Source organism: Lolium perenne, chromosome 7 (genome assembly GCF_019359855.2).
Source record: "Lolium perenne isolate Kyuss_39 chromosome 7, Kyuss_2.0, whole genome shotgun sequence".
Taxonomy (NCBI): Eukaryota; Viridiplantae; Streptophyta; class Magnoliopsida; order Poales; family Poaceae; genus Lolium; species Lolium perenne.
The window spans coordinates 199,970,968-200,043,056 of NC_067250.2; the positions used below are offsets into that span (position 1 = coordinate 199,970,968).

Consider the following 72,089-nt stretch of genomic DNA (forward strand, 5'->3'; position numbering starts at 1 on the left):
ACCTTGCTTCATCAACAGGCTTCGTGAATATATCGGCAAGTTGATCTTTGGTTGGAACATAGATAAGCTCAATATCACCACGGGCAACATGATCCCTAATAAAATGGTTCCGGATCTCAATATGCTTCGTTCTTGAATGTTGCACCGGATTATAGGCAATCTTGATGGCACTTTCATTGTCACATAATAGAGGCACTTTGTCACAAATGACACCGTATTCCTTTAAAGTTTGCCTCATCCATAACAATTGAGTGCATCCACTTGCGGTGGCAACATATTTGGCTTCGGCGGTGGAGAGAGATATACAATTTTGCTTCTTAGAAGACCAACACATCAAGGACCTACCAAGGAATTGGCAAGCCCCGGAAGTTGATTTCCTATCATCTTTGTCACCTGCCCAATCCGCATCGGTATAACCATTGAGAATAAAACTTGAGCCTTTGGGGTACCAAATATCATATCTTGGGGTATCAACCAAATATCGAAAGATTCTTTTGAGAGCCATCATGTGGCTCTCCTTAGGAGAAGCTTGATACCTTGCACACACACCAACGCTCAACACTATGTCCGGTCTAGATGCACAAAGGTAAAGCAAGGATCCAATCATGGAGCGATATACCTTTTGATCCACCTCTTTACCATTGGGATCTAGTGCAAGATGACATTTGGTAACCATAGGAGTGGCCACACCCTTCAACTCGGTCATCTTGAACCTCTTGAGCATGTCTTGGAGATATTTTGCTTGATTGATGAAGGTTCCTTCTCTCAATTGCTTGATCTCAAAACCAAGGAAGAACTTCATCTCTCCCATCATAGACATCTCAAACCTATCGGTCATAAGCTTTGAAAATTCATCATTGAAAGCTTTGTTAGTAGAGCCAAAGATAATATCATCAACATATAATTGGCAAACGAAAAGCTCCCCATTGACCCTCTTAGTAAAAAGAGTGGGATCGATTAACCCAACATCAAACCCACGGTCTACCAACAATTCTTTAAGGTGCTCGTACCAAGCTCTAGGAGCTTGTTTGAGACCATAAAGTGCTTTATCAAGCTTGTAGACATGGTTAGGAAAGTTGAGATCCTCGAACCCCGGGGGTTGCTTAACATAAACCTCTTCATGCAAAGGACCATTAAGAAATGCACTTTTCACATCCATTTGTTGTAACTTAAAGTTATGATGCGATGCATAAGCAAGAAGGATACGAATGGACTCAAGGCGAGCCACGGGAGCATAGGTCTCTCCAAAGTCAATTCCTTCAACTTGAGAGAAACCTTGAGCCACCAATCTTGCCTTGTTCCTCACAATATTTCCAAACTCATCTTGCTTGTTCTTGAATATCCATTTAGTGCCTATAACATTGCGGCACCCCTTTGGCTTCTCTACTAAGGTCCACACTTTGTTGCGCTTGAAGTTGTTGAGTTCCTCGTGCATAGCTTCCACCCAATCCGAATCTTCAAGGGCTTCAAACAATTTCTTGGGTTCCACTACGGAGATATAAGCATGATGATTGCTAAAGTTAGCCAATTGCCTTCTTGTGGAGACCTTTGCTCGAACATCACCAAGGACCTTGTCATGTGTGTGTCCACGAATTTCAAGGGTCCTTTCTCTTCTTGCTAGACGATGGGCCTCGATCTCCTCCTTGGTTCTTCTTGGCCTTGGAGGTGTCACTTGATCAACTTGATCATTTGGGTCCCCGTCTTGACCTTCAACTTGAGCTTCCTCAATTACTTGAGGTTGCTCATCCTCATGTGCTTGATCTTGGACATTATCCGGTGAGAGGAGAATGTTGAAAGGATATTCATCGGATCCATCATGAATCCGTGGTTGATCTTGTCCTTGATCTTGTCCTTGATCTTGCACACAAGAGGGAGAGTTTTGTTCTTGTTCTTGGGTTGGTGCATTATTTGCTTCAAGGGATGGGGTTTGTTGATGTTGAGAAGATGAGGGCTCCACCCGTGGTAGAGCATAGTCCTTCCCGAGACACCACACCGTGTCCCTCAATGGGGCGGAAAAATCCCACACCCATTCTTACTATGGCATCTTGAGGTATTTCATCACCTGCACATACATCAACTTGCCCCACTTGGGAGCCATCATTTTCTTCGAACTTCACACTACAAGATTCAATGATAATCCCGGAGGATACATCAAAGACTCTATAAGTGTGAGATTCGGCACCGTAACCAACAAATATACCCTCCAAAGCTTTAGGAGCAAATTTAGACAAACGAACTCCTTTGATTTTGTAGAAACACTTACAACCGAACACCTTGAAGTATGAGATATTGGGCTTGTTGCCGGTGAGTATTTCATATGGAGTCTTGTTCAATCCCTTGCGGAGATAGAGCCGGTTAGAAGAGTGGCAAGCGGTGGAGATGGCTTCGGCCCAAAAGTTATAGCGGGACTTATACTCCGCCATCATAGATCTTGCCATATCCATAAGAGTCCGGTTCTTCCTCTCCGCAACACCATTTTGTTGAGGGGTGTAAGCAGCGGAATATTGATGACGTATCCCCTCATCACTAAGAAAATCATTGAGTGTATAGTTCTTGAACTCGGAGCCGTTGTCACTTCTTATTGCCATAATGAGGAGGTTGTGTTGGCGTTGCACCTCGGTAGCAAAGTCAATGAATATTTGTTGAGTCTCATCTTTCGTCTTGAGAAAGTAGACCCAAGTATATCTTGAGTAATCATCAACAATTACCAAGCAATGTTTCTTCGCACCAAGACTTGCATGAGTAACGGGACCAAAGAGATCCACATGAAGGAGCTCCAAGATCCTCTTGGAAGAGATGATAGTCTTGCTTGGATGCGGAGAGTCATGCATTTTGCCTTCAACACAAGCCCTACAAACATGATCTTTGGCAAAAGAAACATTTTCCATTAGTCCCACAATATGGTTCCCCTTGTGAAGACTTTGCAAGTTCTCATGTTGACATGGGCTAGGCGGCGATGCCACAACCAACCCACATCCGCCTTTCTGAATAGGCACATCGCACTTGAAGTGGTGGTCCCCGAAAAGTCCACCACATACAAGTTATGTTCGTGATACCCAACGAAAGCGACTTTTAGAGTCTTGCTCCACAAGAGGACCACAATATCATTATCAATAAAGACGGCGAAACCCATCTTGCCAAGGGAGGAAACGAAAGCAAATTGTAACCAAGGGTTTTGACAAGCATGACATCCACAAGAGTAATGTTGTGTGCAACCACAACCTTGCCAAAACCCAATACCTCGGATGTAGAATTATCGCCAAAGGAGACGGTGATATCATTTATATTGGGCCTCAACTCCTTGACGAGGTTCTTGCCGCCGGTCATATGACTTGTACATCCACTATCAAGTACCCTTTTGAACCTCCGGCGGCATAGTCCTACATGAGATCAATTCTTGGATTTAGGTACCCATTTCTCAATGGGTCCTCTTTTGTTAGCAACAAGGGTCTTTGGGACCCAAATAGACCAAGCAACATAACCATCATATGGGCCAACATATTTAGCATAAACATCACCATAATAATCTTTAAATAAAACATAGTGAGGGTTAGCATTTCCCGCATCATCATCATTCATGGTTTTGCCCTTAGGGGCTTCACCATTAGTGATATCTTTCTTCTTCTCTTGTGCGGGCTTGGCCTTTTGCTTGTTTGCCTTCTTTGCCTTGGCCCCATAACCAAGGCCCTCCTTCCCATTGTTTGATCTTTGCTTACTCAAAAGATCATCCAAAGAAAGTTTACTTTGGGGAGAGGAGGCCTTAGCAAGTTCGTCCTTCAACCTAGTATTTTCCTCAATAACATTTGCATGATCACATGAAGGAGTAGAGGAACTAGGCACATCATATGAAGCAAGCCTAATTTGAAGTTGCTCAAACAACTTGGATAGGAGAGTGTATTCACTCTTCAAAGCTTTGTGAGCTTTGTCTAGTTCATCTAGATCCTTCACAAGTTTCTCATGATCAACCCCAAATTGGGCCTTTTCCTTTTTAAGCACTTTATTCTTAGCCCTAGCAAGATCTCTAGCTTTAGTGAGCTTGTTAATTTTATCTTGAGGCTCTTCAATATTTTCTAGCCTCTCTTCAAGAGAAGCTATGGTTTCTTGACTTTCCTCAAGAGCATTTTTAAGAGCATGGATTTCAAGAGAGTCTTCTCTCTCTATTTGACATTTTTTCTCAAGAGTATCACTTAGTTGTGCTATACGAGCCATGACATTTGAAACATGCTTTTTAGTGTTACCTTGTAAGTTAAGAATGAAATCATCAAACTCAAGCATTTCTTGTTTCACTATTAGACTAGCATGATCAACTCCTAGGTCACTAGATATATTAGGCATAGAGGGGCTAGGAGATGATACCTCGGAGGATTTAGCCATGAGGAAACTTTCTTCCTCCACACGAATGACCTCATTGAGAGATTCACTTGGTGATGAATATTTAGTGGAGAGGGAGGCTAGAGCGACCAATCCATTAGAGGTTGCATCTTCTTCATCATCAACTTCATCATCTCCGGAGGTATATTCTTCTTGAGTTGAGAGCACAATAGATGTGTCCAAGGTGGATCTTGCCATGAAGCAATGTGCATTCTTGATAAGAGTATTCTCATTGGGGGATTCAAAGAGAGATGAAGAGGGAATATTGGTAGTGACAATGGCAGCCACTTCCTTTGAGCTTTCTTCGTCTTCATCATCACTAGGACTTTCAACTTCATCGGAGGAGTATTCTTCTCTAGTCACTAGCACAACTCTTGAGGGCCTCTTGCCCTTCTTGGTCTTGTTGTTGTAGAATTTCTTGTTGGGGGCTTTTAAATATTTGCCCTTTGAGTCTTTGCTCTTGTCTTTGGGAATGAGCCTTCCATTATGATCCTCCCTATTCTCATAGGGGCATTCGGCGATGAAGTGGCGCTTGTCATCACAATTGTAGCATGTTCTTGTTTTTGGACCAAAGCTAGTGAATCCACTTTTGTTGTTTCTCTTGATGTTGTCTTCCTTGGCCTTGTAAGGATCAACCCAAAAAGACTTAGCATGGAAGGCCATGTGATCATGATAGTGGCATTTCAAATCTTCCGGATAGGACATACTACAAGATGCCCTATATTGCTCTTGAGGGTACACTTCTTCTACGGGGTTGACCATCAAGGCAAGATTGTTCCCTTTTGGCATACCAATGGCACGATTGAGAGAATCATGAGAGTTTTGCTCGAGCACCTTGAGGGCTTGCATCTCGTGCACGACATCTTGAGATGAGAGAGAGGAATAGCATTCTCTTCCAACAAGGGTCTTGACATCAATGGGTACATACGGCATCATGCATTCAATGTACTTCTCCTTGATCCAAGAGTCATTGATGTGAGTGGCACCAATAAGCCGGAAGGAATCGGCAACGATGAGAAGTCTTGAATACATGACTTGATGATCTTCATCCGCAGCCCCGTCTCCAGGATTTGGGGGCTCCGGTTCGACTTATAAAATGGGGCCAATATTTTTGTTTAAACACAATAACTAGTAAAGCAAAATCAAGTGTACTTAATTATATAAGTTCAGTAGGCACTATTTCATACAATGCTTAAAAAAATAAGTATTAACTCCAAAAAAGTAAATATAGCACTAAACGAACCTCATGGTCTACCGAAAAGCATCATCCGTCTGGAATTTCTTGAAATGAAATCTTCAATCATATCTTTATAATTAATCTTCTCCGAGATATCATTCTCGAGTGCTATTGTCGCCAATCCACTGAGTCTTTCTTGTGTCATAGTAGAACGCATGTAGGATTTCAGCAACTTCAGTTTAGAGAAGCTCCTTTCCGCAGATGCAACGGTAACAGGAATATCTAGAGCACCCTTTAGGGACTGAGTTACTGCATCTAATCTCTGTTTCTTCCTCTTTTTTTCAGCACCGGATTGACACTTTGTTCTTCTCATGATTTGTCCTATTTAACAAATTAATGAATTACCAGATGCATCGACATATAGTAGAGTGATCTTAGATTTGTACGGGCATAAATTTGTAGGAGAGGAAGTGATCAGATTACCTGCAAGGATTGCCCGATCTCTGCGTCGATCGGTCTCTGCGTGCCGTCGCGGGTCGAGCCTGAGGAGGACCTAATTCTCTGCATGCTGTCGCGGGTCGAGCCGACGAGCCTGAGGAGGACCTGATGTCCTGATTGCCTGTCGCCTCCGCCTGATCGCGAGGAGCAGTGCCGCAGCGGTCAATCGAGTCCTGGACGCAACGCAAGGAGCGATGTCATCGATCGGCGGCAAGTTTCTCCGCGTGGGCGCGTGGCTAACTCGAACAGTCGAACGACCTCGACGAGACGACGATCGAGTCCTGCCTCCAGCCGAACCGTCACGGGTCGAGGCGTCGAGCGCTGTTCTGGCCTCCAGTCCCGTCGCTGTTCGTGGCCTGTTGGGCAGCCGCTGCTGTTGGTCCTTCAAAGAGTATCCAATATCGGGGGCCTGGATCGGTCGATCCTCTCGATCCGCCCCATCGACGGGGTTGTTCATCCGGTAGCCTCATGAATCCTTCGGCTTGATTCCGAAGAGCATTATACTTGTTCCTTCTCGTGCTCTCACTTCCAATGCAACTAGCGGCCAAACCTTCCCAAGCTTCCTTGGCGGTGGTGTAGTTCCGAACACGAGGTAAATCCTTTGTCCCCACACTAGTTTGAATCATGTGCAAGGCGGTGTTGTTGAGTTGACTATCAACCGCTTCTCTTCTAGTCAACTTGTCGGGGTTGTAAGGGTTGAAGCCTTCCAAGATGATTCTCCAAAGTTCATTGGAGGCACTGCAAACATGAGAGCGAAACTCAAATCGCCAAGTATCGAAATTCTCAACGGAAAACTTAGGTGGGTCGCCTCGAATGTTCAAATGGGGATGGGGAACCGGTATATCGGGAGATAGAAAAGGTGGAGCTACTCGATTGTAGCTCTCACCTCCACTAGTATCCCTAGGAGATGCAATGGGAGATTTGATAGTGTTTAAGTTATCACCTTCCACGGGTTTAGTAGAGGAGGGTAATGCCGAAGCACCTCCCTCTTCTAACACACCCGTGTCCTTTACCTCTACGGTGGGAGCCTTAGGAAGGACCGGAGTCAAAAGCTCGGAAATCATTTTTCTCATGCTTTCCATTTGAGCGTCCATGGAGGATCTCAACGAATTGATGTCCTCCATGGTGACCATCTTACCGGCCTCTTCCGAAGTCCCATCTTCCGGCATACTCTTAGGCGGTTAAGCCCGAAATAAGAGCCGAGGCTCTGATACCAATTGAAAGGATCGTATGTCGCACCTAGAGGGGGGGGGGTGAATAGGTGCTAACCAATTTTTAGTTCTTTTTCAATTTAGGCTTGACACAAAGGTAAATTCTCTAGATATGCAACTAAGTGAATTTACCTATATGACAAGGTTATCAACTAAGCAAGCTATAGCTACGCAATATAGGAGATATAATGGGATAGAGGTAACCGAGAGTGGAGCACGCGATGACACGGAGATGATTCCCGTAGTTCCCTTCCTTTGCAAGAAGGTACGTCTACGTTTGGAGGAGTGTGGTTGCTACTCAAGCCAAACCAACAGCCACGAAGGCTTCACTCAGATCTCCTGTGAGCAACGCCACGAAGGCCTAGCCCACTTCCACTAAGGGATTTCCTCGAGGCGGAAACCGGGCCTTTACAAGGTTCTTGGGGCACACATCCACAACCGAATTGGAGGCTCCCAAATCTGTAACAATACAACAATCAACAACAACACATCAACACAAATCAACTAGGGAACCAAATAGGAACACTAGCATGAGATCCCTCAAACAAATGAGGGGGAAATGAAAATCGCTTCGGTGAGGATGTAGATCGGTGGCTTCTCCTTCGAATCTCCAAAGATCAAGAGCTTTGGTTGGGGGAGGAAGGAGATCTTGCAAATCTTGTGTTTCTTGAGGTGGCTCTAATGGAGGTGAAGCTTGGCAGATTTCTTGTGAAATGATTGAGCAAAGGGGGAAGGAAGAAGAAGAGGGGTATAAATACCCCTCTCCAAAATCCAGCCGTTGAGCCTTCCGGGGGGCCGGATAATCCGGCCTAAGTTAGGGCCGGATAATCCGCCCCCCCCGGATAATCCGGCCTCCTGGTACAAAACCAGGACAATGTCCAGGCAATTGTCCGGCCCTTATACTGAGCTGCTTTTCCTGAAGTCCTTAGCCGTTTTCCAGGGGCCCGGGTATTCTTGAAATGTCCGGCCCGGATTATCCGGCCCTGGGACAAAACCGGGACAAAATCCGGGCAAATGTCCGGCCCCTATACTGAGCTTCATTTCCCCAAGTCCTTAGCCGAATATCTTTGGATATTTTGGAAATATCCGGCCCGGATTATCCGGCCTGATGAACATTTCTGCAAATGCTTTTTGACAGCACTGACCACATCCAACACGCATACAAATGTATCTATGTAATCCCTTTACCACTTAAACAACCATTAGTGTATCACATACATTGATATCAAACACTCAAAACATAATATGAGAGATGTTCTTTCAGACTCTACACCCTCTTGTTGGATGATGAACACCACTAACTGTGTAGGATTACACGAACCCTCAATGCCGGAGTTAACAAGCTCCACAATATTCAATGTTCATATTTAAATAACCTTAGAGTGCATAACAGATCAACATAACCAAACCAAGTACTAACATAGCATGCACACTGTCACCTTCACACTACGAAAGGAGGAATAGATCACATCAATACTATCATAGCAATAGTTAACTTCATAATCTACAAGAGATCACAATCATAGCCTACGCCAAGTACTACACGATGCACACACTGTCACCATTACACCGTGCAAGAGGAATAAACTACTTTAATAACATCACTAGAGTAGCACACAGATAAATTGTGATACAAAACACATTGCAATCATAAAGGGATATAAATAAGCACTTCACTATGTCATTCATAACAGTGAATAAGTATTCTGTGAAATTGTGACGCCCTACCTTTTTACAAAGGTAGAACAACTGTGTTCAGTGTTACTCCCTGGATCACTGATAGCACCACAGTACAAAATATAGCATTCATAGCAATAGTATTCAATAATTACAACGTAATGATCCGGTACGACAAATAAGGGAAGATACAACTGGCATAGTCCAGATGACTAGCCTTCAAATAAAGTTCAAATTATCTAACACAGCGGAAATAAAATAGCATGGAGCCTCCATCTTCATCATGCGCCATAGGCAGACATGTTGGAATGCAGACTCGAGACCCAACCTAATAATCTTCTTCCGATGAACCTGCACGTTTGAATATGCAGCCCCACGAATGGAGGTCAGTACAATGATGTACTGGCAAATGACACTTATTTGGTGGCAATTGTGAAAGACTAACTACATGATATTTGGCTAGTGGAGTCTTGGGCTAATTTGCATAAAGCCAATTTTATCCTATATTTTGTTTAAAACAAAACATTTTGTAAAACCTTTGATTGATATTATAAACAACCTCATGGTTAAATCCACCATGAGTTTTTAAGGAAATCACATGGTTACATCCACCATGAGTTTTAAAAGAATTCACATGGTTACATCCACCATGGGTTTTAAAAGAGTTGATTACACAATATTAATCATTCAGAAAAGGTGTTGAGATTCTTCCGTACATTCCCTGTCCAGGAGCTCAAATTGTCCATAGCCGGGGACACGGCTAAGATCTTAGGTTTAACTCTCGAGAGGTTGTGCACTTTCACCTTACGACCCATTCTACCCAGAGAGAAGAATGAGACAAGATCTTTCAGAAGGAGAATTCAACCATACCAGCTAGACCCATTCCCACTTGGCCGCAGCCACATCAGAATGTCTAGCAAACAAGTTGAACCTCACAACTTAATAATTCTGGCAGAGCCCATAATACCATAAGGCTGCACTGGAAGCTATCTAAACATGGACGACTTGGTAATCTCTTTGTTCCTGGGTGGCCAACCACAAGTGAAACTCACAGGCTTTAAAACCAAACCCCCACACGATCCCCTGGTTAAATCCACCAGGTGTGCGGTCCAGAGCAACCACTCTACATCTGCGAACTCTCAGGTGAAAACCACCACACCCCTGGTTACATCCACCGGGTGTGTAGCCCTGAGTAGCCGCCCACCAATCAATACCAATCCACCCAGGTGTTTCATTAAGGTTGTTAATTTTCAGTTTTTAAAACACTCACAACCAAGTAATGAAACAGCGGTAGCATTTGATGTTGCAAAGCAAAGTTTAAAAAAATCCTAGCCAGGCTTTGAGATTGGCTACACACTACTAGGATTGCTAAGCATAGCATAACACTTTACTTTTGAAAACAAAACCCTACCATGCATACTAGTTAAAACACTAATGCATAAGTAAAAATGGGTAGGATTTGAATGTCACTTGCCTTGATCAAAGCAACCAACACACTCGCAACAATCGCAAGTGTGGCTCTGACCTCCTTCACAATCTAAACAAACAACAGAATCCAAATAAACATAACATTCAAATGCACAACCATAGACTTGTATGAATGCATGATATGCATCATTTAATTTCACACATAGGTATGATGTGAAAATGTTGTATTTAGTGTCCTCTGGTATTTATAATGTTGGTAAAGTTCTCTGGTTGTATTTGTTTTATTAAGATTTTATTTGTAGCACAATTAATCGCTCAAACAATGCATAAGCATCAATTAAAAAAACTACTGCAAAGTTTATGTTTTGTAAAAATCCAAACTTGACATCTCGGGATAGGGTACAGTAATACAAGACTATAGCATTTGGATTTATTCAAAAATAGTTTATAGAATTTGAATTATCGTCAGATTACTAATTTGAGCATATTTGCAAAAGCAAGTTTGTGCACGTATCGAATTTGGTCAACTCTGGTTCCATGATGATCTATATGTTCTAAGGATTCCATAGATTACAAATTTGTAAATTTTGGCCCACTGTATTAATTTACACATTTTTTATAGTGTCAAAGGGTTAATTCTCTGTTTTGAATTATGGTGCAAAATTGATCACAGAACCTATACAGTATTATGGAATGGTTGGATGCTACAGGTTGTAAGCTTTCCAACGATATAAAGTTTGTAAAATTTGGTCCTACGGTTGATTTTATATTGATTTTAAAGTTTGACAGCAAATCTGACATTTAAAATTCGAATTTAAACAGATTTGACCGGGGTGCTGACTAAGCTGCTGACTGGGCAGCGCTCTAATTGGCCGGTACCCGTTTGGTTAAGTGATTCTATCTGGGGCGCTGGATCTAGATCCTACGGTGTAAAACGAAAAGAAGAAAAAGAGAGGGGATAAGAGGAGGTGGGCTCACTGTGGGGCGGTGGCCGGCTATGGCGCGGCGGCGGCGGAGCTCGGGCGCGGTGGTCGCCGGCGCTCCGGCGGGTTTCCGCGTCAGCGGAGGTGCGGTCGTGGTGCGTCCGGACGAGGCGGAGACGATGGTGGTGGCGGCGCGGCCGGGGGTGGCCTCGGGAGGCCGGGGAAAGCGGCCGGAGGTGGCGGCGCACTAGCTCGCTCCGGCGAGCAATTCCTCCAGCCCGGCGGCGCGATTCGTGAGAGGAAACAGGGGGAAAAGGGAGAGGGGAGCTGAGGCTTTGTAGTGGCGTGCTCGGGTGCCGAGGTGAGGTCGTGGGGAGTGAGGGGCGAGTGGGGGAGGCGGGGTACTGCGAGCGGTCGTGGGGGTCGTGGCCGGGGCGGTTGGAGGTGGGTGATGACGGGTGGGGTCCACCCGTTGGTGACAGAGAGGAGAGAGGGTGAGGGAAGCGCGGTGCGGGCCGTTTTCGGCCGGCTGGGCTGGCTCGGCTTGGGCCGGCCCAGTTCGGTCGGTCGGTCCATTTTTTTTTTGTTTCTTTTGTTTCTTTTATCTTTTTCTATTTAATTCATAACTTTTGATTAAAACCTCCAAATGACCTCAAATTTGTTTCTAAAATTTTGTAAAAATAAGAGGGTTGTTTTGGGACTATAGTAGAGATGTTTCAAACTAATTTGAAAGTTAAAATAAAATAAAATTGCACATAGGCCATTGATAACAAATATGTGATTTATGATCTTTAGGGTTTGGCCACATTGGGTTCCTTATTTCATGTGATTCATTTAAATGCAAGCATGATATGAATGCATGATGTTTTTGAATTTTGAAAATCTTGGGATGTTACAGACTAACCCCCTTAAGATGAAGCACGTCCTCGGGCTTCGAAAAGGCTAGCAAATAGGTGAGGGTGATCTTCTCGAAGATTTTCTTCGCGCTCCCAAGTTGCTTCTTCCTCGGTATGGTGACTCCACTAAACTTTGCAGAACTTGATAGTCTTGGTACGAGTATTCCTTTCAGCTCTTTCCAAGATCTTGATTGGTTTCTCCTCATAGGTCAAGTCACTTTCCAAATGAACTTCCTCGAGGGGTATTGTATCCTTCAACGGGGTTTCTAACATCTTCGGATGACACTTCTTCAGTTGGCTGACATGGAACACATTGTGCACTGCTGAAAGAATCTCTGGCAGTTCAATCTCATAAGCTACTTCTCCTTTACGGGACAGGATTTTGAAAGGTCCAATAAATCTAGGGGCTAACTTTCCTTTGATTCCAAATCTCTTGACACCTCGAAGGGGTGATACTCTGAGATAAACTCTATCTCCAATTTCATAAGAGACATCCCTGCGCTTATTGTCGGCATAGCTCTTCTGTCTAGACTGTGCTATCTTCAGTCTATCTTTGATCAGTCTAACCTTTTCTTCTGCTTCTTGGATAATATCAGGTCCAAAGAAACTTCTTTCTCCTACTCCACTCCACAACAGTGGTGTGGTACACTTTCTTCCATACAGAGCTTCAAACGCTGACATTTCAATACTAGCTTGATAACTGTTGTTGTAAGAAAATTTTGCATAGGGTAAACTATCATCCCAACTGGATCCATAGTCTATAACACAAGCTCTCAACATGTCCTCTAAGATCTGATTCACTCTCTCAGTTTGACCATCTGTTTGAGGGTGAAAAGCTGTACTGAACTCCAGTCTGGTTCCTAAGGACTCATGTAGTTGTTTCCAGAAATGTGAGGTAAATTGGGTACCTCTATCTGACACAATACTCTTGGGTACACCATGGAGGCATACAATTCTTTTCATGTAGATATCTGCTAACTTAGCACTGGTATAAGTGGTCTTTACTGGCACAAAGTGAGCTACCTTTGTCAGACGATCCACTATAACCCAAATTGAATCATACCCCGATCTTGTTCGGGGTAATCCGGTAATAAAGTCAATTCCAATTTGATCCCATTTCCAGTCTGGAACCTTCAACGGTTGCAATAAACCTGCTGGTTTCTGGTGTTCAGCCTTTACTCTGCTACACACATCACACTTGGCTATATATTCTGCGATGTCTCGCTTCATGTTGTTCCACCAGAATCTCTCCTTCAAATCCATGTACATCTTGGTATTACCGGGGTGAATGGAATAGGGTGTCTCATGAGCTTCCTGGAATATCAGCTTCCTAAGTTCAGGGTCATTGGCTACACATACCCGTTTTCCGAACCAAACGGTACCTTGCTCATCTTTGCTAAAACCTTTGGCCTTATCTTCCTTCAGGTTTTCCTTTATCTTCTCTATATCTTCGTCTCCCTTCTGGGTTTCTCTTATTCTATCCATCAGTGTAGGTTGTACTATCAACGATGCTACAAAGCCTTTTGGTACTACTTCCAAACTGAGGTCCTTCAATCCTCTGCATAGATCTTCATGTAATTCTTCTGTCGATAGGCAATTCACATAAACCTTACGACTTAAAGCATCAACCACTACATTTGCTTTACCAGGATGGTATTGCAAACTCATATCGTAATCCTTGATGAGTTCCAACCATCTCCTTTGTCTCATGTTCAAATCCTTCTGGGTGAAGATGTACTTCAAACTCTTGTGGTCGGTGAATATTTCACATCGTTTCCCCATCAAATAGTGTCTCCAGGTTTTCAGCATGAACCATCAAGCCAACTCAATATCATGCGTGGGGTAATTTACTTCATGTTTCTTGAGTTGCCTGGAAGCATAGGCTGCTACCTTGCCTTCCTGCATCAACACACTTCCTAGTCCTTGACGAGAAGCGTCACAATAGACCTGAAATTCTTTCTCCAGATCAGGTAAGCACAGAATAGGTGCAGACACTAATATCTTCTTCAACTCCTGGAAACTAGCTTCACAAGCTTCAGTCCAAGCAAACTTCTTCTCTTTCTTCAGTAATTCTGTCATTGGTTTTGCAATCCTGGAGAAATTCTCAATGAACCTTCTATAGTAACCAGCCAATCCTAAGAAGCTGCGAATTTCTCCAACATTCTTCGGAGGTTCCCATTCTGTCACTGCAGCTACCTTGGATGGATCAACCGCAATTCCTTCCTTGGATATGACGTGTCCAAGAAATCCTACTTCACTAAGCCAGAACTCACATTTGCTAAACTTGGCATATAGCTTGTGTTCCCGAAGTTTCTCCATAATTAGGCGAAGGTGTTCCTCATGTTCCTTAACACTCTTGGAATAGATTAGTATGTCATCAATGAAGACTACGACAAACTTATCAAGAAATTCCATGAACACTTTGTTCATCATATTCATGAAGTATGAGGGTGCATTGGTTAAGCCAAAAGGCATCACCGTATACTCATAGGAGCCATACCTAGTGACAAAAGCGGTCTTGGGTATGTCATGCTCTCTAATCTTAAGCTGAAAATATCCAGAACGCAGATCGATCTTGGAAAACACTATTGCTCCTTCCAGCTGATCAAACAAGTCATTGATCCTCGGTAGGGGGTATTTGTTTTTGATGGTTACTTCATTCAGTGACCGATAATCCATCACCAAACGCTGACTATTTCCTTCTTCATGACAAACAGAACTGGGGATCCCCACGGGGATGAACTTTCTCTGATAAATCATTTTCCTAGCTGCTCCTTCAACTGCTTCTTGAGTTCTTTCAACTCTTCAGTGGACATAGGATAAGGTCTCTTTGCTATAGGGCCAGTGCCCGGAAGCAAGTCGATAAGAAACTCCACTTCTCTGTCTGGAGGCATTCCTGGTAATTCCTCAAGAAAGACATCGGGGACTATGTGTACTTGATCTAGGCTAACCCCCTTAAGATTGTTTAGCCTAAAAACTCCAACATTCAGTTGGGATTTGAATCGAATCCTTTTTTTCCTTTAGGGGTAGTGAGTGTGATTGATCTACTAACACAATCTATGACTCCTTTGTAGATAGTCATCCAGTCCATTCTCAAGATAACATCCACATCTTGGGATTCCAAAATCTCTGATTGGGTTGGATCACGTCTTGGCGGCATTTGTGGTTATTTTAGCATAGATGAGAAGCAAGATAGACAGATCTAGGGAATAAACTTCCTACCCATGCACAAACAAGTCACACAACCAAACAAAAACATTCAAAACAAGAAAATTCCAAACTTTCTTTAATAAGCAATAAGGTTCAAAAATACGCATAGACTGGTTGGTACTGCCATACTTCTAGTAGTAGGGCAATACAACAGAATGTAAAGGATTACATATGAGCCAATGGGGTCATCTAACGCCTATTGACTACACCTCAACAAGCTAAACAATATGTTTACTTGCTTGTCTTCCTCTTCTCCCTTGATGGTTTTCACGAGGTAGGTCATCTAAGGCAAGAGGTAAACATTTTTTAAGATGGAATAGACGAGAGTACTAGAAGTTCACAAAGTACACTTTTTAATAGAAACAAGATTAGATAGATTTTTCATCCTAGGGTCTTCCTATTTCTAATCCAAACCTAGGGTCTCGATCCTACAGGCAACACTATGCTCTGATACCATTTTGTGACGCCCTACCTTTTTACAAAGGTAGAACAACTGTGTTCAGTGTTACTCCCTGGATCACTGATAGCACCACAGTACAAAATATAGCATTCATAGCAATAGTATTCAATAATTACAACGTAATGATCCGGTACGACAAATAAGGGAAGATACAACTGGCATAGTCCAGATGACTAGCCTTCAAATAAAGTTCAAATTATCTAACACAGCGGAAATAAAATAGCATGGAGCCTCCATCTTCATCATGCGCCACAGGCAGACATGTTGGAATGCAGACTCGAGACCCAACCTAATAATCTTCTTCCGATGAACCTGCACGTTTGAATATGCAGCCCCACGAATGGAGGTCAGTACAATGATGTACTGGCAAATGACACTTATTTGGTGGCAATTGTGAAAGACTAACTACATGATATTTGGCTAGTGGAGTCTTGGGCTAATTTGCATAAAGCCAATTTTATCCTATATTTTGTTTAAAACAAAACATTTTGTAAAACCTTTGATTGATATTATAAACAACCTCATGGTTAAATCCACCATGAGTTTTTAAGGAAATCACATGGTTACATCCACCATGAGTTTTAAAAGAATTCACATGGTTACATCCACCATGGGTTTTAAAAGAGTTGATTACACAATATTAATCATTCAGAAAAGGTGTTGAGATTCTTCCGTACATTCCCTGTCCAGGAGCTCAAATTGTCCATAACCGGGGACACGGCTAAGATCTTAGGTTTAACTCTCGAGAGGTTGTGCACTTTCACCTTACGACCCATTCTACCCAGAGAGAAGAATGAGACAAGATCTTTTAGAAGGAGAATTCAACCATACCAGCTAGACCCGTTCCCACTTGGCCGCAGCCACATCAGAATGTCTAGCAAACAAGTTAAACCTCACAACTTAATAATTCTAGCAGAGCCCATAATACCATAAGGCTGCACTGGAAGCTATCTAAACATGGACGACTTGGTAATCTCTTTGTTCCTGGGTGGCCAACCACAAGTGAAACTCACAGGCTTTAAAACCAAACCCCCACACGATCCCCTGGTTAAATCCACCAGGTGTGCGGTCCAGAGCAACCACTCTACATCTGCGAACTCTCAGGTGAAAACCACCACACCCCTGGTTACATCCACCAGGTGTGTAGCCCTGAGTAGGCGCCCACCAATCAATACCAATCCACCCAGGTGTTTCATTAAGGTTGTTAATTTTCAGTTTTTAAAACACTCACAACCAAGTAATGAAACAGCGGTAGCATTTGATGTTGCAAAGCAAAGTTTAAAAAAATCCTAGCCAGGCTTTGAGATTGGCTACACACTACTAGGATTGCTAAGCGTAGCATAACACTTTACTTTTGAAAACAAAACCCTACCATGCATACTAGTTAAAACACTAATGCATAAGTAAAAATGGGTAGGATTTGAATGTCACTTGCCTTGATCAAAGCAACCAACACACTCGCAACAATCGCAAGTGTGGCTCTGACCTCCTTCACAATCTAAACAAACAACAGAATCCAAATAAACATAACATTCAAATGCACAACCATAGACATGTATGAATGCATGATATGCATCATTTAATTTCACACATAGGTATGATGTGAAAATGTTGTATTTAGTGTCCTCTGGTATTTATAATGTTGGTAAAGTTCTCTGGTTGTATTTGTTTTATTAAGATTTTATTTGTAGCACAATTAATCGCTCAAACAATGCATAAGCATCAATTAAAAAAACTACTGCAAAGTTTATGTTTTGTAAAAATCCAAACTTGACATCTCGGGATAGGGTACAGTAATACAAGACTATAGCATTTGGATTCATTCAAAAATAGTTTATAGAATTTGAATTATCGTCAGATTACTAATTTGAGCATATTTGCAAAAGCAAGTTTGTGCACGTATCGAATTTGGTCAACTCTGGTTCCATGATGATCTATATGTTCTAAGGATTCCATAGATTACAAATTTGTAAATTTTGGCCCACTGTATTAATTTACACAATTTTTATAGTGTCAAAGGGTTAATTCTCTGTTTTGAATTATGGTGCAAAATTGATCACAGAACCTATACAGTATTATGGAATGGTTGGATGCTACAGGTTGTAAGCTTTCCAACGATATAAAGTTTGTAAAATTTGGTCCTACGGTTGATTTTATATTGATTTTAAAGTTTGACAGCAAATCTGACATTTAAAATTCGAATTTAAACAGATTTGACCGGGGTGCTGACTAAGCTGCTGACTGGGCAGCGCTCTAATTGGCCGGCACCCGTTTGGTTAAGTGATTCTATCTGGGGCGCTGGATCTAGATCCTACGGTGTAAAACGAAAAGAAGAAAAAGAGAGGGGATAAGAGGAGGTGGGCTCACTGTGGGGCGGTGGCCGGCTATGGCGCGGCGGCGGCGGAGCTCGGGCGCGGTGGTCGCCGGCGCTCCGGCGGGTTTCCACGTCGGCGGAGGTGCGGTCGTGGTGCGTCCGGACGAGGCGGAGACGATGGTGGTGGCGGCGCGGCCGGGGGTGGCCTCGGGAGGCCGGGGAAAGCGGCCGGAGGTGGCGGCGCACTAGCTCGCTCCGGCGAGCAATTCCTCCAGCCCGGCGGCGCGATTCGTGAGAGGAAACAGGGGGAAAAGGGAGAGGGGAGCTGAGGCTTTGTAGTGGCGTGCTCGGGTGCCGAGGTGAGGTCGTGGGGAGTGAGGGGCGAGTGGGGGAGGCGGGGTACTGCGAGCGGTCGTGGGGGTCGTGGCCGGGGCGGTTGGAGGTGGGTGATGACGGGTGGGGTCCACCCATTGGTGACAGAGAGGAGAGAGGGTGAGGGAAGCGCGGTGCGGGCCGTTTTCGGCCGGCTGGGCTGCCTCGGCTTGGGCCGGCCCAGTTCGGTCGGTCGGTCCGTTTTTTTTTTTGTTTCTTTTGTTTCTTTTATCTTTTTCTATTTAATTCATAACTTTTGATTAAAACCTCCAAATGACCTCAAATTTGTTTCTAAAATTTTGTAAAAATAAGAGGGTTGTTTTGGGACTATAGTAGAGATGTTTCAAACTAATTTGAAAGTTAAAATAAAATAAAATTGCACATAGGCCATTGATAACAAATATGTGATTTATGATCTTTAGGGTTTGGCCACATTGGGTTCCTTATTTCATGTGATTCATTTAAATGCAAGCATGATATGAATGCATGATGTTTTTGAATTTTGAAAATCTTGGGATGTTACAGAAATATAGCCTAAGAGACCCACACGGTGCACACACTGTCACCTTTACACACGTGGAACAAGGAGTCTCCGGAGATCACATAAGTAAAACCCACTTGACTAGCATAATGACATGTAGATTACAAGCATCATCATATGAATCTCAATCATGTAAGGCAGCTCATGAGATTATTGTATTGAAGCACATAGGAGAGAGATTAACCACATAGCTACCGGTACAGCCCCGAGCCTCGATGGAGAACTACTCCCTCCTCATGGGAGACAGCAGCGTTGATGAAGATGGCGGTGGTGTTGATGGAGAAGCCTTCCGGGGGCACTTCCCCGTCCCGGCGGCGTGCTGGAACAGAGACTCCTGTCCCCCAGATCTTGGCTTCGCGATGGCGGCGGCTCTGGAAGGTTTCTCGTACCGTGGATTTTTCGTATCGTGTTTTAGGTCAGGGACCTTTATATAGGCGAAGAGGCGGCGTCAGAAGGTCAACGAGGTGACGACACAACAGGGGGGCGCCCCCCCCCCCTTGGCCGCGCCGGCCTACTGTTTGGTGGGCCTGTGGCCCCCCTTTGGCGGCTCTCGGGTGTTCTGGAAACTTCATGCAATCCTAAGATGCTGGGCGTTGATTTCGTCCGATTCCGAGAATATTTCCTTACTAGGATTTCTGAAACCAAAAACAGCAGAAACAAAGAATCGCCCTTCAAAGATCTCGTCAATAGGTTAGTTCCGGAAAATGCATCAAAACGATATAAAGTGTGAACAAAACATGTAGGTATTGTCATAAAACTAGCATGGAACATAAGAAAATTATAGATACGTTTGAGACGTATCAGTGGTGGCAGTGGTACATGTACTTCGCTCCTTGGTCCTTGTACATATCCTCTGTTTACTGCTTCTGCATGTGTGCTTTCTGTCGCCGTTCGCAAAGTTTGGAAAGTTCGGTAGTCCTTCTGGAGGTGACCCGACTGTCTCCTTCCATCAGAGTCGACGTAAAAGTACATCTGGCACGACCCATTCAACAATTCTTCAGGTGACACATTGTATGGCCTTGGAAACCTTGGTCGATTATTTTGTCTGTTGGAACTCGGTGCATCTGTGTGATCACTTCGTTGGTCATTGCTCCTGTGATAATCATCACGATGATTTCCTCCACTGTTTCCTCGGAAGCCAGCCGATACTTGGCCGGGACCATCATATTCCGCAAAGTTGAGGAAACATCGCCTGTTTTGGTTGTTGTTTCTATTGCGATCTTCTTCAGGTGACCTCTGCCATTTATTGTGAACAATATCTTCTCTGTCGGCCCAACGATTCTTTATTTCCATGAGTTCTGCCACTGTTCTCGGATTAGATCTCCCCAGTTCTCCGATTAGGTCTCTCCTTTGTATTCCTGCGATAAACGCGTCGATTGCCCTTTCATCAGACACGTGCTCAGCCGAGTTTTTTATGATACTCCACCGATGGATATACGTTCTCATCGATTCATCCGACTTCTGCTTGCAAGTCCTTAGATGCTCTATTGATGCTGGTTTTTTGCAAGTAGAACAAAAATTCTTCACGAACAGGTCCTCAAAGGTTTTCCAGCTATCTATGGACCCCTCTGGCAACTTCCTCATCCAGGATCTTGCGGCTCCACTGAGGTGGACCTAAATACTTTGCATAGTTGTTGCTCTTATGCCACCCATCAACTTTACTGTCTCTAGGTAGTCAACCAACCAATCTTCCAGATCTTGAAGTCCGTCTAACTTTTTTTAATTGTCAGGTAGCTTGAAACTAGTGGGCGCTCGAGTTTTGCGAACCCGCCGGGTAAAGCAAGGGAGTCCGCACAAGTCCTCATTGCTATCTTCCGCTGTCTGATGACTTTCACGGGTTTTGTTTTCTTGACTTCTTTCTTCGCGTGCTCTGTCGACTCGAGTTTGAGCTACTGTGTTCCTTGCGTCGCCTTCTCTCATCTCGCGTTGCTGCCACAGTACGTCGGGGACTATTTTGCCTTGGGATGCTCCGGCGTGGAGCACTTTCGGGTTGTGGTGCAATTTCTCTTCATGCTATCGCCGCACCCATAACACCGACTCCTGCCATAGCCATTTGGTATAATGATGATCGAGGATATCCTTGAGGTGGTATGGATGCCATCAAGTATGCGTGTGTCGCCATGTATCCTGCCTCTAGTGTTTTCGGAATTATGTGCCCTCTCATGTCTATTGACATGAAGGACATGTCGAGGTTTTGAATCAGGTTCTCCCGTTCTCCTTCGGGTATGCCTGCCAAACGAGATCTTGCTCTCCCGCGGCTGTCCCTCTGATTGTCTGCTGAGTTTCTCGAGTGTTGACTCAAGTTGGCCCTGCGCTCGCTGGAGGCATATGCTGCAGCTTTTCTTTCGTCGAGTTTCCGCTGCAGTTTTTCTAACTCGCGTTTGGAACGACTGAGCTTATATTGATATGCTTGTAGCGCTTGCGGCGAAGCTTGTGTAGTCATCGGCTCCGTGCCATTCATGGCTCTTGTAGCTCTATCCCATGCTTCCTGCGACAGCTGTACTTTTTCTCGCGGCTCAGTTCCAATATATTTGCTTCCCGTTCCTCGCGTGAGATCTGCGGGATCTACGTAAGGGTTGCCCAAATCGTCGAAAGCCTCAGACTCTTCATCCTCTTCACGACCTCCTCCCGTGATTACACAGATCTGGTGATATGTTGCAGTTGTATTTTCGTCGGATTCAGGGTAGGTGACACCATCGTATAGATCAGCGAAGACCTCCCTACTAGCAGTAGAGTTGTTGATGTTGGTGCAGTCGAAGTTGGTGAAGCTTTCCGAGTCACTATCTAGATTGGTTCCTGTGAACGACCCGAAAGTCATGTCGCCAAATAGATCGGTGAGTGCCCCGCCGTCGGCGGGCTTGGTGAAGTGTGGTGGTGATACTTCCTCATCGCCTGACTCGACAGATGATGTTGACGATCTCGAGAAATCGGGCTCGACCGCCAACGGTCCCGAAAAAATCGGTGTCGCGAGACGATGCGATCCTTCTTTCCCGACGAGGAAACGGAAGCTCCCGAAAGTCATCTCCGTTGACTCCTCCAGATCGGTATATGCATGCAAACGGGCGGGAGGGTGAGGAACAAAATAGGCGAGATCACGTTGAACTCATTTATCTCCGTCCATCGCGTTGCTTGCTGTTGACGACGATGTTGAAGATGCCATCGAGATCAGAACCTTGCAACCTCCAATCACCGCAGACGGCGCCAATTGAAGAGGGTTTAACTCGTCAATGCCTACGTATTGTAGACTTAGGTTTCGTAAGAAGTAGATGACAAGTATATCTCGAAGGTTCAGCCGAACAAAGGTGCTCAACTCTATATTACGGTGGTTCAGGTTACAATGATTTCGATCCCTTCTGTCTCCCTCGGCTTCCCCATTAAGCCGAGGCTTTTCCGTGTCATACAAGTTGTAAACTATCGGGCCGCATTGGGCTTTTCCTATATTGATACATGTTTCCTATTACAACTCTACTTTCCTAACCCGAAAGCCTTCAACCTTCTGGGCCTCCCAAGCTTCGAGTCCACGGGCTTCATGCTTTCCTATAGACCCAGTGTCGTACTTATTCGACATGCCTGTTAGGCATACCTATGTCACCATGGGCTTCCTACTTTCTTGTGGACCTGGGGTACTTATTCGACATGCCCTTTAGGCATACCTATGTCAGATAGGCTCAGTTGTGGTTGGTATTATTCCTGTGATTATTATTCTTGACTACCAAGTGGCTTTTCCACTTGTTTTGTTTCCTTGTGTGTTTGCCTTTTCTTGCAGGTGATCAAGAACAAGATGATAAAGATCAAGAAGACTTTAATTAGGGTTTAGACTAGGTTTATATTCTATTTGTTGACAAACTTGCAAGTTTCTACTTATTTATTGATTCATTTGTTTGTAATATTTATTGAATATTGTAAATACAATGTATATATATGTTTATATTAATAAAGCTCAGATTTTCTGTATTGAGTTTTTGATTGTAATATTATTAATAGTGTTAATTGTGAGTTCAAATTTACTTCTTATTTACTATTCTTATTTGAATTAAAATAGTTTATTTGAATTCCAAGCTATGTAATGATTTATATGCATTGGTTAGTTATATGTTTATTTAGAATTCAAATTCAAATTTGAATGTCAATTCAAATTTATTTCCCCTCTCAAAACCCTACATGCAACGAGAGAGAAACTTCTACCCCTAGGTGTTTTATGCATTTAGGCACGAAAATTTTCCCTGTTTTGCGATGCAATGCATATCCCTTCTTATTTCTACCCCGCGAATGTCTGGAAACCTGGGATCAAGGTAGTTAGAGTCGGGATTCGGAGTCGGATCAATTTTCGTCAAGAAGAATCGAGTCGTAGTATCGAATCGTAGAATCTGGGATCCTACCATACTTACTCATAGAAAATCTTTTTATCACACAAAAAGTTTGTGTAATAGTATAATGGAGATAAAAATTATAAAACCAAAAGTTTCTAGCAATAATGTTCTAGTGATAGATCATTTGAGATTTGGTAGATAAATAAAGGGTAATAAAGCAAGTGAAAAGGGTTTGGAATGTTTAAGTAGTATCATTGTATGGTTTTGCGGATGGAAAAAATAATGAGTTAGCAGAATCGGGAAAATCCTAAAAGGGATCGAGATTCTATATTATTCTAAAGGATTCTATGATTTGGATCCGAAGTCAACATGGATTCTACGCGACTAAGATTCGTAGTGGGATTTGGATCGATATGGTGATGTAAGATCATCAAATCGTAGAATTCCGGTAGTAGGATCGGGATTCTGACTACCTTGCCTGGGATGTTACATCATACAATAGCAAAACCGAACCTCCTAGATTTGACACGGATTGTGTGTGTGTGTGCGCGCGCGTGTGCGCGTGCGTGATTTCCTCTTGTTCTTTGTGTTTGTACCTTCCCCCGAGTTTCCCTCCGTCAATCTTGGTCAGTTCATGAAGATCGGGCAAACCCTCAGATTTAGGCCTCATCATTTCTAGTCCACCTCTTTAATTTGGCCTCGACATATGAGTCCTAGGAAATCATGGCTGTAAAACAATTTTTAAAAAATGTGGTAGATTTTAGTCCCGGAAAACGTAAACCGCTACCACTCTAAATTTAACTTATAAACTGAATGTTCTATGCTAATAACTTGCTGTTTTATTCCATATCATTCGCTTAGGAACAAGGTAAGGCTTGCTGAATGCCGCTAATTCCACTCCAGGTTGAAACCATCCCCTCCTTGCTACCTATTAACGCACATACGCACACCCCACCCGCATATCCGAGGAATTGAGTTAAAGTAACTAATCTGGCGCGTCTTGAGATCGACGAAGTCATCATGGGCGCCTCGTTATCGATGGCAACGTCGCCTCTTGCTGAAGAAAAATCAACCTTTTTATGAGACACCAAAGTGTGATACCTAGGGTTTTATCTCTGATAGGCTGGAGGTGCTAGCGACCTTCTAACCATCCAACCACATGTTAGTTCCCAACGTCACCACTCTTCTGTTATTCTTTGTTTTACGCTCTTTTAGAAACCACATACACCCATTTTCTGTTTATATCATTGCCCGTGATATATTTCTAAGTCACAATCGACTTTTGGAAAGCGTAACTCCACTTTAGAGAAAAAAAGTGCATGAGAAATCCCAATGAATGAGGTATAGATATACTATTCGTTTGCCTCTTTGATTGATTTGCAGAATTCCCAACACAATAGATTCCAATATCATATACTTCCTCTGTTTATAAAAGGATGTTGAAGTTTTGTCTAAATTTACATGTATCTATACACTAAAAAGTGTCTAGATATATCTAATTTTTTTTTTTGATATCTTTTTATAGATGGAGGTAGTACCATTCTAATCTTACAAGATTTCCTATGCACCAAAATTTGTTCTATTTCATCATTGAAAACCCAATGATCCTTACGAAGATATTTGAATAGGTGTTAGATTTGATGTTCTACAAAGAACTCACTAGGAAAAAGTTCTGTGAGACTCAATGCTACAAATCAAACAACCACCATTGACCAAATTTCAAAGGATTTGAATCTTCTTAAATTTCGACGAAAATAGAAATCAAAAAGCTCCTATCGTCTTATGTTCCAAATGGGCCTGAGTTTCCGCATACGTGTACCGAATAGCATCTTCGTTCCGGCTTGTCAGTCCTGCGTGCAAGCAGCCCTCTGAAGAAAACCCAGACTTTTGGTTTTACCCCGGTAGAAACCCTCCACGGCCAAAATCCTCGCCCCCTTCCCGCGATGGCCGGCAGCGACGCCTCCCCTTCCCCGGCGGCCGCCCCCGCGCCGGCCCCCGCCGTCCAGGTGCGCTGCGCCGGCTGCCGCGGCGTCCTCGCCGTGGCCCCCGGCATGACCGAGTTCATCTGCCCCAAATGCCGCATGGCGCAGCGCCTCCCCCCCGAGCTCATGCCCTCTTCTTCCCCGCCCAAGGCGTCCCCTACTCCGCCTCCGCCTCCGCCTCCGCCTCCTTCCCTCCCCCCCGCTCTCCCGCCGCCTCCTCAGCCTCAGTCGCTTCCTCCTCCCCCTCCCGTTCCCGCTCCCGCTCCCCGCCGCTCCGGGCCGCGGGCGCAGGGCGTCGACCCCACCAAGATCCAGCTCCCCTGCGCGCGCTGCAAGGCCATCCTCAACGTGCCGCACGGCCTCTCCCGCTTCCGCTGCCCCCAGTGCGACGTCGACCTCGCCGTCGACATCTCCAAGCTCCAGCATTTCCTTGCCTCCGCCTCCCCTGGCTTCGTCCCTCCACCGCCTCCGCCCGCGCCTCCAGTACCCATGCCGCACATGCCCTTCCTGCCCATGATGCCGCGCATGCCCATGGCCCCAATGGCACCGCCGCCAGAACTGCCCGAGGAGATCAATGAGGTATTTACAATGGTGGGAGGATTTTGTTATGTGTATATGCATTGTTACAGTCAGCTTCCGACCTTGCCAGCTTGTACTACCTCCGTTCCAAAATATATGCCTTTTTAGAAAGCTATAAGTTAGCTATCTGAAAAGGCTTATATATTGGAACAGAGGTAACATTACACAACTACACAAGTAATGCATTTCTTCGTTTGTTTGTTTGTGGACTCAACAACTAGTAAGCTTAACTGTGTCGTGTATGGGCCTCCTTGTGATTCTGAGTTCTCTGACTACAACTTGACTACTTGAGCTTTTGGTTGCGCAAAAAAACCCGAGCTTTACTTAGAAGCTCAAGCGTGCTTTCTTATTATAGCATCTGGACATTGAAATGAAGATCATCCAGTGAGACATCACTAATTTTATGCAGTTTTCCAAGGAATATCATATGCAAACTTCTGTGCTGATTACAACATAATGGAAAAAAGAAGTCAAGTTCCTGGTATAGTAGTTGAGGTTCCATGGCTTAAAATCTAATCATCCGGAACAACCGAGTATGAATTTGCTACACCGACCAGTGCACTGCCCATACAAGATGGCCCATCCTCGGCTTGTGCATGCGCTAACTAATACTATTATTTGCCCCATTCATATGCATTATTTTGCTCCGATGACTTAATAGCTTGCTTCAAACAGGTTGCAGTTGATGTTGAGCGTGAGGAAGATGAAGGTGGCGCTGTTGGTGATACTTTCATGGACTATGTAAGATATTTCTTTCTCAAAAATATGTGGTAAACTGGAGGGTTGTGCCTTGGAGTTTCTAGCTATTTTTTTTTAATCTTTAGTTCTAAATTGCTCATGGTCTTTTTTCCAGAGGCCTCCCAAGCTATCTCTTGGTCTTCCTCATCCGGACCCTGTGGTAGAGACTTCATCTTTATCGGCTGTGCAACCTCCTGAACCTACGTACGACTTGACTATTATGGATGAATTGGATGACACCAAGGCGCTGTCTTGCTTACAAATAGAAACAATAGTGTATGCTTGTCAGGTAAGCTACCTTCTTGTTGAGATTTTATTTTTTGTTCAAGTTTATATATATATATGTATTGCACCTTTTGAGAGTCTCTGTTCTTCTATGGCAGAGGCACCTTCATCATCTCCCTACTGGTCCTAGAGCAGGTTTCTTCATTGGCGATGGAGCTGGTGTTGGTAAAGGCCGTACAATTGCTGGATTGATCTGGGAAAATTGGCAACAGGGAAGACATAAGGCTTTGTAAGGAATTGGGTTCATTAGCTTATTTCGTAAACAGGTTTATTTTTGCTGCATTTCTGCTGTTCACTGCTTGATTCCATTATTAACAGTTGATGGATTATTCAGGTGGATTTCCATTGGTTCAGACTTGAAATATGACGCTCGCAGGGATTTGGATGATGTTGGTGCAAAATGTGTGGAAGGTAATATTCGACACATATAACATATATCGATTATTGAGTCATAAGCACATTGAATTACAAGTCTCCTAAATTGAATCCGTCGACATGCAAATAAGGTTTTGTTGGAGATTTTGTGTAACAACAGTTAAAATATAGTCTCCTGAAAACCACAGTATTTGAAATATGGTGCTTGGAGTACAAGTGCTCACAGTGTTTAGATAAACCATGATGTGTTTGTTATTTTATTGGATAATGCATTACTAGGCTAATTGGTGATTAGTAGGAAACAAAACAAGCTTGCTAGGCCAAGGTTTAAAAAAGCGGTAAGCGCTAAGCGAGCGGTAGGCCACCGCCTAGAGCAATCACCGCTTAAGCGGCGCTTAGGCGCACTTAATCGTTTTGTACGAACACACCAGGAGAGGCAGCCGGTTGCATTTTTCAGCGCATATAAGGTCTAATATTCCTTTAATATTAGCCTAGTAAGGTAATGTTGGTCCAGTAAGGTCCATATGAAACCCTAGCCTGCCCAGCTCAATCTGAACCATCCATAATCTCTAATCTTCATTGTCTATCTACTCTCTTCTATCTCTTTTTCTCACCTGCTCCCTTCATGCACTCATCGACAGCCGCAATGGCATTGCTGCTGCCTCCTCTTCCATGGATTCCTTGCCTCCGCCCCTCCTTCCCTGCCCTCACCCCCTCCTTCCCTGCAACCACCCCTCCTTCCCTACTCCGTTTCCTCTACCAGATTCCAACAATAGCACAACCAGATTCCCAGGCTCGCTTAATTGAACGCTCAGGCCAGAAGCAAAGCGGAAGGCCATCGCTCAGCGCTTAAGCGCGCCTAGACGTACGCTTTTTTGAACCATGTGCTAGGCACATGCGTGTGTGGAGATATCAATCCATACTCCAACGTGCATTTTTATTGTAATTATATTAGACTTTTACATGTAATGTAGCTTTATTTAAACAAGTATGAATAAATGTCATGAAGCCTATCTGTTCTACAAATTATTGAAGATAGAATGCATCCAGTTTATGCATGGTGTACTGAATAAGATATGAAGATCGTTTTTTCTTACAAATCCTCAGTCAGTTGTACACAGTAGTGCCTGCTCGGCAAGTGCTGAAGGAGCGAGGGCTGTATTGTGAAAGTAGAGCTTTCTTCTTTTACTCTTTCTGCTGTTAATTCTGTGGGTGTCCTTGCATATTTGCAAAAGATGGAAGTCTTCTCAGCAATTACTTTTCGACAAAATAGTAAATAGTGCACATAACTCTGGAGTTAAATTACAGTATGGATGCTGGCCATGAAGTAATGGAATCTGACTAGTCAACTGTAAAGTTTTTTCTTATCTTTGTCTCTACTCCCATCTTGTATTTACTGATTGGTGACCATGCTATTCCCATCTTGTATTTACTGCAATAATTGGAAGTGAAAAACACATACACTTAGTCAAAGAATTATACTTCTGTTACTCATCAACTAGATCTGCTATTAGTTTCATATTCATTTGCTGATATTAGCAACTGATAGCTATATATTTGCTCTGCAGTGCACGCGTTAAACAAGCTGCCATATTCCAAGTTAGACTCAAAGGCCATTGGAATCGCAAATGGAGTTGTTTTTGTAACTTATAGCAGTTTAATAGCGTCCTCTGAGAAAGGCTATTCCCGTTTGCAGCAGCTGGTACAGTGGTGTGGATCTGAGTTCGATGGTCTTGTGGTGTTTGATGAGGTAAACACATGCCTGGTTTGAACTCAGTGGCAAGAAAAAATATTAAATTGAATGGAGAGTTTAGAACCTTCTAGAGAACATCCAAATTTCCATTCAAACCTGTTGTACATTAATTTGGTGTGCTGAAATGCTTTGTTCTCTGCAGTGTCACAAGGCCAAAAATCTGATTCCTGAGGCAGGAGGCCAGTCTACTCGCACTGGTAAATCAGTTCTTGAGATCCAGGTGCGTGTGCATAATTTGCTATTGTTCTGTTCTCCTTGTGATGAGCAGAACCTTACTAGTGTTAGTAAATGCAACTTATGTGGCTCTAGGCTGATATATATAGGTGTTTTGTAAGGATATGAAAACAGCTAAATTTCATATCTAGCAACTATGCACACATTTTTATTGCTGTAGACTGCATGGTATGTGAAAGTAAGTAATTTATAGATCCATTACATACCTATAAAATATATGGTGAAACCACGACAGCCTTAACCCGGAATCATCCTGTCACCTGCATAAATCTTGATTAGATTTTTGTAAGGCAACTTATCACAAGAAATAACTTTTGCCATCATAGTCTGACTTGATGTTCGAGGTCCTAAAGTTCATATGTAAGAGTGTCCTGGTTAAGTTGACAGTCACCATACACTGATTGTGTCTGAATATTTGTAAAGTTTCAACTATCTGTGGTTTGGCATAAGGATTTTACGGATATGCCCTTTTTCTTTTCATATAATGAAGATGCATAACTTTCTTGGTGTGGCAATATTTCTCACTTTTGACATATTTCCTGGTATTTGAGACGATACTTTAAAATTTGTCTGATGAGTACATTGATGGCCCAAACATCACAGGAAATGCTACCTGAAGCTCGAGTGGTTTACTGCTCAGCAACTGGTGCATCGGAGCCTCGGAATTTAGGCTACATGGTTCGGCTTGGTCTCTGGGGAGATGGAACATCATTTCAGAATTTTCAACAATTTCTAGGTTTATGTTTGTCTCAACTCCTGATCTTTTCTTTGGTATCTGTACCCTGTTTTAGTTCACACACAGATCATCACTTTGCTTAGCAGTTATAAGAGTCATTTTGACATTCCAGTGGTAACTATCATCATAATGACATTCCCGATATATAAAGGCACGGTCCAGGGGATAGTAGTAGGCTAGTACATTTAGAAGCATATAATAGTATTCTCTACTACAAAAGGTGGTTCAGAAGCAATCTGTAAGTAACTTAGGATCATGCGAGGTCTGTTGGGGTAAAGACCGTTACTGACCAATTTTCAATGTTATCAAAACGAAATGGTGTTTTACATCCATTCCCCTTTCAGAATTCATAGTAAAGTACCACCTGCTTCGTTTTATGTGTAGGTACACATACATTTTTTTTCTTGGTGAGGATACATGCACAAGATGACCTGGCTAATTAGGTCCATGGTCTAGGTTTGGAACTCCGAATATTTGAGCAATACAAACAGTTACGGATAGCCATATCGTAGTCCCCCTTTTAACATGGTATCAGAGGTTTGATGCTGTCATTGGTTTTGGCCTGGGCCCTGACTAGATGCTGCCATGCTGGCCATCTCATTGTATGCCTACTATCTTGTCACCATCTTTGATTCATTGCCTATGGGTGTCCATGTAGCTCGGCTACACCATTCCAGTAAGAATCCGTGCTGCCAACTTTAATCCCGATCTTTCATTTCAGAGCTCTTTCATTGCTGTTGAGATCCCATGTTGTCTCTGTCGACCTCAATCATCACGAAATCTAGTTCTTTTGAATCTGACCAACCTCGTCCGGTGGAACCAGTGCAACTTCACTGTCACCTGGTTTCCCACTGTCACCTGACGGAATCAGCGCAGATCCTTTGTCTGCTACCATCTTGTTGCCAATGTGTCACCAATTGGCTTGCTGACTTGCTATAGGTCTGTAGCTGCTGGGCGCTGATTTGGCTTGTTGTTGTCAGCCTTCTGCTTTTTGGTTCCATGCCACAAACATTTCCTTACTGTTTATGCTCACTGATGGATTTTCTTGTCATCTTTGGGTTTGAAATGGATCTACCAATTTTAGCAGCAAATTTTCCCTAGTACCCAAAAGTATTGCAATCCTTTTATGATATTTTCTGAGCTTGCCAATTATTACCAAAAATTATCTGTGAAAGCAACGGATATTTGGATGATCTTATCGTTTATGACTTGAGCTTATTGAAACAATTTTCAGGTGCTCTTGAGAAAGGTGGTGTGGGTGCTCTTGAACTTGTTGCTATGGACATGAAGGCAAGGTTAGAGTTACTGGAACTTCTCAATGACCCAGCTTTAACTTGTATGTGCACAGTATTGACATGAAGAGGCCAGACCCAAATTGGTATCATATCAAATATTTTGTTAGGTAGCTGAGTTGTCTTGTTGCTTCAGTTTCCATTTCAATCAAAATGATTCATTTGGTATTGCTGTTGTTCAACTTGTGCCAGGGGTATGTATGTTTGCCGCACACTAAGTTATAAGGGTGTTGATTTTGATGTTGTGGAGGCACCTCTAGAGGAAAGAATGATGGTAAATTCTTTTCTCCTTTATTTTTTTACTTTATTGTTAGTTTTTTTTTGCTCTACAACGTTATTTATCATCACAAGAGAAGAATAAGGTTTCTTCGAAGTTTATAATCTTCTCTAACCATTTTTTCTTCTGCCCTGTAGTCTGGGATGTGCTCCCTCCATTCATTATTATAAGATGTTTTAGGTTTTTCAAAAAATGCATTTATCTAGACGCGTTTCAGTGTGTAGGTTCACTCATTTCGCTCCGTATCTAGTCCATATTGAAATATCTAAAATATCTTATAATAGTGAACGGAGGGAGTAGTATGGAACAAAACTAATGATCAATTTCTATTTTGTAATTTAATCATGCAGAATATGTATAGAAAGGCAGCTCAATTTTGGGCTGAGTTGCGTGTCGAGCTCCTATCAGCAAGCGAATACTATGCAGAAGACAAGGGCAATTCAGCTCAGATATGGAGGCAATACTGGGCCAGCCATCAGGTGGTTCCTCTTTCATTTTATGTATAGTATTTTCAATAACCTTAACATCCTTGTTAATTAATAATTATTGGAGTTCATTGATCTTGACTCTCATCACCTTGTTTCGTTAATAAATACTCCTAAATAACAATTATTTCTTTTTGCAGCGTTTCTTTAGACATTTGTGTATGTCTGCAAAGGTTCCTGCTGTTGTGAGGTTGGTGAAAGAAGCCTTAGCAGAAGAAAAATGTGTGGTTATTGGTCTCCAGAGCACTGGAGAAGCTCGAACAGAGGAAGCTGTCATAAAATATGTTTGTCTTGCTAACTAGCCTTTCCCCATCTTGCCTATTCTAGAGCGTAGCAACGTGAGGTGAACTGATTCTGAACTTATGTTTGTTTATGCGGCAGGGTGTTGAAATGGAAGACTTCATCTCTGGTCCTAGAGAATTGCTTCTTAAGCTGGTAGAAGATAACTATCCCTTGCCTCTGAAACCTGATAGTTTTCAGCAAGGTCTGCATCGAACTAACTTTGTAGATGGGGCCAGGATGCTAAATATTAACTATTTTAAAAGTTGGTCTCCAATTAGCTCTCTTGGTTTGCAATTTTTATTATTATTCTTTATCAATGTTTATTCTTGTAGGTGAAGAAAAGGTCACGGAGGTACAACGTAAGCGTCATTATGGACTTGATGTATCCTTGAAAGGACGAGTTAGGAAACTCACGAAAATGGGAGATGGGAGTGATGATGGAATGGATGCACATTCTCCACGTAAGTTTCTTGAGAATTTGTTGATACCAGTCACTAAGTGCATATAGCCGTGATTATGGAAGCAGTTGCTTTTTTGTTTTCTTGATATAATCTACTTGTAATAATCTTCTTGGGAGCTGTAATAGAAAAATTACTGGAATTGGTTAAGGTTCTCATAGACACTGGATTTACAAGGCTAAGATTCTCATAACCTTGTAAATTTTTAATCAGCGACCGATATCGCTAAGCTCTTCTAACAATCATGTTCCTCGTTGCAATATTATTTACCTATGAGGTTATGAGAGAAATATTGTGAAATAGAATGTTGCTGCATGAAGTTCCAAATACCTCTCACTAACTGAATGTGCCAGGTCCCTAAAAACATAACTGCATAAATTCTTACGTGGAATGATACAGAAGTTGGTGGCGTTACACAGAAATATTCTTCCAACCACTAGGAGCAAAATTTTCACTTTTAAGCTGTGGCTTAACAATCAAAACAGTCAACTGATCTTTTGAGCGCTACATACAGAACAAATTCTCAGATGGCCAATCTGGAGAGGAGTGTCAACCAAAATGTTTTCTTATAATCTTTAAAGATGCTGCAAAACAGAAAGTTGCTGAAGTACTTTTCTATGTTTGCTCTTCGGATAAAATTAGATAAATTATGTTTTGCTATTGTTGTCCTTTGACTATTTTCATATTGCATCTCATATGTTCTGGAGCAGAACACAATCATTCTGTTATCCAATAGTTGCCCTCACATGCAAGATTGCTCACATTTCTTCTCACATGTCCCTGAACGCAACATGTAACTGTATGATATATCTGTCCAACTTAATTATGGAACGATAACTAGTCAAACACCAAATTCCAAAATAGCTCAAAGGGGTGAATCAGACAAGGTTATTATAGGCTTGAGTAGTTCATTGCTACTGTTACATGTGTGGCTGGCAGATCTGCTATGGTATTTCCCATGTAATCATTTGAGATACTGATTTATCTATTCTGTAATATATCGCAGTGGATTCAGACCATGAATTGACAGATTCTGATGAGGAATTCTACATGTGTCGGGTCTGCAATACTGAGGAGGTGACCTGTTATGCTTCTTATTTCAGTAAACACCACATCTTTTAACTTCATTTTGATTCAAATTGGGTCTGACATTTTTTTTGCTAGCCCAATTTTTTTTTTCATTTCACCACGTTCCACTCTCTGGACGTTAAAAAAGTAAAATAAAAAGAGTAAATTTATTCCACAGTTTACTATAGTGATCTAATTTTTGTACCTCTCTCCATTCATTCATGAAAGTCTCTCGATCTGTTCACATGAATAGTCACTCTTCTTAGTTTTGCTTCTACCATTATATGTTTGTGATTACCCATGGTTTAATTTTTGAACCTGATGTCTACCAAATGTGAACCTTGCTTACAAAGTTTCAGTTTGTTTTAGGGAATGGGAGTTGAAGACTGAATTTGTTTTGAAACACCTTTTATTACTTTTGTTGCCATTTCAGGAGAAGAGCTTGTTGCTTCAGTGTTCTAGTTGTGCTACACGAGTTCACCCTGGGTGTCCTATTCCACCTTGGACTGGATTGTTGACTGAAGATTGGTCATGTTACGCATGCAAAGAGAAGCTAGAATGCTATTTTAAAGAGAGGGATGCTTACATAACTGGACTATCAAAGAGGTACCTATTGTGTGGATCAGTAACCTTTCACTAACTCGGTGTGCCCAGTTTAAGGACTCGTTACCTGGTAATTATTTGCAGGTATGACACTGCGGTGGAGAGAAAGTCAATGATTTTAGACATCATTCGTGCTTTAGATTTGCCTAATAATCCTCTAGATGATATAATTGATCAGGTAATCAACTTTCTGATTTCTGATTATGAGTAGCGAATTTCCCTGTTCCAAATTTCTGTAGATATAGAGCTGCTCCCTTGATTATAAAGCTACTCTCTCTGTTCTCTTTTAGTCTACATTCTACAAATTTTAAGACCAATTAGTAAGTCATTTAATAGTACTAGTTTGATATGTGAACAACCAATCCAAGCTACCATAAAATTAATGATATCCAATAGAGAGAGGATGACTGCTTCGTTTTCTGTGTTGTTGACTGTTGTTGATTACAAAGCTAAAATGTAGACTAATTCAGAACAAATTTTAGTCCTAGAATGTCGAGTATTTCAGAACGGAGGGAGTATTTAATAGCAGAAGGAGGATTTGTGCTACAAGTACTCTATAACTCAGCATAGTGAAACAGCTTGCCTAAAGGATTTAACTGATTATTCAAGCATTGAGCTACATATACCTTATGCATTTCCATTTGTTTTATATTTTGTAGCTAGGTGGTCCTGACAATGTTGCAGAAATAACTGGAAGGCGTGGTATGCTAATAAGAGCGTCAGATGGAAAAGGTGTTGTTTATCAGGCACGGAACACGTGAGTGAGCTTTCTTGTAATTACTTTGTCTCTTATAAAATATGAGACGTTTTAGTGAGCTAATATAGTCTACTAAAACGTCTTATATTTTGGTAGGGAGGTAGTACTTTTATCTTCTTTTGTTGAGTTAATTCGTATAAATATCTATACAGGAAAGAAATTGCATTGGACATGATCAATATGCATGAAAAGCAGCTATTCATGGACGGAGAGAAGTTCGTCGCAATTATATCTGAAGCAGGATCAGCAGGTGTTTCTTTGCATGCTGATCGAAGGGTAAAAAATCAGGTCTGTTTCCCTGCACTGCCTATCCATAAAACTGTGCATACATCGTTTATCTATTGGAGTGTTCCTTACACTGCTTATCTAAATATGTCAGAGAAGAAGAGTGCACATAACACTTGAACTTCCTTGGAGTGCAGACCGTGCAACTCAGCAGTTTGGGAGAACGCATCGTTCTAATCAAACTTCTGCACCTGTATATAGGTATTGATATCATTTCCTTACTATGAAAATTTCCAGTTGGCACATTAAACTGTTTGTTTCTGTTAGTATAAGTAACTACAGTTAGGATTTGAATGTACTAGTTGTTGGTTCAACGTGGATTAGTTATGATTGCTGCAAACTTGAGGCACATCTTTAAGTTCATGCTCAACATGGCCAATTCGTCTCACTACTTGAGAGAAATGCCTGTTTTCAGTTGACTTAGAAATCTGAATTGTAATTAAGCATTTGTCAGTGTAGGATTCTGTTTACAAACCTTGGTGGTGAAAAGCGATTTGCATCGATTGTAGCAAAGCGGCTAGAGTCTCTTGGAGCTTTAACACAAGGAGATCGAAGGTTCTTTCTTGGTTTATCTGAGTCATTTCAGTCCTTTGTAAACTTGATCTCATCTGAAGATTACATCTTGTGATCTAAACTTTTGCACTTTTGCAGAGCTGGGCCATCACTTAGTGCTTTTAACTATGACAGTATTTATGGAAAGAAAGCCCTGACAATGATGTACAGAAGTATAATGGAACAGGTTAGTTATCGTTGCCTTTTTTCTGGATGGGCGCTGAGTTTCAATGCTTCATAAAGTCGTGCATTGGTCTAAAGAATACTTTTCAAGGTACCAGGATGCATTTCCAATTGTGCCTTTGGGATGCTCTGAGAATCAAGGTAGTCTCCAAGAATTCATCACTAAAGCAAAAGCTGCTTTAGTGGCAGTTGGAATTATCAGGGATGCTGCTATCTGTAAGTTTGTTTCTGAACTTGTTTCTTGTTGCCATAATAACGAGTGCATGCTTCAGAAATTTTCTTTGTCTTCTATTGGTATGTCCACATCGTGTTCTATGGGCACACATCCCAGAACTGTTGTTGATCGTTCATGGTAGTCAAAGTTCTGTGGGGCCTTTTGTCCAATCTATCATGTGAATACAACTTTTGAATTCAATATGTTATATCTATTCTATTCTGTTTGTGCTAAAACTTGTCTTTTGCATTAGTATTATAGTATGTAGGCTATAGAGAGTTTATTTTGCTACCTGGATATACTTCATAAGTGTTCTTATGGGTACACTTCCAAAAGCTGTAGATGCTGCTCACCACAAACTCCTTGCATTTTGGTCATTTCATCATATAAATTCTACATCTGGATCTACTATTTTCCATCCATGCCAGTCTGCAGTAATTTGTTTGACATTATACTCTGGTCTGTGCTCCAAACCATTGAACACTTAAATAATTTTGTATTGCTAAAGTAGCTGATTTATGCAGTATATTTTGATATCAATGTATTCCTGCCTACCTGCCTACTCCAACTTGCTTGGAAAAGAGGCTTTGATATTTGCAAGTTTGCTTACCATGCTTGCAATTCACAACACATATACTCTACTATTTTACAAATTGTAACTTTTGATATGTGTTTTTAATTATATTACTCAGAGCTCCTTGTTTGACAATTGTGGGCACAGGCATTGGAAAAAATGGAGGAAGGCTTACAGGTAGGATTGTTGATTCTGATATGCATGATGTGGCCCGTTTCCTCAATCGTATTCTAGGATTAGCTCCAGACATCCAGAATAGGCAAGTGTTTCTTCAACACTAGTTCTTTTCATTATATTTACACCTTTTTGGCTGATACCTTAGTAACCTTACTAACATACTTAATTTAATAGGTTATTTGATCTTTTCACAAGTATACTTGATATGGTCATTCAGAGTGCACGAAGTGAAGGACAGCTTGATTCTGGTATCGTTGATATTAAAGCAAAAAGGGTTGAAATGAAAGAATCACCAAAGGTAGTGTTTCTCTGAGATAGTACAAAACCACAAAAAGAGACCAAAAATTCAAAAGCGTTTTGCAATCATAGCCTACACAAACTCAAAACCCCCCACATGGTAAAACACAGGCTGGGTTGTGGTAGATATTTTAAACAAAATTATATCCCGTAGGTGCTTCCCAGTATTCTAATGCAACTTCATGTGTGCAGACAGTTCATGTTGACAGCCTGTCTGGTGCTTCTACAGTATTGTTTACTTTTACAATTGACCGTGGAGTTACTTGGGAGGTAGGCAGCATTTCTGTTTGATTCTGCTCTGGTTTTAAGACTGCGCCTTTTGACAATTTAATTTCTGTTGTGACCAAATGTCAAGTCGGCAAATGCAATTTTTGAAGAAAGGCAGAAAGATGGTGCATGCTCTTCTAATGATGGATTTTATGAGTCCAGAAGAGAGTGGATGGGGAGAAGACATTTCATGCTAGCATTTGAAGGGTATGTGATGTGGTTGGATGAGTATCTGATTTATTTGTCTTTAGGTTTCTTTTAGTTATCGTCGTTAAACTTTTCATACTTCTCTTATTAGAGATATAAAAAGTGGCAAAATCTAATAACAATCAATTTGCACATTTCACATAAAAATTTGTTCACAGTATCCCAAACACTAATATTCAGCAAATTACATGGGAATTGCCTTAAGCTGGAGCATAACATCCTGAACACATGAAATCACACTAGATAATAATATGTCCACTTTTCTATCCAAAACTAGTCATGCATGCTGATTAAGCATGTTAAGTCAACAAAGAAAATCCCAAATACTTAATGTTCTCACTTTTGCTTTGGAGAAAGATAGAGTGCTAATTTGTGGTCCTTCGTCCCAACCGGAGAGAAAAGATGCTTCATGGGTTTCCAGACAAGGGAATGGTTTAGGGTTGGGTCGCCTCACCTGTTGTCAGGTTCGATTCTAGGGGCGGTCATCGCCATATACTTTTGTATCTTAGAGACCTAGAGGAGAATTCAGCATCTTAGTCGACTTGCACTGTTTCCACATATGCTAGAGAAGTAGGCTAAGAAAATTGAAAGACTTAAGAAAAATTAACTTCTTATTTTCAAGAAAGTTTGAGTTCATTTGAGATGGTCGAAATCATGTAGTAATATAGAAGTTGATCTTAGTTGTTGGAAACTGGGAATTAACAGAAACTCTTGGAGATGGGCACATTGTTGATCATAAGCTTCTAACATTAATGTTTATTTCCATAGCTGCCAACAAACATGTAATGCAGCGTTCTGATTGCAGTATGCTTTGGTGCATTAATAGAATTGGGTACTTAATGTTCTCACTTTTGCTACACCAGCTCGACAGAAGGAATGTACAGAGTAACTCGCCCTGCCGTTGGTGAAGCTTTAAGGTGCTTGATTCATCATTTAACCATTAGTTTTACTTTTGCTGAGTAAATGCTTTGAATTCTCCACGGAGCTCTTTGCTCATCTTGGGTACTTACTACTTAGCATAGTTGTAACTGAATGTCTTATATGATTGGTGGAATGTTCAAAGATACTTATAATGATAATTTATTTTTCCTTCCGTAAGGGAGATGCCTTTGGTTGAACTTAAGGGCAAGTACAAGAAGGCCTCATCACTTGAAAAAATTGGGAAAGGTTGGCAGGAAGAATATGATGTATCATCCAAGCAGGTAATGCTGCATTGATTTTTTTCTTTATTCAACATTGACAACAGAAGGGTCCTATATGAACTACTTGCATACATAAACTAATATTCAACTAGGTTCCTTGTGTCCGTAAGAAGCTCGTACTGGTGTCGGAAAACATCGAGAAAAACTGACATTGCATCTATGAAGTAGCAACAGTAATAATAATAGATTTTCACTATTAACGTAATGGAAAATACAAGTATTGCAGTACAGCACTACTTGGACATCAACCTATGATGTTGCTCCTTTAGAGCTATTGTTTATCTCTACAATCAAAAGGTTATTTAGTTTGTGTGTTTGAAAGGGGGGCCTCTAGGATGCATAATGGTGTTATTCTCACTCTTCAGCTCGTCAACTCGTTTGTTTTAGTAGCTATAGTTCTACCAGTATGGCAGTATTAAGTCTTACTACGCATGCTGTTTCCATCCAAACATAGCACTATTGTTTTAAGAGAATACATGTTTCACCATCCTGTTCTGCACTTTAACCAAGTTGGTTCAGGTGAGCTCATTTAATCATGTTTTTTGGCTGTCTTTCAGTGTATGCATGGACCCAAATGCAGACTTGGGAGCTACTGTACAGTAGGAAGAAGATTACAAGAGATTAATATTTTGGGTGGACTAATACTTCCTGTATGGGGCACAGTAGAAAAGGCCCTAAATAAGCAGGTTTGTTCTGTTCTTCAAAAATATTTGTTTTCTTACTATAGATAGCTGCCTCTGTTCAATATCCCAATGTTACGCCAGACTGCATGCTAGTTCATTCGCACTACAGTCCAGTTTGCCGTGCTTATGGAAAAAATGTACCAGTGTTGCTGCTTCTACGTGTGATAGCATTACAGTGGGTTTTTTAATCAAAATTCTTCTCTAATTGGCAATTACTTTGCTGATATTTTCAAATAGGCCCGAAAGATTCACAAGAGAATACGTGTTGTCCGCCTGGAGACGACAGATGACAACCAGCGGATTGTTGGACTTATGATCCCAAATGCAGCAGTGGGGTCAGTATTAGAAGGTCGGTTTTGCTTTCTGAGAACTCATTTGAGCTTAGTACTAATTTATAGTACAAAGGGATCTATTGGTACGACTGAGAAATACCGATTTTATTAGATTATGGGATTGCTCCAGAACACCATATTAGCGTTTAGCAGATTCTGGCCATAGAGTTTACTAAATACTACACCTAGTGCTAATCACAAGTTCTCCGTTTTCCACCTATAAGGGAAATTGGCAAATAAAGGAAACATAACAATAGGTGGTGCACACATAGTTGAGTGCCCTCACAACTTTTATCGTAGAAAATGCCACCTGTAAATTCTTGTGTATTTCTGGTTTTCATGCGTTGGCACATGACACCCTTGTTCTTGTTTACGAGTGCTTCACACCTTTCGTTTTCCCATGGCAGGTCTGCAGTGGGTCCAGGATATCGACGAATGACCTGAAAACGACAAATATTTATCTGCGCATTCTTTCTTTATGGTGATATGTGGACCAAAATTCTGTAGCTAGGGAAGGTGACAGCTTTGGAGGTGCAGCTTTTTTCTTCTTTCCTGTTGGGAGCCAGTTTGGTGGGTAACGGGTTAGCTTAGAGATTAGGAAAGTAAATATATCAGCTCTTCTTGTTTATTGAAAATTTCTTGCTTGAATCAGCTGTTTTGTATTGTTCATACAGGAAATGCTTTAGGGTCTAATTGGTCCTTCGGACTTAGTTATCCTTTAGCATGTGACATATCGAAGCGGCAGACCCAAATGCCAGTGAACTGGAGTGCTCAAGGTTACCATGCAGATTTTCCTTGTTGAATTGTGATTTTTTTTGGGCGCGTTCTAACGATGTGCTCATGCTGGTTCCATGGTGTTTGGAGTGAAAAAAAAAAGCATTGCTGCACTGATACTTAAGCATGTCAAAGGGTGGGATGAATGACTGATTAGCTGCTTAAGAGCATCTCTAGTCGCGTCTCCTAAACAATGTCTGGTTAAAGCGCCGAATTGATCGTTTGGGGATGTTACACCTTGGTGTCACGCTTGGGGGCATTCCTCTTTAACAACGTTCCCCAAACCTAACCCCCAGACAATTTTAAAATTAACGATTTATTTATATTTTTGGAGATGCTTTGTCGTTTTTACATGAAAAAAACATTGAAACAGACGAAGAACAACCACAAACCTTGGAAGACACCAATATAGGGCATACAAAAACTTATACTAGAGGTTGGCCCTAGTCTTGATGTTGTCGTTGTTGTTGTCGCTTGAGCCGTAGTTGTAGTAGATATGGCAAGACTCTTGCTGGTAGTGGATACATAGCTGTAGTTGTAGTAGATATGGCAAGACTCTTGCCGGTAGTGGATACATCGGCGTCGAGGCTGGTCTTGTTTGCCGTTGTCTTTGTAGTAGAAGTTCAACAAGCGGCTGACCTTGATATCGTGGTCGCGGGTGAACTTCTTTCAGCCGGTATGGATGTACATCTTGCCTTCCCCGTCGAACAAGACCTCCACGGTCTACCGATAGAAGTTGTAGCCTGCTTTCTGTAGGGTCTCTGTGGCTGGCTCCTTGTGGGTAAGAAATTTGGAAAACACGTCGGGAGCTTCTTCTTGCCGAAAGGGTCATTGGTGAGTGGTGACGAAGATGACAAACTTGAAGTACTTGTTGCAGACGCAACCCTCTTCCTCAGGCGACGACGAGCGTGTAGCCCGACCGCCCCTGCCACTCGCGGCAAGTTGAACCTGCCATGGAGCGTCTGGAGAAAGTTGGGTGACGGCTAGGGTTGTGGATGTGTGGTGCTAGGGTTGTGTGTGAGGGGCGATGAATGAGCACCCCATTTTATACGTCGGAGGCAGGCGAGTGGGCGGTGGCATGCATTAACGCTTCCACACACGAGACGTCTCGCTGCGTGTCTGGGAAAGCTGCACTGTCGCACGAAAATAAATTACGTTCGCTAGAGGTAGGCGAAGGGTGCGTGGCAACCCTGTGTGGCTGACGATGCTGGCCTGCCATTCACGACGTGGGTTTTCGTTCTGTCCGGCGTTCCCTGTGTAGCGGGTACGGGGTCGGGGCGCAGACATCGTGTTGGGCCGCGCAAGACCAATAAGGGCTTTCGCGCGGCTGGGGAGGTCAAACATCCGGTGCATCTCAAATTCATTCGGGAAACGGTTTGGAAAAGTGACTGAAGCTCTAACGATTGTTGATAACGCAATGCGTGATGATTTATAGTGCCCTACACAGTATCCAACGGCTCAGAAAGGCTGCATTTTACAGTTCTTAATATATCTTTGTTTAGACCTTGTTATGTCTCATATGAGGCTTGCCATTTTACTGTGTATTGATATACTCGTTGTATTCTTGTATTTCCTAATAAGATATTAGGGGAAAAACAAAAAAAAAAAACTGCTCGGAAAACAAATGTTGGCGGGAGAGTGGGTGGAGGAAGAAATGCACCCGCACAATAGTGCATTCTCTCCCTCACACGGGACCTCTTTATAACAAAGATTCACACAATCCAACAAGCACCAGCAACCAAACCAAAAAAAGGACAAATTTCGATAAAAATAAATAGCCGTTACTAAAGCAAAGACCACTCAAGGGCCAGTGTATACATTAGTGTATAACCTACAATGGAGAAGAAACTATATGTTTTACCAAACACAATCTCGTTCCTAGATAGACAAAGAGCCCAACACAAGGCCACCACCATCACCAGGGTATTTTAATATGGGAAGTAAATTTCTGGTGAACCCGTTCAACTACAAATATATTGGAAGCCACCTGGACAATAAAACCCAGCTCTCGAGAAATTTTGCGCTAAAAAAGGGTGTTCGATAGACTTAATATGATGTAGAAGACAAGTTTTAACTCCCTCGAGGCTCTCATTCCCCCCCTCCTCGCTCTCATAGTGCTACAGTAGCTGGTCCCTCTCTCCGCTCGACCAGGCAGATCCGGAGCCACTCCGCCGGAATAGCCGGCCGGAGGCGGTGAAGGTGACGCGCCGGAGTAGTATAGGTTAGTCTAGGTCTTCTCTTTTTCTAGATTTGCTGTTTACCCTTGTGGATATTGGCGTGATGCCCGTGTTGAGGTGGTGGCGGCGGAGTCTGGGCTTCTCCCTGCTATTGGCGGCGGTGCTGCAGCTGCTCGTGGTGCTCCGGCGGTCGGAGCCAGAGGCGAGGGGCGGCAGGTTGGCGTCATCCTCTCCAATAAAAGCCTTCCTCGAGTCACCAGATCTGGGCGAGCTCGTCTTGAATCCCTCTCTCTCTGGCCACCGCGGAGGTGGAGATTGGGAGAGGAGCTCCGACGACCCTGCTTTTGACAGATCTGCTGGCTCCCTCTTTGGAGGTGATCTTCGTCGAGGGGAACACACGGTGACCAAGCTTGTCACCGTGATCCTTGGCCAATATGGTGGCCCGATTTCATCTTCCTCCATGGCGGAGGCCCTCTCGATCGGTTGCTGGAGCTCGACGCCACGAGGGAGACAAGTGGTTCGTCCCCGTCTCTCCGGTGGTCGCCAGGGGCTTGACCTTGGCGTCGGCAACGAGCGTTGGAGCATCATGCGCTCGGAACTCGGCGGAGACGCCTGGAGTTCGCCGGCGGTGCGTGGCGGAGACTACCTTGGACCCGATTGCCTTTTCTCTATTTTGGTCAGGGTGGTGTTTGTAAAGTGGAAAGCCCTTTCTTCAAATTTTAGGTTTCTGTGGGCAAGAGATGTTAAAGGTTTTTTTTTGTAAAATGTACCTGCCACTTGGTTCAATATAAGTGCTCCACCCGGGTCTTCTGACCCCTCTTATGTGCAAAAAAAAAAAAAAAAGTTTTAATTCCCTCAATCAGTACCATTTAAATTTAGCAAGGTTGTCGATGGAGACACCTTTCTCCTTCTCCTTGTCGAGTATGAATTTAGCATCCTCCGGGCTCACGAGGAATGCCCCTAGTTGGTATTTTTATTTCTCAAAGAAACTCAGATATGAAGATCAATCAATCGGTGACATATCGCACCAGAAAGGCAGAAACTATGATGCACGCCGTACGTCGTCGGAGGGAGACACCTTCTCCTCGTCGACGGTCTCCTTTGACCGGCGCGGTCGGCTTCCGATCGCTTCCAACTTTCCCTTCCTTTCCTCCCTTGGCGGGCCCCACTTCCCGCGTAAACTCCACAACCGTCTCATCGCCATCGCTCGCTCCGCTCCGCTGCCCCGAAGACTGAGCTCCATTCCGATTAATTAGACAATCTCCCTCAGTCGCGCTCGCGCCGGCCGCCGTTCCTATCCCGTCCGTCGTCGACCCCGAAGCCGCGAGAAGCACGAGGCGGAAACAATCATAGGACCTTTCTCCTCCTCCTCAGACGGCTCGACGGCAGCGCGCGCGAGGAGTAAGTAACCGAGGGCCCGTTCGATCCGGCGCTATGCCCGGTGGTGGGCGGGCGGAGTCCCATCCGGCGGCGACTTCGTCCTCGTCCTCTTCGTCGTCGGCGGGGCGCCGTCGCGGAGGCGGCCGCAGGAGGCGGCCCGGCATACTCGCCATCCTCCGGGTAACTACTAATCGTCTGCTCTGCTACAGTTTCTTGCTTGGTGAAGTTGTGTTTTTTTTTTGTCTGCGTCTTCTAATTGAAGCCGAGTGATCTAGTATTGTCGATATTTTTTTAGCCAATGTTTGCCCAACGTGGGCAAGCGAAAGCTCAAACAAAAAATTATGTAATAGCCAAATTTTGGCAGTAGGGCGATCTTGGGCAAAAACCAAAAAAAAAAAAAAAAAACAGAGCCTCTGCACCTCCTGCATCTTACTTTCCCACTTGCTATCTACACTCTATATCTATACAAATACAGAATTCTGGTCTGGTCTTGCTGGTCCTTTAGCTTAAATTGTCCAACACCCCTATTTTGGGGTGCTGGACATAGATCTGGTCTGGTCTGTCAGTCTGTCGACACCTCAAAACCATCCTTTGTGGACTTCGACGAGTTATTATGAGCGCTTTATCGGATTGGAGTTAATGGTGTGTATAAATAGTAGGACACCTGCTCATGCACACACGTTCCCAAAAATTTCAGGACATTCGCGGTGCAATCGTGCAGAGTGTGCTAACCTTCAAATCATTTATCCAGACTGAATCAGAGCAACATAATGATAACCATCTCTTCCACAATTAGATATTGGTGGTAACAATTAAAATTGGCTGTCTAACTAGTTTGGGTGTATTACTTGAGTGCCCTCATTCCATACCACAGCCCTTAGCTATGTCCGTCCTTTGTGTCTTAAACTTCTAATATGTTATTTCAAATTATGGGCATTTTTCCTTTGAGTCTTCTTTGAGAAATTGAATGCTTTTTGTTTTGTTTGTCGAGATTATTTCAATTTTATTTAATATCCGTTCAAAGTATTTGCTTAATTAGGACACATTGAATTAAAAGATAATGCTTCTGTACTCTCCCGGAAAGACAAGAATCAGCATTCTATATTGTCAACATGGTTCTTACCTTCTTGATAAGTCTTAGAACGATCTAATTCTATTTTCTCAATTATGTGCTTTATAGTTTTATGGCTGCTTTTGACCAATATGAAAGATGCTCAATGTAGAGAGGTTGGCATACATTTGACATGTCTTCAGCGGGAGTTAATAATACAGTTCAACTTGTGTTTTAAAGGAGATGAAAATACTAATCACAAAGTCTGGCCCTGGAAGGCTGGAACAGTGTGCACCTATGTAGTCTTGGTTCCAGGGGTGTATCCAGTGGGGGTGCCATGGCACCCCCTCCAAAATACAGTTTTTCTTCTTAAATACAAGTATTAGGACTAATTCCATGCTATATCAGGTATTAAAATGCTAAATGATTAAATCTTTGTGGTCAAATTAAGTGTGGCACCCCACCTATCTGATCCTAGATCCGCCACTGCTTGGTTTGGTTCAACCATGTCACCAATTCTGAATTGATTCTCGTTAGCAGGCCCCTAGCCTCTTAAGAAAGCTGCCCCTAGTATTTTAACAAAGATAGGTACTAACAGGAAAGAAAATACTTAACAAAATGGACCAAAAAGAGAGCATGTACACTGTATATGTAATTATATATGGCCTATGGGTAAGTTACACTGATATCTCTGCTAGTTAGAAACTGCAATAGATATCCTGATTATTCAGGACGTTTTGGATTCAGATATCCTTTTTTGCTTCATTTGGTCATTGCTTTATTAACCATTACAATTTCTGTTAATATGATTCTATCGATATTATCTGATCTATTTCATGTATCTATGTAAAGTGTGCAGTATGTCTCGATTCATCGTCTTCTGATACTGGAAGAGGACGGAGTAAGTCGCCAGGCAACAAAGTAACACATGGATTTCACTTAGTTGAAGGAAGATCTGGCCATGACATGGAGGACTATCATGTAGCAGAGTATAAGTACGAAAACGATCATGAACTTGGTCTCTTTGCCATTTATGATGGCCACTTGGGAGATACTGTGTCCAGCTTTTTGAAAGCTAATCTTTTCAACAACATATTAAAAGAGGTAAGGTTTACCCTTTTTGTTTTTCTTTTCCATCCGTGTAAAAACATGAGAGGCATGCTATGTATATATGAAGTGTTAATTTCAACGAGATGTTTGTATGATATTTTTGTAGCCTCTCCTCTGGACGAACCCTCAAGAAGCAATAAAAAATGCATACGGCTCTACAAACAAATATATTCTGGAAAATTCTAAGCAACTTGGACCAGGTGGGTCAACAGCAGTTACTGCTATTGTAGTTGATGGCAGGGACATGTGGGTCGCAAACATAGGCGATTCGAGGGCTGTTGTATGTGAAAGAGGTACTGCTATTCAGGTTAGTGTTGATCATGAACCCCATACAGCTGATGAACGGAAGAGGATCGAAAAGCAAGGTGGTTTTGTTTCTACTTTTCCTGGTAAGTGTTTTGTTTTTTTATTGTTGTTGTTTCCATTTACAAGGTACAGTTATCTTAACTATGTGCCCATAGGTGATGTTCCTCGGGTAAATGGCCAACTTGCTGTTGCAAGAGCGTTTGGCGATGAGAGCCTGAAGGCGCACTTGAGCTCAGAACCTGATTTTAAGCATGTACCCATAAACTCAAGTGTAGAATTTGTCATACTTGCCAGTGATGGATTATGGAAGGTATGTGCTTGCTTTCCTTTGGAATATTCATTTACATCACGTCACGGAATTTATAAGCTATAACTATGCGTTGGATAATTTTCATTTTGGACATCCTTTCGTCTTAGTATGTATTTACCCTTATTTGTGGAAGATCATGATAACTTTGTAAGACCGATGTGACTTAAGATGGGCTAAGTTAGTATTTTTTCATCATGTAACCTGGCCCTAGAATCTAGCTCTTGGCCGTCCACAGTAGATGGGCAGGTAATAAGCATGAGACAAAGTCACTTTCACATGTACTTCGAGAAGTTCGATCTAGTACCCCTTGGTAAAACAGTTTAATTTCGTGTTCATAGGTGAAACATCCATATGTATCTGAACAGAAAAGCATCCATATTCGCTGAGTGGTGGTATTCCTAAAATTTTCTTATAAGATAGCCTCTTACTGTCTCTCTTTACCGGGTTTAGGTCGTCAAGAACCAGGAAGCCGTTGATCTGGTGAAGTCAATTAAGGACCCACAGACTGCGGCGAAGCGGTTAACATCCGAGGCACTCGACAGGATGACCAAGGATGATATTTCGTGCATTGTCATCCGTTTCCGTTGCTGAATCTCATACTCTCACACCATCCATCTCACGAGCCTGGATCTTCCTCCTTGCAGCGTCTCCCTGCGGTTGTTTCATGTGTTGAATCTGTGTACGTTGCGGCTGATGGCATCTGGTTCTATAGTAGCTCAGGATTGGATTTACTTTACGGCATTGTTTATTCTTCGGTGTACATAACTATATATATACACGTTAGAAACAGTAGACTGCTCATCTCAGGAAAAGGAATAACACACTGCCCGTAAGAAGTCCATATTGGTGTAAAGCTTGTAGCCGTGATTGTGGTGAACTTGTGATGCCTTGTGTCTTGGCTCAACTCTTTTATGCATGCACATGCTGGAAGTAAAAAATTGTTAATGTAATAATATTTGCATGTTGGTAGGACACAAGATTGTCTACATCTAGATTTATTTTCAGATTTTTTTAAAAAAATCCAAGTCTTATTTTTAAAATTTTCAAAAAACGAGGTACATGTAACTCGAGCTACGTTTGCGGTTTTCCTACATTTCCTAGCATATAATGTACATTTTTTTGCGGGTAAAACCAGTCTTATTAAGCAGCAAGGGTTAGAGACAGCTTCGGTTTCCTGAAGAGCAACATCGTGACCCGAACCGAGCCAAACTACAGTTGATCTTGCAATATTTGCAAGACAGTGGTCATCCTAACCTACCCACAATCTACTTATACTAAGTTGCAAACTCTACCTTGACATGCCAAGGCTTTAATCTTACTCTGAAGCAGAAACTTAATTCGGCTCCTGGGTGCGTATGATCCCTCTACCATAAAAACGTATTTTCAAGTGTTAAAAAATTTAGACAAAAAAATTTACATGTACATTTCCATAATATATGTGTGTTCGCCAAGTTTCACGAAAAAATGATATTTTTTGTAGTCTACGTGAAAAAGAGAAAATTTATCTTGTGACAAGTCTTTATTTTAGCACCGAATTTTTTCTTTTTTACACACGCCACACGACAACTCGTTTTTTCACGAAACGACTTTGTGAGCTCATAGCACATGAAGATAGACGTGCGAAATTTTTGTTTCAAATTTTGAAATTTTAAAATGTGTCTAACATGCATTTCGAAATAAAGGGAGCATATGCTCCCATGTGCCAAAACATCACTCCCTGAACCATTTGGAGTATGGATCTATCCTGTTCCTTACCAAGAACAGCTTAGATGGACCATCTGGCTACAGTATGTGGGACGCTGACTTCCGAGCAGTAGCCAGATGAAGGCCCTCTAGACAAGCTTTCAGTTCTGCTTCAAGGGTTTCACGAGTCACAACAACGCGGCATAAAGGCAAGCAGAAAAAAATGGTTGCTCCATGTTCATCTCATAAGATCATACCTCCTAGTACAGATAGCATTATATTCCATTGCATAACCGACCTACATGTCCGCTCCGTCTCCGATGGCCTTGGAGGTGCGGTGGACCACAACCTCTCGTCGGCCGGAGGGTTTTTGTTATTTGTTAGGTTGTTTTCAATGTCTTCTTCGGGATGTTGAAGTAGCTGCTACATGCTGAAGTCATAATAAGGTATTCCCCGCCCTACCTCGTTCTGGTGGAGCGCCTTGCATCGGCGAAGGGCGAGGTGGAGTCGTGTGCCTGACAGATCTCCTGAGATCCGGCCTGTTTTCTATTTTCATGTTCGTTGGTGTGGTTTCAGATCAGTCTCTTCCGATTTACGGTTGCCATCTTTAGCGATGGTTGTTCCTCTGGTACGCTAGTCCTTTTAGGTCTTAGCACGATGACTTCCCGTTTGTTAAGTACAACAAGCTCTACTATGACAAATTTTGGCTGGCTCCGCTGATATGTGTGTGTGTGTGTGTGGGGGGGGGGGGGGGGGGGGGGGCATGGACAGCGTCGCGCCTTGGACTCACGTAAGTGTTTGTAGTCGTCGGTGGTCCAAAGATCTAATTATAATTTTTATTGCTTTTAGATCTGTTTGTACTACTATTTGTACTTCTTATTGATGATTATTATATTCATAGATTGAAGGAATTTTCGTTAAAAAAACAGACACGAGCACTAGATATAGTCATAATATATATAGACAAATAGGTGGACAGATAGGCAAGACAGCAAAACATTGGTAGACCCAGCGAAACTACATGCTCATCTCAAATCCTTGGATTACAGAGCAGCCACAACCTTGGCATTGTCATCAGCCTCCGCACCGTCAGAATCAGTCGAGGTAATATCAGCGAACACCAACGATGTTGAGCGAGCAAGCAACTTCTGCATGTACCTGTTGTACTTCGCGTTTACCTTGTCCACAATCACCTGATACTCAACATCATCGTTATCTGACTCATATTCACTCCATTCAAGTTCTTCATCCGTGGAATAATAACGTTCTGTCCCGTGCTTCTCCACCGTATCATCAGGCACTGTGCCTTTGGTCTCGGGGAAGGCCTTCTCCTCCTCACCCATGGACTTGCCAGAATCCACCTTGGCATCAGCATACTTGCCCAACTCAGAGTCAGAGAAGCCTGTGCCTGGCGCCACCTTCTGAGGCGTCGCAGCTGCGACGTTGGCGTCGCCGATGGCCTGCTCGGAGTCCTGGTCTGCCATCGCCCCGATCTCTGACCCGCCGCGAGGAGCGATTTCGATGTCGGGTGGGGATTCGTGGATTTCTTGGTCGCTGCGTGAAGACGGATTTGGTGATCTCGGGAAAAGGGGCGGCGGCGTCTCGATATATAGGCGCTGGGTGCCCTAGCGTTCCCGGGTCCGTCACGAAATCGCAGAGGAGAGAGGGAAAAAATCCTTTCTTCTTGAGCCGCGATGTACAACGGCGTGGGTCTCCCCACCGCGCGGGGCTCCGGCACCAGCGGCCGCGTGCAGTCCAACAACTTCCTCCTCCCTCCCCGTCCCTATCCCTATCCCTCGTCCGATTACATCTCCACTTTGATTGTTGTATCTCGTTTGCGTCCGACGCGATCCGTAAATGTGTCACCAACTAGGTCCAGCGGCTTGACGCATAGTGATCAGGTTGTTCGTAGGGACGCAAACTTGGTCAAAATATGCGTCTAGTTTGCGTCTCGGCGGACGCGTCGAGTGTCATCGAATCTCAAGTAGGACCCACGCGTCAGTGGCTGGGACGCCGCTAACATTCCCGCTAGTTGCCATTTCCTGCCTGAAAAATTAAACTATACCGGCGCCAACACTCCCTCCCCTTGCGATGGACGTCCACATCGCCGCAACCACCATGGATTCCGAGGAAACACTCGCAGCCATCGCCCCACACTCCCCCATAGCCACCACCATAGCCCCAATGGAGGCAACATCTCCGGCCGGCTCAAAGCACGCCGCCACTGGTGGCTGGGAAGCTAAGCCGAAGGTTTTTAAGAAGTCATTGTCGAAGAAGGAGAAAGCCGTTCAGGCGGCGAAGCGTCGCGGCCGGCGCAAGAATCTAAAGGAGTGGAATGCAGCGGCGGCGGTCGTCTAGCAGGCGCAGGCCGTTTCCCAAATGGCATGGCAGATGCAGGTCCAATCCAGCTCCCACACAGGCCTCCATCTTGGCCTCCTTCCAAGCCTAGCGGAGGCCATGCTCTTCGTCAAGCAAGAGATGATCGTCGTCATCGCTCCCCCGACCTCATCGGTGAGCTCGGCAAGTTTCTAGCTACGTCCTGAAACGCCTGCACCCTCGCAGATCCACGGGGCGTCGCGGTTCGCGTCCGGCGCCGCCAGTCCACTTCAATGGGGCCCCGGTTCCTGACCTGAACAAGACGTCGAGGAGCGTGACTCGTGCCCGGCCGCGACACAAAAGACGTGGCAGGTCCCAGAGGAGAGCATGCTGGTGCCCCGCACCCTGTTTGAGGAAATGACAGCATCTACTCGACGATGGACGGCCCGGTACGTTTGCTCTCTCAGTGTCTCGCTCTGTCGTGTGTCATTCGTCCGACGTCCGGTGATTCGTATGCCTATTGGACGAGACACAATGAGGACGATATTACAACCGTGATCTACGGCGACGGCTTCATCGGCAAAGTCGGTTTCGGGACAAAGACATAGGATCAGTGGACACAGACGCAAGATGGGGTGGACATCGATGGCGAACGACTGTTCTCCACCCAGGCCCACGCAGGAAACAACCGTCTACGTCGATGTTGATGAGGAGGGGCCAATGATACGTCTCCGACGTATCGATAATTTCTTATGTTCCATGCCACATTATTGATGATATCTACATGTTTTATGCATACTTTATGTCATACTAGCACAATACCCGTGCGTTGCTACGGGGATACCAGGTTTTTTTTGTTTAATTAAAATGATGAGGTTGTCGTTGTTATACATGTATATGTTAAACTATTTCGTTAAGATTAAAATATTATTTTATTGCTAAAATTATTCTCTCCTTTTCATCTCAAAACTAAATCTATATTTTTGTAGTATTTTTCTGGCAGCAAAAGTATTTTAAAATGGTTTAAAAATAATCAGGAACAAATAAAAGAAAACAGTTTTATATATAAAAAAGGGGCAGACCCTCCCAACCGGCCAGGCCCCGGAAGGCCCAGCCGGCAGCCCACCTGGCCCACCGGACAAAACCCTAACCAACCCCACCGACACCCCCTGTCACGTTTTCATCCCACCCCCCGCCGCCGACATTTGTTTCACGAAAACCCCGACCCTTCTTCCTTTTTCCCTCCCGGTCCTCCCACTCTCTCTCAGCCTCTCCTCTTCCCCGACCCCGTCGCCTCTCTCTCTCTCTCTCTCTCTCTCTCTCTCTCTCTCTCTCCATTCGCTCTGCCCCGACCCCGAGCGCCCCGTCGAGCTCCTCTCCTCGTCTCGCGTCTGAGCGCAGCGCGCGCACCACCCCGTCACCTCCTCCTCCCCAGCTCGCCTCCGCGCGCCTGCATATGCGCTACGTCAAGCCACATTCTCCTTCGTCCGGCCGTCGCGCGCCACTCTGCTCTGCTCCGCCCGGCTGACCTCGACGTCTGCGCCCTTCTCCATCTCTGCGTCGCAGTCCCCTGCTCGATTCCGTGCGTCGCCGTGGCCTTCCCCGACGTGGGCGCCCGTACTTGCTTGTCCTCGACCTTGCCCCGACGACTCCAAGCGCTAATAGTCTGGTGCCTGTGCAATGATGTTCGCTGTTGCTCAGCGCATGTCAAGGCCGGCGTTCCCAGCGCAAGAGCCGACAGAAGCCCGTTCAGCGGCCGCCCTGGAGAGCTGCGAGGCTCTTGGAGGAGCACCAAGGTTCCATCGACAAGCTCCTCCCCAATCAAATAGGAGGCTTGGAGATCGAGCGCCCGGCCGGCATCGGGTGGCGTTGTGGCGAACGGATCTCGGTCGACGCCGTTGCTCTTTTTCTTTTTGCTGTGCTGCTTATCTAGGACCGCGGGTTGACGTTCTATGTATCAAGGGGCTAAATGCAAAACGAACTTTTGGACGTACAACGTACGGCCGATTGCCGTTTAATACTAAAGATTTATGCATTTTCCGGCACTAACCTATTAACGAGATGCCGAAGAGCCAGTTACTGTTTTCTGCTGTTTTTGGTTTCAGAAATCCTAGTAAGAAAATATTCTCGGAATTGGACGCCCAGGGGCCTATTTTCACACGAAGCTTCCAGAAGACCGAAGATGATACGAAGTGGGGCCACGAGGTGGCCAGACGATAGGGCGGCGCGGCCTGGCCCTTGGCCGCGCCGACCTAGCGTGTGGGGCCCCCGTGTGGCCCCCTGACCTGCCCTTCCGCCTACATATAGTCTTCGTCGCGAAACCCCCAGTACCGAGAGCCACGATACGGAAAACCTTCCAGAGACGCCGCCGCCGCCAATCCCATCTCGGGGGATTCAGGAGATCGCCTCCGGCACCCTGCCGGACAGGGGAATCATCTCCCGGAGGACTCTTCACCGCCATGGTCGACTCCAGAGTGATGAGTGAGTAGTTCACCCCTGGACTATGGGTCCATAGCAGTAGCTAGATGGTCGTCTTCTCCTCATTATGCTTCATTGTCGGGTCTTGTGAGCTGCCTAACATGATCAAGATCATCTATCTGTAATGCTATATGTTGTGTTTGTTGGGATCCGATGGATAGAGAATACTATGTTATGTTGATTATCAATCTATTACCTATGTGTTGTTTATGATCTTGTATGCTCTCCGTTATTAGTAGAGGCTCTGGCCAAGTTTTTACTCTTAACTCCAAGAGGGAGTATTTATGCTCGATAGTGGGTTCATGCCTCCATTAAATCTGGGACAGTGACAGAAAGTTCTAAGGTTGTGGATGTGCTGTTGCCACTAGGATAAAACATTGATGCTATGTCCGAGGATGTAGTTACTGATTACATTACGCACCATACTTAATGCAATTGTCTGTTGTTTTCAACTTAATACTGGAAGGGGTTCGGATGATAACCTGAAGGTGGACTTTTTAGGCATAGATGCATGCTGGATAGCGGTCTATGTACTTTGTCGTAATGCCCAATTAAATCTCACAATACTCATCATATCATGTATGTGCATGGTCATGCCCTCTTTATTTGTCAATTGCCCAACTGTAATTTGTTCACCCAACATGCTATTTATCTTATGGGAGAGACACCTCTAGTGAACTGTGGACCCTGATGTCTACTTCCCCCTCCTTTTCCTGTAGACAGTGTTGGGCCTCCAAGAGCAGAGGTTTGTAGAACAGCAGCAAGTTTTCCCTTAAGTGGATCACCCAAGGTTTATCGAACTCAGGGAGGAAGAGGTCAAAGATATCCCTCTCATGCAACCCTGCAACCACAAAGCAAGAAGTCTCTTGTGTCCCCAACACACCTAATAGGTGCACTAGTTCGGCGAAGAGATAGTGAAATACAGGTGGTATGAATAAGTATGAGCAGTAGCAACGGTGCCAGAAAATAGCTTGCTGGCGTGTAGTTGATGGTGGTAGTATTGCAGCAGTAGTAACGCAATAAAACAGTAAACAAACAGCGATAGCAGTATTTAGGAACAAGGCCTAGGGATTAGACTTTCACTAGTGGACACTCTCAACATTGATCACATAACAGAATAGATAAATGCATACTCTACACTCTTGTTGGATGATGAACACATTGCGTAGGATTACACGAACCCTCAATGCTGGAGTTAACAAGCTCCACAATTCAATGTTCATATTTAAATAACCTTAGAGTGCATGAAAGATCAATTCGACTAAACCAAGTACTAACATAGTATGCACACTGTCACCTTCACACTATGTAGGAGGCATAGATCACATCAATACCATCATAGCAGTAGTTAACTTCATAATCTACGAGAGATCATAATCATAGCATACGCCAAGTACTAACACGGATGCACACACTGTCACCATTACACCGTGCAGGAGGAATAAAACTACTTTAATAACATTGCTAGAGTAGCACATAGATAAATTGTGATACAAAACACATTGCAATCATAAAGAGATATAAATAAGCACTTCACTATGCTCTTCATAACAGTGAATAAGTATTCTGTGAAATATAGCCTAAGAGACCCACACGGTGCACACACTGTCACCTTTACACACGTGGGACAAGGAGTCTCCGGAGATCACATAAGTAAAATTCACTTGACTAGCATAACGACATCTAGATTACAAGCATCATCATATGAATCTCAATCATGTAAGGCAGCTCATGAGATTATTGTATTGAAGTACATAGGAGAGAGATGAACCACATAGCTACCGGTACAGCCCCGAGCCTCGATGGAGAACTACTCCCTCCTCATGGGAGCAGCAGCGGTGATGAAGATGGCGGTGGAGATGGCAGCGGTGTCGATGGAGAAGCCTTCCGGGGGCACTTCCCCGTTCCGGCGGCGTGCCGGCACAGAGACTCCTGTCCCCCAGATCTTGGCTTCGCGATGGCGGCGGCTCTGGAAGGTTTCTGTGGGTTTCGTCGAACGTATCAGGGTTTTCGCGACGGAGGCTTTAAATAGGCGAAGAGGCGGCGCCAGAGGGTCGAAGGGGTGCCCACACCATAGGGTGGCGCGGGCCCCCCCTGGCCGCGCCGGCCTAGGGTTTGGTGGGCCTGTGCCCCCTCTCTGGCGGCTCTCGGGTGTTCTGGATGCTTCCGGGCAAAATAGGAACCTGGGCGTTGATTTCGTCCGATTCCGAGAATATTTCGTTACTAGGATTTCTGAAACCAAAAACAGCAGAAAACAGGAACTGGCACTTCGGCATCTTGTTAATAAGTTAGTTCCAGAAAATGCACGAATATGACATAAAGTGTGCATAAAACATGTAGATATCATCAATAATGTGGCATGGAACACAAGAAATTATCGATACGTCGGAGACGTATCAGCATCCCCAAGCTTAGGTCTGCTCGTCCCAAGAAGGTAAAACGATAACAAAGATAATTTCTGAAGTGACATGCCATCATAACCTTGATCATATTGTAAACATATGTAGTGAATGCAGCGATCAAAATAATGTATATGACATGAGTAAACAAGTGAATCATATAGCAAAGACTTTTCATGAATAGTACTTCAAGACAAGCATCAATAAGTCTTGTATAAGAGTTAACTCATAAAGCAATAATTCAAAGTAAAAGCATTGAAGCAACACAAAAGAAGATTAAGTTTCAGCGGTTGCTTTCAACTTATAACATGTATATCTCATGGATATTGTCAACATAGAGTAATATAATAAGTGCAATATGCAAATGTGTAGGAATCAATGCACAGTTCACACAAGTGTTTGCTTCTTGAGGTGGAGAGAAATAGGTGAACTGACTCAACATTGAAAGTAAAAGAATGGTCCTCCATAGAGGAAAAGCATCGATTGCTATATTTGTGCTAGAGCTTTGATTTTGAAAACATGAAACAATTTTGTCAACGGTAGTAATAAAGCATATGTATCATGTAAATTATATCTTACAAGTTGCAAGCCTCATGCATAGTGTACTAATAGTGCCCGCACCTTGTCCTAATTAGCTTGGACTACCGGATCATCGCAATGCACATGTTTTAACCAAGTGTCACAAAGGGGTACCTCTATGCCGCATGTACAAAGGTCTAAGGAGAAAGCTTGCATTGGATTTCTCGCTATTGATTATTCTCAACTTAGACATCCATACCGGGACAACATAGACAACAGATAATGGACTCCTCTTTTATGCATAAGCATGTAACAACAATTAATAATTTTCTCATATGAGATTGAGGATATATGTCCAAAACTGAAACTTCCACCATGGATCATGGCTTTAGTTAGCGGCCCAATGTTCTTCTCTAACAATATGCATGCTTAACCATAAGGTGGTAGATCGCTCTTACTTCAGACAAGACGAACATGCATAGCAACTCACATGAAATTCAACAAAGAGTAGTTGATGGCGTCCCCAGTAAACATGGTTATCGCACAACAAGCAACTTAATAAGAGATAAAGTGCATAAGTACATATTCAATACCACAATAGTTTTTAAGGCTAATTGTCCCATGAGCTATATATTGCAAAGGTGAATCATGGAATTTTAAAGGTAGCACTCAGCAATTTACTTTGGAATGGCGGAAAATACCATGTAGTAGGTAGGTATGGTGGACACAAATGGCATAGTGGTTGGCTCAAGTATTTTGGATGCATGAGAAGTATTCCCTCTCGATACAAGGTTTAGGCTAGCAAGGCTATTTGAAACAAACACAAGGATGAACCGGTGCAGCAAAACTCACATAAAAGGCATATTGTAAACATTATAAGACTCTACACCATCTTCCTTGTTGTTCAAACTCAATACTAGAAATTATCTAGACCTTAGAGAGACCAATTATGCAAACCAAATTTTAGAATGCTCTATGTATTTCTTCATTAATAGGTGCAAAGTATATGATGCAAGAGCTTAAACATGAGCACAACAATTGCCAAGTATCACATTATCCAAGACATTTTAGCAATTACTACATGTATCATTTTCCAATTCCAACCATATAACAATTTAACGAAGAAGAAACTTCGCCATGAATACTATGAGCTAAGAACACATGTGTTCATGTGCAACAGCGGAGTGTGTCTCTCTCCCACACAAGCATGATGTAATCCAATTTATTCAAACACAAACAAAAATAAAAACATACAGACGCTCCAAGTAAAGCACATAAGATGTGACCGAATAAAAATATAGTTTCAAGAGAAGGAACCTGATAATTTGTCGATGAAGAAGGGGATGCCTTGGGCATCCCCAAGATTAGACGCTTGAGTCTTCTTGATATATGCAGGGGTGAACCACCGGGGCATCCCCAAGCTTAGAGCTTTCACTCTTCTTGATCATAGTATATCATCCTCCTCTCTTGACCCTTGAAAACTTCCTTCACACCAAACTTCTCATAAACTTCATTAGAGGGGTTAGTACATAATCAAAAACTCACATGTTCAGAGGTGACACAATCATTCTTAACACTTCTGGACATTTCTCAAAGCTACTGGAAGGTAATGGAACAAAGAAATCCACCCAACACAGCGAAAGAAGCAATGCGAAATAAAAGGCAGAATTTGTCAAAACAGAACAGTCCGTAAAGACGAATTTTTAATAAATACTTCCGTTGCTCAGATCAGAAAACTCAAAACTAATGAAAGTTGCGTACATATCTGAGGAACACGCACGTAAATTGGCATATTTTTCTGATTTTTCTACAGAGAAAACAGCCCAGATTCGTGACAGATAGAAATCTGTTTCTGCGCAGAAATCCAAATCTAGTATCAACCTTCGATTAGAGGCTTCACTTGGCACAACCAAACACAAAACTAAGATAAGGAGAGGTTGCTACAGTAGTAAACAACTTCCAAGACACAAATATAAAACAAAGTACTGTAGCAAAATAACACATGGGTTATCTCCCAAGAAGTTCTTTTCTTTATAGCCATTAAGATGGGCTCAGCAGTTTTAATGATGCACTCGCAAGAAATAGTATTTGAAGCAAAAGAGAGCATCAAGAGGCAAATTAAAAACACATTTAAGTCTAACATGCTTCCTATGCATGGGAATCTTGTAAATAAACAAGTTCATGAAGAGCAAAGTAACAAGCATAGGAAGATAAAACAAGTATAGCTTCAAAAATTTCAGCACATAGAGAGGCATTTTAGTAACATGAAAATTTCTACAACCATATTTTCCTCTCTCATAATAACTTTCAGTAGCATCATGAGCAAACTCAACAATATAACTATCACATAAAGCATTCTTATCATGAGTCTCATGCATAAAATTATTACTCTCCACATAAGCATAATCAATTTTATTAGTTGTAGTGGGAGCAAATTCAACAAAGTAGCTATCATTATTATTCTCATCAAGTGTAGGAGGCATAGTATAATCACAACAAAATTTACTCTCCATAGTAGGTGGCACAAGACCACTATCATTATAATCATCATAAATAGGAGGCGAAGTATCATCAAAGAAAATTTTCTCCTCAATGCTTGGGGGACTAAAAAGATCATGAAAACCAGCTTCCCCAAGCTTAGAACTTTCTATATTATTATCAACAATGGTGTTCAAAGCGTTCATACTAATATTACTACCAGCATGCAAATAAGATTCCATAGGTTTTTTAATTTTCGCATCAAACAATCCATGTTTTAAATCAGGAAATAGAAATAGAAGCTCATTCTTGTCCATTATGCCAAACTAGTGTAAACAAGAAACAAAAAGATGCAATTGCAGGATCTAAAGGAAATAGCTTTGAGTACTTACGATGCGCCGGAAAATAGCTTAGTAGCCGAGATCCGGAGTGTGAGTACCTTTTACCTTTCCTCCCCGGCAACGGCGCCAGAAAAGTGCTTGATGTCTACTTCCCCCTCCTTTTCCTGTAGACAGTGTTGGGCCTCCAAGAGCAGAGGTTTGTAGAACAGCAGCAAGTTTTCCCTTAAGTGGATCACCCAAGGTTTATCGAACTCAGGGAGGAAGAGGTCAAAGATATCCCTCTCATGCAACCCTGCAACCACAAAGCAAGAAGTCTCTTGTGTCCCCAACACACCTAATAGGTGCACTAGTTCGGCGAAGAGATAGTGAAATACAGGTGGTATGAATAAGTATGAGCAGTAGCAACGGTGCCAGAAAATAGCTTGCTGGCGTGTAGTTGATGGTGGTAGTATTGCAGCAGTAGTAACGCAGTAAAACAGTAAACAAGCAGCGATAGCAGTATTTAGGAACAAGGCCTAGGGATTAGACTTTCACTAGTGGACACTCTCAACATTGATCACATAACAGAATAGATAAATGCATACTCTACACTCTTGTTGGATGATGAACACATTGCGTAGGATTACACGAACCCTCAATGCCGGAGTTAACAAGCTCCACAATTCAATGTTCATATTTAAATAACCTTAGAGTGCATGAAAGATCAATTCGACTAAACCAAGTACTAACATAGTATGCACACTGTCACCTTCACACTATGTAGGAGGCATAGATCACATCAATACCATCATAGCAATAGTTAACTTCATAATCTACGAGAGATCATAATCATAGCATACGCCAAGTACTAACACGGATGCACACACTGTCACCATTACACCGTGCAGGAGGAATAAAACTACTTTAATAACATTGCTAGAGTAGCACATAGATAAATTGTGATACAAAACACATTGCAATCATAAAGAGATATAAATAAGCACTTCACTATGCTCTTCATAACAGTGAATAAGTATTCTGTGAAATATAGCCTAAGAGACCCACACGGTGCACACACTGTCACCTTTACACACGTGGGACAAGGAGTCTCCGGAGATCACATAAGTAAAATTCACTTGACTAGCATAACGACATCTAGATTACAAGCATCATCATATGAATCTCAATCATGTAAGGCAGCTCATGAGATTATTGTATTGAAGTACATAGGAGAGAGATGAACCACATAGCTACCGGTACAGCCCCGAGCCTCGATGGAGAACTACTCCCTCCTCATGGGAGCAGCAGCGGTGATGAAGATGGCGGTGGAGATGGCAGCGGTGTCGATGGAGAAGCCTTCCGGGGGCACTTCCCCGTTCCGGCGGCGTGCCGGAACAGAGACTCCTGTCCCCCAGATCTTGGCTTCGCGATGGCGGCGGCTCTGGAAGGTTTCTGTGGGTTTCGTCGAACGTATCAGGGTTTTCGCGACGGAGGCTTTAAATAGGCGAAGAGGCGGCGCCAGAGGGTCGAAGGGGTGCCCACACCATAGGGTGGCGCTGGCCCCCCCTGGCCGCGCCGGCCTAGGGTTTGGTGGGCCTGTGCCCCCTCTCTGGCGGCTCTCGGGTGTTCTGGATGCTTCCGGGCAAAATAGGAACCTGGGCGTTGATTTCGTCCGATTCCGAGAATATTTCGTTACTAGGATTTCTGAAACCAAAAACAGCAGAAAACAGGAACTGGCACTTCGGCATCTTGTTAATAAGTTAGTTCCAGAAAATGCACGAATATGACATAAAGTGTGCATAAAACATGTAGATATCATCAATAATGTGGCATGGAACACAAGAAATTATCGATACGTCGGAGACGTATCAGACCCCGGTCCATTCTTTTACATCGAATACAATCTACTGCAATACTTGTTCTACTGTTCTCTGCAAACAATCATCATCCACACTATACATCTAATCCTTTGTTACAGCAAGCCGGTGAGATTGACAACCTCACTGTTTCGTTGGGGCAAAGTACTTTGGTTGTGTTGTGCAGGTTCCACGTTGGCGCCGGAATCCCTAGTGTTGCGCCGCACTATATCTCGCCGCCATCAACCTTCAACGTGCTTCTTGGCTCCTACTGGTTCGATAAACCTTGGTTTCTTACTGAGGGAAAACTTGCCGCTGTACGCATCACACCTTCCTCTTGGGGTTCCCAACGGACGCGTGCTGTACGCGTATCAAGCTCTTTTTCTGGCGCCATTGCCGGGGAGATCAAGACACGCTGCAAGGGGAGTCTCCACATTCCAATCTCTTTACTTTGTTTTTGTCTTGCTTTATTTTATTTACTACTTTGTTTGCTGCACTAAATCAAAATACAAAAAAATTAGTTGCTAGTTTTACTTTATTTGTTATCTTGTTTGCTATATCAAAAACTCAAAAAAATAGTTACTTGCATTTACTTTATCTAGTTTGCTTTATTTACTACTGCTAAAATGGGTACTCCTGAAAATACTAAGTTGTGTGACTTCACAACTACAAATAATAATGATTTCTTATGCACACCTATTGCTCCACCTGCTACTACAGCAGAATTCTTTGAAATTAAACCTGCTTTACTGAATCTTGTTATGCATGCGAGAGCAATTTTCTGGTGTTAGTTCTGATGATGCTGCTGCCCATCTCAATAACTTTGTTGAACTTTGTGAAATGCAAAAGTATAAAGATGTAGATGGTGACATTATAAAATTAAAATTGTTTCCTTTCTCATTAAGAGGAAGAGCTAAAGATTGGTTGCTATCTCTGCCTAAGAATAGTATTGATTCATGGACTAAATGCAAGGATGCTTTTATTGGTAGATATTATCCCCCTGCTAAAATTATATCTTTGAGGAGTAGCATAATGAATTTTAAATAATTGGATACCGAGCATGTTGCCCAAGCATGGGAAAGAATGAAATCTTTGGTTAAAAACTGCCCAACCCATGGACTGACTACTTGGATGATCATCCAAACCTTTTATGCGGGACTGAATTTTTCTTCGCGGAACCTATTGGATTCAGCTGCTGGAGGTACCTTTATATCCATCACTCTTGGTGAAGCAACAAAGCTTCTTGATAATATGATGATTAATTACTCTGAATGGCACACGGAAAGAGCTCCACAAGGTAAGAAGGTAAATTTTGTCGAAGAAACCTCTTCCTTGAGTGATAAGATTGATGCTATTATGTCTATGCTTGTGAATGGCAGGACTAATGTTGATCCTAATAATGTTCTGTTAGCTTCATTGGTTGCTCAAAAAGAATATGTTGATGTGAATTTCATTAAAAATAACAATTATAATAATTCTAGGCCATATCCTGCTAATGGTAACTCTTATGGTAGATATGCTTCACCTAATGAGGAAAAGATGTTAGAAATTGAAAGATCCACCAAGAACTTTATGCAATCACAATATGAGCAAAATAAATTGTTTACTAAAACTATGAATGAGCAATCTACCTTGTTGAAGAATATAGGAAATCAACTTGAAAATCTGAATATGGAGATCTCTGGGTTGCAAACTAAACTCACAAATGCTGAAAACCGAATCTCATACATGTCTGCGTCACAATCTTCTTTAATTAATAAAATGGCTGCTAAACCTGAGGATATAGATAATAAAATTGTTACTACAGCAAATGTCATCCAAGTTAGAATTAATGAGAATATAAGATTGATGGCCGAATTGCGTGCTAGGTGGGAAAAAGAAGAAAATGCTAAAGAAGATAATATAGCTAAAGTTTAGACTATTACCACCACTAGTAATGCTAATGCTCCACATGTTGCTGCACCTCCTACTATTAATGGTAAAAGAATTGGTATTGGCAATGTTTCCACTTCTAATGCAAAGCGCGAAAAACTGCCTGAAACTGCTAAAACTGCTGAAACTGCCTGTGATAAAACTGCTGAATTTTTTTCCAATATTGGGGATGATGATCCCATTGCTTTAGATTATAATGGTTTGGATTTTGATGATTGTCACATCTCTGAAGTTATAAAGTTCTTACAAAAACTTGCTAAGAGTCCTAATGCTAGTGCTATAAATTTGGCTTTCACGAAACATATCACAAATGCTCTCATAAAAGCTAGAGAAGAGAAACTAGAACGCGAAGCTTCTATTCCTAGGAAGCTAGAGGATGGTTGGGAGCCTATCATTAAGATGAAGGTCAATGACTTTGATTGTAATGCTTTATGTGATCTTGGTGCAAGTATTTCCGTTATGCCTAAGAAAATCTATAATATGCTTGACTTGCCACCATTGAAAAATTGTTATTTGGATGTTAATCTTGCTGATAACTCTACAAAGAAACCTTTGGGGAGAGTTGATAATGTTCGCATTACCGTTAACAATAACCTTGTACCCGTTGATTTTGTTGTCTTGGATATTGAATGCAATGCATCTTGTCCCATTATATTGGGAAGACCTTTTCTTCGAACTGTTGGTGCTATCATTGATATGAAGGAAGGTAATATTAAATATCAATTTCCTCTCAAGAAAGGTATGGACCACTTCCCTAGAAAGAGAATGAAGTTACCTTTTGATTCTATTATTAGAACAAATTATGATGTTGATGCTTCGTCTCTTGATAATACTTGATATACACTTTCTGCGCCTAGCTGAAAGGCGTTAAAGAAAAGCGCTTATGGGAGACAACCCATGTTTTTACTACAGTACTTTTGTTTTATATTTGAGTCTTGGAAGTTGTTACTACTGTAGCAACCTCTCCTTATATTAGTTTTGTGCATTGTTGTGCCAAGTAAAGTCGTTGATAGTAAGGTTCATACTAGATTTGGATTACTGCGTAGAAACAGATTTCTTTGCTGTCACGAATCTAGGCCACTCTGTAGGTAACTCAGAAAATTATGCCAATTTACGTGAGTAATCCTCAGATATGTGCGCAACTTTCATTAAATTTTAGCATTTTCATTTGAGCAAGTCTGGTGCCTCAATAAAATTCGTCTGACAGATTCTGCCTTTTATTTCGCATTGCCTGTTTTGCTATGCTTGATGGATTTTTCGATTCCATTAACTTTCAGTAGCTTTGTGCAATGTCCAGAAGTGTTAAGAATGATTGTGTCACCTCTGAACATGTAAGTTTTGATTGTGCACTAACCCTCTAATGAGTTGTTTTGAGTTTGGTGTGGAGGAAGTTTTCAAGGATCAAGAGAGGGAGATGATACAACATGATCAAGGAGAGTGAAAGCTCTAAGCTTGGGGATGCCCCGGTGGTTCACCCCTGCATATTTCAAGAAGACTCAAGCGTCTAAGCTTGGGGATGCCCAAGGCATCCCCTTCTTCATCAACAACATTATCAGGTTCCTCTAGTGAAACTATATTTTTATTCCGTCACATCTTATGTACTTTGCTTGGAGCGTCGGTTTGTTTTTGTTTTTGTTTTTGTTTGAATAAAATGGATCCTAGCATTCATTGTGTGGGAGAGAGACACGCTCCGCTGTTGCATATGGACAAATATGTCCTTAGGATTTACTCATAATATTCATGGCGAAGGTTGAATCTTCTTCGTTAAATTGTTATATGGTTGGAAACGGAAAATGATACATGTAGTAATTGCTAAAATGTCTTGGATAATGTGATACTTGGCAATTGTTGTGCTCATGTTTAAGCTCTTGCATCATATACTTTGCACCTATTAATGAAGAAATACATAGAGCTTGCTAAAATTTGGTTTGCATAATTGGTCTCTCTAAGGTCTAGATAATTTCTAGTAAAGAGTTTGAACAACAAGGAAGACGGTGTAGAGTCTTATAATGTTTACAATATGTCTTTTATGTGAGTTTTGCTGCACCGCTTCATCCTTGTGTTTGTTTCAAATAACCTTGCTAGCCTAAACCTTGTATCGAGAGGGAATACTTCTCATGCATCCAAAATCCTTGAGCCAACCACTACGCCATTTGTGTCCACCATACCTACCTACTACATGGTATTTCTCCGCCATTCCAAAGTAAATTGCTTGAGTGCTACCTTTAAAATTTCTATTCCTCTACCTTTGCAATATATAGCTCATGGGACAAATAGCTTAAAAACTATTGTGGTATTGAATATGTACTTATGAACTTTATCTCTTATTAAGTTGCTTGTTGAGCGATAACCATGTTCCTGGGGACGCCATCAACTACTCTTTGTTGAATATCATGTGAGTTGTTATGCATGTCCGTCTTGTCTGAAGTAAGGGAGATTTACCGCTAGAATGGTTAGAGCATGCATAATGTTAGAAGAGCATTGGGCCGCTAACTAAAGCCATGATCCATGGTGGAAGTTTCAGTTTTGGACAAATATCCTCAATCTCATATGAGAAAATTAATAATTGTTGAATGCTTAAGCATTAAAGAAGAGTCCATTATCTGTTGTCTATGTTGTCCCGGTATGGATGTCTAAGTTGAGAATAATCAATAGCGAGAAATCCGATGCGAGCTTTCTCCTTAGACCTTTGTACAGGCTGCATAGAGGTACCCCTTTGTGACACTTGGTTAAAACATGTGCATTGCGATGATAATCCAGGTAATCCGAGCTAATTAGGACAAGGTGCGGGCACTATTAGTATACTATGCATGAGTGATACGTCTCCGACATATCGATAATTTCTTATGTTCCATGCCACATTATTGATGATATCTACATGTTTTATGCATACTTTATGTCATATTTATGCATTTTCTGGCACTAACCTATTAACAAGATGCCGAAGAGCCAGTTGTTGTTTTCTGCTGTTTTTGGTTTCAGAAATCCTAGTAAGGAAATATTCTCGGAATTGGACGAAATCAACGCCCAGGGGCCTATTTTCACACGAAGCTTCCAGAAGACCGAAGATGATACGAAGTGGGGCCACGAGGTGGCCAGACGATAGGGCGGCGCGGCCTAGCCCTTGGCCGCACCGACCTAGCGTGTGGGGCCCCCGTGTGGCCCCCTGACCTGCCCTTCCGCCTACATATAATCTTCGTCGCGAAACCCCCAGTACCGAGAGCCACGATACGGAAAACCTTCCAGAGACGCCGCCGCCACCAATCCCATCTCGGGGGATTCAGGAGATCGCCTCCGGCACCCTGCCGGAGAGGGGAATCATCTCCCGGAGGACTCTTCACCGCCATGGTCGCCTCCGGAGTGATGAGTGAGTAGTTCACCCCTGGACTATGGGTCCATAGCAGTAGCTAGATGGTTGTCTTCTCCTCATTATGCTTCATTGTCGGATCTTGTGAGCTGCCTAACATGATCAAGATCATCTATCTGTAATGCTATATGTTGTGTTTGTTGGGATCCGATGGATAGAGAATACTATGTTATGTTGATTATCAATCTATCTATGTGTTGTTTATGATTTTGCATGCTCTCCGTTACTAGTAGAGGCTTTGGCCAAGTTGATGCTTGTAACTCCAAGAGGGAGTATTTATGCTCGATAGTGGGTTCATGTCTCCATTAAATCTGGGGGAGTGACAGAAACCCCTAAGGTTGTGGATGTGCTGTTGCCACTAGGGATAAAACATTGATGCTATGTCCGAGGATGTAGTTATTGATTACATTACGCACGATACTTAATGCAATTGTCTGTTGTTTTCAACTTAATAATGGAAGGGGTTCGGATGATAACCTGAAGGTGGACTTTTTAGGCATAGATGCATGCTGGATAGCGGTCTATGTACTTTGTCGTAATGCCCAATTAAATCTCACTATACTCATCATATCATGTATGTGCATGGTCATGCCCTCTCTATTTGTCAATTGCCCAACTGTAATTTGTGCACCCAACATGCTATTTATCTTATGGGAGAGACACCTCTAGTGAACTGTGGACCCCGGTCCATTCTTTTACATTGAATACAATCTACTGCAATACTTGTTCTACTGTTCTCTGCAAACAATCATCATCCACACTATACATCTAATCCTTTGTTACAGCAAGCCGGTGAGATTTACAACCTCACTGTTTCGTTGGGGCAAAGTACTTTGGTTGTGTTGTGCAGGTTCCACGTTGGCGCCGGAATCCCTGGTGTTGCGCCGCACTACATCTCGCCGCCATCAACCTTCAACGTGCTTATTGACTCCTACTGGTTCGATAAACCTTGGTTTCTAACTGAGGGAAACTTACTGTTGTACGCATCACACCTTCCACTTGGGGTTCCCAACGGTCGCGTGCTGTACGCGTGTCAAGCTAAATTTCTGGCGCCGTTGCCGGGGAGATCAAGACACGCTGCAAGGGAAGTCTCCACATCCCAATCTCTTTACTTTATTTTTGTCTTGCTTTATTTTATTTAGTACTTTGTTTGCTGCACTTAATCAAAACACAAAAAAATTAGTTGCTAGTTTTGCTTTATTTGTTATCTTGTTTGCTATATCAAAAACACAAAAAAATTAGTTACTTGCATTTACTTTATCTAGTTTGCTAAAATGAGTAATCCTGAAGTTGAAGTTCGTGCGTTTAAGCAAAAAGGGGGAGAATGTTTAAAAGATGCTTGGTATAGAATTAGTGATGCCCATAATAGGTGCACTAAGAAACACTCCACCACTATCCTATTGAGGAATTTTTATGTTGGTATTTCTAGCTGGAATAGGTATGTTCTTGATTGTCTCGCGGGAGGTAACTTCCTAGGTACTCCTGCTTTAGAAGCTAGTTGCATTATTGAGAGTTTATTTGGAATACCACCTGTTAATGAAGTTAAAATTGAAGCCTCTCTTGAAGATGTCATGAAAAAGTTGGAAACCATAGAGCAAAACCTTCCAAGTATTGATACTACTTTGGGAGCACTACTTGATAGCACTGATAAACTTGATAAATCTCTAGGTGGAATTAATGAGAAAATTTCCATTTTAGAATCTTGTGCTATTCATGATAATCAAACCCAAAGGATTAGTGAACTTGAAGAGGCTATGGGAACATTGGGTTCAACATTTTCATCTATAAAGTTTAGAGAGAAAGCTTATGTGGGTAAGGAGCAAAAGTTCATGTATGTCTCTAAGGGGCCTAAACCAAAAAGCTATTATAGGCCTAAAATTGATAAAGCTCTTAAAACCACTATAGATAAGGGAGCATCTAAGATACCCAATGGGACAAATTGTGAAAATTATGATGTTGACACTTCGTCTCTTGATAATACTTGATACACACTTTCTGCGCCTAGCTGAAAGACGTTAAAGAAAAGCGCTTATGGGAGACAACCCATGTTTTTACTACAGTACTTTTATTTTATATTTGAGTCTTGGAAGTTGTTACTACTGTAGCAACCTCTCCTTATCTTAGTTTTGTGCATTGTTGTGCCAAGTAAAGTCGTTGATAGTAAGGTTCATACTAGATTTGGATTACTGCGCAGAAACAGATTTCTTTGCTGTCACGAATCTGGGCCTAATTCTCTGTAGGTAACTCAGAAAATTATGCCAATTTAGAGTGATCCTCAGATATGTACGCAACTTTCATTCAATTTGAGCATTTTCATTTGAGCAAGTCTGGTGCCTCAATAAAATTCGTCTTTACGAACTGTTCTATTTTGACAGATTCTGCCTTTTATTTCGCATTGCCTGTTTTGCTATGCTTGATGGATTTTTCGATTCCATTAACTTTCAGTAGCTTTGTGCAATGTCCAGAAGTGTTAAGAATGATTATTTCACCTCTGAACATCTGAATTTTGATTATGCACTAACCCTCTAATGAGTTGTTTTGAGTTTGGTGTGGAGGAAGTTTTCAAGGATCAAGAGAGGGAGATGATACAATATGATCAAGGAGAGTGAAAGCTCTAAGCTTGGGGATGCCCCGGTGGTTCACCCCTGCATATATCAAGAAGACTCAAGCGTCTAAGCTTGGGGATTCCCAAGGCATCCCCTTCTTCATCGACAACATTATCAGGTTCCTCTAGTGAAACTATATTTTTATTCCATCACATCTTATGTACTTTGCTTGAAGCGTCGGTTTGTTTTTGTTTTTGTTTTGTTTGAATAAAATGGATCCTAGCATTCATTTTGTGGTAGAGAGACACGCTCCGCTGTTGCATATGGACAAATATGTCCTTCGGCTTTACTCATAGTATTCATGGCGAAATTTTCCTCTTCGTTAAATTGTTATATGGTTGGAATCAGGAAATGCTACATGTAGTAATTGCTAAAATGTCTTGGATAATGTGATACTTGGCAATTGTTGTGCTCATGTTTAAGCTCTTGCATCATTTACTTTGCACCTATTAATGAAGAAATACATAGAGCATGCTAAAATTTGGTTTGCATAATTGGTCTCTCTAAGGTCTAGATAATTTCTAGTATTGAATTTGAACAACAAGGAAGACGGTGTAGAGTCTTATAATGTTTAAAATATGTCTTTTATGTGAGTTTTGCTGCACCGCTTCATCCTTGTGTTTGTTTCAAATAGCCTTGCTAGCCTAAGCCTTGTATCGAGAGGGAATACTTCTCATGCATCCAAAATCCTTGAGCCAACCACTATGCCATTTGTGTCCACCATACCTACCTACTACATGGTATTTCTCCGCCATTCGAAAGTAAATTGCTTGAGTGCTACCTTTAAATTTCCATTCTCTACCTTTACAATATATAGCTCATGGGACAAATAGCCTAAAAAACTATTGTGGTATTGAATATGTACTTATGCACTTTATCTTATTAAGTTGCTTGTTGTGCGATAACCATGTTCCTGGGGACGCCATCAACTACTCTTTGTTGAATATCATGTGAGTTGCTATGCATGTCCGTCTTGTCTGAAGTAAGGGAGATTTACCGCTAGAATGGTTAGAACATGCATAATGTTAGAGAAGAACATTGGGCCGCTAACTAAAGCCATGATCCATGGTGGAAGTTTCAGTTTTGGACAAATATCCTCAATCTCATATGAGAAAATTAATTGTTGTTACATGCTTATGCATAAAAGAGGAGTCCATTATCTGTTGTCTATGTTGTCCCGGTATGGATGTCTAAGTTGAGAATAATCAATAGCGAGAAATCCGATGCGAGCTTTCTCCTTAGACCTTTGTACAGGTGGCATAGAGGTACCCCTTTGTGACACTTGGTTAAAACATATGCATTGCAATGATAATCCCTGTAATCCGAGCTAATTAGGACAAGGTGCGGGCACTATTAGTATACTATGCATGAGGCTTGCAACTTGTAGGATATAATTTACATAACACATATGCTTTATTACTACCGTTGACAAAATTGTTTCTTGTTTTCAAAATCAAAGCTCTAGCACAAATATAGCAATCGATGCTTCCCTCTGCGAAGGGCCTTTCTTTTACTTTTATTGTTGAGTCAGTTCACCTATCTCTCTCCACCTCAAGAAGCAAACACTTGTGTGAACTGTGCATTGATTCCTACATACTTGCATATTGCACTTGTTATATTACTTTACATTGACAACTATCCATGAGATATACATGTTACAAGTTGAAAGCAACCGCTGAAACTTAATCTTCCTTTGTGTTGCTTCAATACCTTTACTTTGAATTATTGCTTTATGAGTTAACTCTTATGCAAGACTTATTGATGCTTGTCTTGAAGTACTATTCATGAAAAGTCTTTGCTATATGATTCATTTGTTTACTCATGTCATTTACATTGTTTGGATCGCTGCATTCATTACATATGCTTACAATAGTATGATCATGGTTATGATGGCATGTCACTCCAGAAATTATCTTTGTTATCGTTTACCTGCTCGGGACGAGCAGAAACTAAGCTTGGGGATGCTGATACGTCTCCGACGTATCGATAATTTCTTATGTTCCATGCCACATTATTGATGATATGTACATGTTTTATGCATACTTTATGTCATATTTATGCATTTTCCGGCACTAACCTATTAACGAGATGCCGAAGAGCCAGTTGCTGTTTTCTGCTGTTTTTGGTTTCAGAAATCCTAGTAAGGAAATATTCTCGGAATTGGACGAAATCAACGCCCAGGGGCCTATTTTCACACGAAGCTTCCAGAAGACCGAAGATGATACGAAGTGGGGCCACGAGGTGGCCAGACGATAGGGCGGCGCGGCCTGGCCCTTGGCCGCGCCGACCTACTGTGTGGGGCCCCCGTGCGGCCCCCTGACCTGCCCTTCCGCCTACATATAGTCTTCGTCGCGAAACCCCCAGTATCGAGAGCCACGATACAGAAAACCTTCCAGAGACGCCGCCGCCGCCAATCCCATCTCGGGGGATTCAGGAGATCGCCTCTGGCACCCTGCCGGAGAGGGGAATCATCTCCCAGAGGACTCTTCACCGCCATGGTCGCCTCCGGAGTGATGAGTGAGTAGTTCACCCCTGGACTATGGGTCCATAGCAGTAGCTAGATGGTCGTCTTCTCCTCATTATGCTTCATTGTCGGGTCTTGTGAGCTGCCTAACATGATCAAGATCATCTATCTGTAATGCTATATGTTGTGTTTGTTGGGATCCGATGGATAGAGAATACTATGTTATGTTGATTATCAATCTATTACCTATGTGTTGTTTATGATCTTGTATGCTCTCCGTTATTAGTAGAGGCTCTGG

General features: G+C 42.6%; 3 protein-coding genes across 6 annotated transcripts; 2 read left to right on the forward strand and 1 right to left on the reverse strand.

Annotated features, from left to right (window-relative positions):
• Positions 1-13,996: 13,996 nt before the first annotated feature.
• Positions 13,997-14,500, reverse strand: LOC139833811 (uncharacterized mitochondrial protein AtMg00860-like). The gene has a single exon (XM_071824160.1). It carries the CDS (start codon positions 14,498-14,500, stop codon positions 13,997-13,999), a length of 504 nt encoding a protein of 167 aa, XP_071680261.1.
• Positions 14,501-25,249: 10,749 nt separating this feature from the next.
• On the forward strand, positions 25,250-41,052 carry LOC127314515 (protein FORGETTER 1). 4 transcript variants are annotated; one of them, XM_051344989.2, is made up of 32 exons: positions 25,254-25,949; positions 26,625-26,690; positions 26,803-26,976; positions 27,071-27,201; positions 27,307-27,383; positions 28,916-29,097; positions 29,243-29,320; positions 29,938-30,070; positions 31,305-31,365; positions 31,555-31,636; positions 31,990-32,118; positions 32,265-32,408; positions 32,506-32,608; positions 32,739-32,867; positions 33,871-33,941; positions 34,366-34,538; positions 34,620-34,713; positions 35,195-35,292; positions 35,445-35,580; positions 35,672-35,778; positions 36,037-36,132; positions 36,229-36,316; positions 36,411-36,528; positions 37,248-37,359; positions 37,452-37,575; positions 37,767-37,844; positions 37,930-38,048; positions 38,912-38,965; positions 39,148-39,250; positions 39,808-39,936; positions 40,171-40,282; positions 40,673-41,052. In XM_051344989.2, the coding sequence occupies exons 1-32, from the start codon at positions 25,332-25,334 to the stop codon at positions 40,702-40,704; spliced, it is 3,951 nt and encodes a 1,316-aa protein (XP_051200949.1). In that variant the 5' UTR covers positions 25,254-25,331; the 3' UTR covers positions 40,705-41,052. The 4 variants fall into 4 exon arrangements, 2 of the variants coding, with proteins under 2 accessions (XP_071680678.1, XP_051200949.1); XR_007859699.2 differs by lacking the exon at positions 40,673-41,052 and having other exon boundaries at positions 25,251-25,949; positions 39,152-39,250; XR_007859700.2 differs by lacking the exons at positions 40,171-40,282; positions 40,673-41,052 and having other exon boundaries at positions 25,250-25,949; positions 38,854-38,965; positions 39,808-39,841.
• A 3,332-nt stretch (positions 41,053-44,384) lies between these two features.
• Positions 44,385-48,277, forward strand: LOC127314514 (probable protein phosphatase 2C 44). The gene is made up of 5 exons (XM_051344988.2): positions 44,385-44,776; positions 46,500-46,751; positions 46,864-47,146; positions 47,219-47,373; positions 47,824-48,277. Exons 1-5 carry the CDS (start codon positions 44,651-44,653, stop codon positions 47,962-47,964), a joined length of 957 nt encoding a protein of 318 aa, XP_051200948.1. The 5' UTR covers positions 44,385-44,650; the 3' UTR covers positions 47,965-48,277.
• The last annotated feature ends 23,812 nt before the right edge of the window (positions 48,278-72,089 follow it).

Excerpts from the sequence above, each read along its gene's own strand:
- LOC139833811 (XM_071824160.1), bottom strand. The coding sequence starts at position 14,500 with ATGGAGAAACTTCGGGAACACAAGCTATATGCCAAGTTTAGCAAATGT.
- LOC127314515 (XM_051344989.2), top strand. The coding sequence starts at position 25,332 with ATGGCCGGCAGCGACGCCTCCCCTTCCCCGGCGGCCGCCCCCGCGCCG. Across the intron at positions 26,977-27,070 it reads CAATAGTGTATGCTTGTCAG|AGGCACCTTCATCATCTCCC; the intron begins GTAAGCTACCTT and ends CTTCTATGGCAG. Across the intron at positions 35,779-36,036 it reads ACTTCTGCACCTGTATATAG|GATTCTGTTTACAAACCTTG; the intron begins GTATTGATATCA and ends TTGTCAGTGTAG.
- LOC127314514 (XM_051344988.2), top strand. The coding sequence starts at position 44,651 with ATGCCCGGTGGTGGGCGGGCGGAGTCCCATCCGGCGGCGACTTCGTCC. Across the intron at positions 46,752-46,863 it reads TCAACAACATATTAAAAGAG|CCTCTCCTCTGGACGAACCC; the intron begins GTAAGGTTTACC and ends ATATTTTTGTAG. Across the intron at positions 47,374-47,823 it reads CCAGTGATGGATTATGGAAG|GTCGTCAAGAACCAGGAAGC; the intron begins GTATGTGCTTGC and ends TACCGGGTTTAG.